A 72,089-nucleotide genomic window follows, 5' to 3' on the forward strand; every position below is an offset into this window, starting at 1 on the left:
GTGCTGACTGGACCCCTGGGCATGGTGTGCTGCTCTCTTCAGGTTGTCATCAGTCCATGCCGCGCTACTTCTTGCAGTTTAAATGGTCACAAGGTGGTAGAACTGAAGCTTTGGCACAAAACCCAAGTTAAATGTCACTTTGCTCAGATGAAAATGAAGAAAGAGAAACTGTGGTCTTGTTCTCTTTAATCTTTTTTTTTTTCTTTTTTTTTTTTTCTTTTTTCCCCTGAGAAGAAAGACATTATTTTGTCATCAATTGGGGTGGGAAAGTGAGACCTACGTTCTTGGGAGATCATTAGGAACTCAAATATTTGCAATGTTGGCTCGCACAGAGGCTGTAGAGCTATTTGCCCCCGAGTTATGAAGCGTACAGCCTCACACTGGGCAGCTCATTCAGAGAAACCCATGTCTGAGCAATGAGATTTTCCTAGGCCTTAGTTTTATGGCTATAGAAATATTATCTTCTGATAGAACTATTATCTTTTGCTTATCATTGTCTCCACCAGAGGGAGAAATTCACTGAACAGTAATGGTGCTTATTTATAGGATTATGAGATAGAGGCACTGTTCCTAACAGTATTTTCTGCAGAAAGAAACTAATAGATTTTGGAGGCAAAGTGTTTGAAAAGATTTAATTCCTAAAAGATCTCACATTTCCTTATCTCTGTATATGCTGCATGATTTTGTCTACCCTCCCCCCGAGAAGTGAGGAGATCCTTTCTTTACACAAAGCTGAAGAACCACTAAATTAGCTGATGAGGATTGAGGAAACGTCGGCATTTGGCTAACATTTACCAGCATTTGTTTTGCCTCTCTAGAATTTTGTCACAGCAATTGCATCGCCTTTCCTGGGAAACTGTCCCAGGGCTTACCGTTCTCCCTGCTCACATACGGGTTTTTGGTGTTAAGCAGTGGCAGGAAAGGAAAGAAATGGATGCTGTTTCTAACTGGAATTTAAAGGCATTAATTACCTCTGTTTCTCTACCATGGCATCAGGTTATTACTACCTTGTAAAAAGTGCTGAATTTCTAATAGGTCGTTTCTCTTCACTGCCTACTTTCTGCTTATCTTTAAATAATAACATCAGTGCCCTTTTTAGAATTCAACCATTTTGCCATTAAGTGGTAAACAAACTACTTCTGCTGCGGGCACGCTGATCTGCATTTCCAAAACACATCAATAATAAACTCTACATGTATTCTTCTGTCAAAGATAGTAAATCATGGAAGAAATCTGCACAAAAATGAGGCAAGTGAAAGATGAATGCTCAGAAGGTGAGGAAAAGGTCAGCTCTGGGGGAGAAAGGGTTGGAATATTAGGTTTTTAGCATCTTTAGTCCTTAAGCTTTATTTTATTGGTGTCATAAGGTATCATAATACATAAATTGTTAGTTCTAATCCACTTGGGTTTATAGCAAGTTTGCACACACACACACACACACACACGTCAGGCAAGGCTAATGGGACATAGATATCAATGCTAGTATAGCAAATGGACTTAATACACTCTGTATGGCAGGTGTTATTTGATTCCTAGTAACACCCAAGACAAAGAAGCTGAGCAAATGTCAAACATACATCTAGAAAAAAAAGTTACATAGGAATGGATAACTTCAGGGTGAGACACTTTACTGTGGATTTCAGTAACTGGGATGCTGGCAAAGCACTGCAGTGGTGCAGCCAAACCCCAGCCACCCTCGTGTCCCTGCAGTTCAGGAAGAGCTTTCCATACATTTCTTCCCTATCTTGCCATGATACTGGATATCCTGCACTGAGACATGGAAATATGGAGGCAAGATGTGTTGGTAGGATCTTAGAAAGATATCTGGTTTGGTCTATGGAATGAAAGAATTGCTGCGAAGGGAAATCAAGACATGAACAAGGAAAAGAGAGGCAGCAGGTTCATTTAGGGAGCCAAATGATGCTCGAGGTGCATAGCAGATGCACAGAGGAGCGGAAGGAAGATGTAATGACATTCTTTTTGCAGATCTGCGACTCCGTTAGGAGAGCAGTTTCCTGTAATATTTCTGGTTACCTGTGGCTAATGAAAAACCCAATTACAGTCCTTTTCAACACACACAAAACCAGGAGAGCCTTTTGCCTTAACCTCTATACCACAACTCATTTTCATAGCAGGTGAATAGTGCTTGCTTCAAACAATGTAAAGCTGAGATTTTAATCTTTGTTCCTCACTGATTGCATCCTCCTATCAGAAGTTTCTGACTACTGATGCTTTAGTTTACGTAGTTTAGCCAGGACTCTTTTTCAAATTATTATCTCTGTCTTCTTCCACCATTCATTTTCCTGTCCTTACACGCTTATTGGTTCTAATTGCATCTCTGTAATAAGACTTATTAATATTCCATGCAGAGGGTCTTCCCCTCTCTTTTGTATGCACAGTCCTGTGGCTAACATTTTAATAACTCAGTTTAAAATAATTTGTGATTTTTAATAAATGCTCTCCTGTTTGGTTTTGGTTTGTGGTTTTGTCATTTTTGCTGTAATAGATTAATTAAAACAAGGTAGTTGTCACTGACTTCAGAGGAAAAGCAGGAGTAATTTTCTCATGAGTATAATTAGAGGTAAAAACAAGTCAAAGTCAGACCTGCAGAGGTTTGGTTATTTATCACTTTCATTTTGCTGGGCTTCTCTTGCTAGACTTCTCTTTCTCCTTCTAGAAATCTACGTCTTGAACTATAGATAGAAAAAGTCTTATCCAAAAAGGGTCTTAAATATGAGCCTGACTTTCATGTAAGCATCTTGAAACGTGCAAGTATATTTTAATGAGTTGGGCTTTTATTTTCCTGTTGAATTTAAGCTGTGATACTTTCTTAAAAATGAGAGCAGCTGTGCTGAAAAGTGTATAGATACCAGGTATTAGTATCATATCTCATTGTTTGAACTCGATTTCCAAGTAAAATTACTAGAATGTTTTTCTAAATATGAAAAAAAAAAAAAAAAATAATGCATGTAGCATCTTGGCGATTTTATGTGTAAATAAAGTATAAATTAGATTGCCTTTTTCTTTGCTTTAAACTGCCTAACTTTAGCTTTGCAAAAACATTTAAATTTGCCTTTTCAAGCTGCAGTGGTTTGACTGCTGAAGGTATGTTTCTGAACTATCATACTCTACCAACAAAATTAGGAGATAATTTTTATCTATAGCTCAGTTAGTAATTTCAAAATTATTCCAAACAATCCCATTTTTGTCATTATGTAATCACATGTGGTTCTTAAAACTTCCTCTTTATACTTTAGGGCATTTTCAGCATACAAGGTAAACAAATAACACAATCTAGGGAGGCAAAGAGGCAGCTGGGAACCATAAACATTTCATTCTTATAGAAGTTGAATTACTGACCCGTTTTCCAGCCCTAGGCAAGTCACAGAAGTTTTTACATTTCATTTGTCATTATTAATGGCTTTTGTTTGTCATATAAGGGAAAAGAACGGAAGAAAAGATATTTTTACTTGTTTTTTGGAAAAATTTCAAAGCTATGTGTTTTCTGTATTTGCTTGTGCTTGGTGGGTACATATCTTGATCAGAATTTCACCGAATCTTAGCTAACTTCTGAAATAAATCTCAGATCTTGAGAAGAAATGCTGCCTCTACCATATTAATACAGGTGTATGAATCTCTTCACCACAGAAAGAGTTTAAGTGCCAGACTTTTGGCTACTTTAGAATTAATTTTTTTAAATGGTTAGGAACAGATAGTTGAACCTTATGTCGCACATGCTGGGCTAATACCCAGACCACTTTTCTTGGGAAGGAACAAATTCCTTCAGTGTGCTTCTGAGAAACCCACCCTGGAACAGAGAAAACTTTACATACTAAGTGTTTAAAATGAGAACATTCTCATGAAAGCTTTTGAGTTCAACAACTTGACATTTTCTGATAACAGTTCTCTTTCTACTGAAAAAAAAAAAAACAGCAGTTGAATAAAGTATGTAATTAAGTTTAATGCATTCTGCATACCTTCCTTTCCCCTCTACCTTAGGATGCTGTGTCATACTGTCCTCAGTTATTACCTATACATAACTGCAAAATTATTCCAAAATCTTCAGCCAGGATCCCACAGAGCTGGAAAATTCCATTAAGGGGGAAGTGTTTGTATTTACCTGCCTTCAAGCAGTGTATTGCGCTTTTTTTTTTTTCCTGCACTCAATAGGTTAAAGACTGAAATCTTAAGCAGTAGATATTGTGAGCTCTGCAAAAAACTCTTCTTAAAATGCTATTCCCAAAATCCTTAGAATTAATCAGTTGTATTCAACAAAAGGTGGCCAGACAAATCCCCTGGAAGCATCACGTCTTCTGACACACTTAAAAATACAATAGAAATGCAGACTTTAAATGAGAGGCATTGATTTGCTTTCAAACACCACCAATACTTTGATCTTCTTGGAGTAATACCAGAGCTTTAAAAATGACTGTCAGAAGCATGAATTATATTTTTGTCTTTCTAAATACAGGTTCATATTTTTGCAATAGTTATCTATATTTTTTAAGATTTATTCAGATACTTTATGTTTAGAACTAGGATAAACCACATGAAAAGAAAAACTCTCCATATATATAGTTTCATAGCTCCCCTTTGTATAGATGCTCTATATACATACATGTAAGTGCACACATATAGAAGTCCAGAATGTCCTTAATTTATCTTGTTTGGAGTTTAACAGGTTATCTCTGATTCCAGCCCTGCCTTTCCTGCCCTCTATTCTGTGTATAATTGAGGTCTTGCCTCACAGCTTGTCTGTTTTGCATGAAAATGAAGTGTCTTATGATACACCCCTTAAGAGCTTGTCTGCTCTGTATGTAAATGCGATCTTGCCTACCTAAAATCTCCAGATCCTATTTGCAAAGATGACTGAGGAACTTTTCAGACGTCAGATATGCACATAACCAATCTGAGATGAAGGAAACAGATGGTTATTAGAGTTCGTCAGAATTTTGGGTTCATTGGAAACACGAGTACTTGAAGACTTGTTTTCTTTCTGAATTAGGAGGAATAGCTGAAATCCTGAAATATTTTGCTGAGTGAAAAAACATCTACAATTTCAATATTTTTATAAAATAATATAATTTTGTGTATATTAAAAAAATATTCCAAATTAACACTGGGCTATTGAAAACAGCTATGCCCTGGAAATACTTTCTGTGCTGCTCTGTCTTCTTGATTAAATGAGAAACACTCTGAAAGACTTAGTGTTCCCTTTCCAGTTCAATCTCTACTCAGTAGCAACTGTACTTAATATTTATTTTAAAAGGTTAGAAAATATGTAAATGACATATTCTGTCTGGCTGCATTTCACAGGGTAACTTGACATGTTCTTAACAAAGCCTATCAAGTAATATTTATGATGGACCTCAAAATAATATAGAAATATTCAAACTAATATAAATGAAAAGGCATAACAATATTTTGATATAAAAACCTTATTTTGACATTTTCAACATAGATCATATTTTACTTTCTGAAGTTTTCTGGAGGGAAGTAATTTCATCAAAATCAGTAGCATCTCGTGGGGCACAAACCCTCCCCCTGTTTTTCATCGAAACATTATTTCCCAAAAGAAAGCTGTTTTAACCACAGGCTTATAACTAGAGTTGATTCCTACCAAGAACGCCATTATTTTAACTTCTAGACATCCATTTGTGAGCTTAAGATGGAGTCACAGGGGCAGGACCAACTAGTTGAACACAAATTGTCCAAGGAGAGGCTCAGGAATAAAGAGGGTTTGGAAGCAAGTCAGGAAGGTCTGGCAAGACATCAGCAGATAAATACAAAGCATGCAGAAGCAGATGTCTTCATCACATTGAAAAAGGATGAAACATTACCAGTATTTTATCGTGTTCTGCTTAGGATTCGGACAGACGTGCAGCAACCCATAGCAGCATGTTCACCAGCAATTTGGACTTGTTTGTATTCACTGAGGCTGATGCTGTCCACCAAAAAGAGACAGTGCCCAGTCAGTTTTCATTCTAGTCCTGCTGAAGTTGGAAATGGAAACAGCTTTGATGGGCTGCAGCATATACCCTATACCTGGGGACCTCTTGTTATCAAAAGTGGAAAAGGGAAATTTACTATTCTTTTGTGAAACTGGGAGTTCATTTAATTGAGCTGCTTGAGGTGGCTTTGTTGCTTGATCGTAAGTGCTCCGGCACAGATTAAAGCACATCTGAATCCAGTAGCAAATCTTCTAAATTAAAGAGGAAAAGCAGAAATATTTTTTTTGCCCAGCTAACTGTGTAAACATCTATTCACGAGAATTAATCTGTGTAATGGCAGAAAATAACGCAGTTTCAGAAGTACTTTCAGCTGGTCAGTTGTTTGGATTTGAGTGTTGGGAGGGTTTGTTGTTTTGTTGTTGTTGTATTTGCAGGTTTTTCTGTGTGATTTCTTCGTGGTTTACGTTTGAGGTTTTTTGTTTGGTTTTTGTGTGTGTGTGGTGGTGTTTGTTTTTTCTGCTCTTCAGGAGGTGCTTTCACGTGCTTCTATGGTATTTAGCTTTTTGTGCTACAAATTTGTTTGAGCATTTTCTATTTGAATGATGCGGTGCATGTACTTTAACACGCTCAAGGTAATGCCTCTTCACAATTAAATACAACACTATTCAAATGAGCTTTTTTGATTAAAGAGCATATTTAATTTTCAGCTTTGTCTTTTGGGCCCACTTTTCATCTTATAGACTAGATTAAGTCTCAGAAGTCTGGTTGCAACAGAACAATACATCAGCTTCTTCTCTCCAACAGCATGGCTATAAGCATGGATGCTTCATATTTGCCTATTTTCACCCTTTTCTTTAATGTGAAGAGAGAAAAAGAGAACACCTTCCATAGTCCATATTTTTAAAATGTCAAGAGTAGTTAGAAAAAGTACCCAGTTCAGTATAAATATGTATAAGGTCTGGAAAAAAAAGCCTTCAAGTTAATGTGTACAAAATCTGGTAGCAGTGTAAGATTTTTCAAACCATCTTAGAGCAGACTCAAATGGGATTTAAAGTACTCCAGGCCTCTTGACATTATTGCACTTGTTGTCAGAGGAAGACATGACGTCTCTCAAAGCAGAATCTACATAATGCTTCCAAAAGGGTGGAAGGGCTGACAGCATTTCTTCTGGAAAGAGACAAAACTGCCTCATGATCTTCCTCCAATGGGTTGCTGGTATGACACAGGGCCAAATGCCAAAAAGTTTAAATCACTGTGATTTCTGTAGAACTTTATACTTCCTCTGTATGGCTCTGTGAGAGACAATCCTGCTTTGAAGGGCTGGGCTATTCGTGTCTATAAAGCACTTGACAATCTCACGGGAAATTTTATAGCGATGCAAGGATAAATGTGCTCAGAAAGACGAGCTTTTTCCCCACTGAGCACAGTCTTTTTAACACCAGCAAGCACCTTCTACATTGCACTGTAGAATGTGTTAGAAAAAAATCACTGGCAAAAAGCATAGGCCTTGATTCTCACATCCTGAAGACAAAATCAGGGCCTGTGCACTTCATCTGAAAAGTACTTACTTAACGTGGGGCCAGAGTGTGAGCTGCTCACTCACCATGGGAAGTCTCATTTAGGTTGGTGAATAACTGTTTCTAAAAGGGAACGAAGATGTGCAGACTATTGCTCTGTATTCTGGTTTGGACCTTTTCCACCAAGTCAGTATGAATGGATCTTGTTCTCTTGTATCTGACTATTAGGTATCATTTAAACCTTGTACCTTCATTCACAAATATGAGCAAATTCTCTGTCTTTTCATTAGGTTGGAGGCACATACAGTGCTGTCAACCCCACCGATTCTCTTCATTGTTCTAGGAACCCAAAACTATCAGCAAATACGAGAGACACACAAGGTACTACCTGCATGTCTTCCCTTTCAGTTCTGTCTTGTCTTAAATCACTTTCATGTCAGCTCTGAGACTTCAATTCACATGAGTGTTGTGTAAGACCGTGCATTTCAAAATATGGTGGTTGTCAACTGAAAGAAAGCATATCATTTTCTGATGAAATGAGGAGCCACTACAATGGTGCTGGAGGGTTTGGCAGTTGCGGGACACCCCAGAGTTTTAGGAGACTCACTGATCAACGGTGTGGCAATGAAAGGGCAATCAATGGAGCTTGGAGTGAGGAGCCTGGAAACCTTCAGTTATAACACTGGAAGTCTCTTATGCCTTGAGGAAAAGTCCTGAATGTTTTCTATGGGCCATTCATCAGTGCTAGCAGACTATCCAGTACCAACTCATCATGCAATATATGCTTCAGGGAAATGGCAAGGTAGATATTTAAGCAGGACATTCTTAGCACTGGGGAAAAGTGTGTTATCATGTTTTTCTTCTGTTACTGACACCATAAGGCTAGAAACCAAGGCTCTGAAACAGCCTTTAAGATTCGAAGTCTCATGAGTACCAAAGAGACTTAGGCTCCCAGACACCTCATAAATCTGGACCGTGGATATTGTTTCCTTTCTCTTCTGGGATGACTTAATCATTTCGAACAGCAGAAGAGAGAATAATGAATAACAATGTGGGACTAATCAGGTTTATGCACAGTGTTATCTTGGAAATAGCAGTGCTAAAGAGCCATTCCTCAAATTTTGGTTAACAGCTTCCACGCAGGGGAATACTGGGAATGGCAGACAAGCGCATACTAAAGTAAAGCTGGATGAGGAGCAGCTCTGTTGCAAAATACCTGGGCGTGTTGGTAGAGAGCAATCTGAACATGAGCCAGCTGTGTGCCTGGCAGAAGCAGCACCCCAGGCTGTATGAACAGGAACATAGCCAGTAGACTGAGGGAGGTGTTCATCCTCCCCAGATCAGACTCATTAGCCCATTATCTAGAGTATTGCATCCAATTCTGGTTCCTCCAGTGCAGGAATGACAGTGATAAACTAGAGCAACTTCAGGAGAGGTCACCAAGATATTTGGAGCTGAAGCACTTCCCCAGGGAAGACAGGCAGAGAGCTTCTCTGGTTTCACTTGGAAAAGAGAAGGCTTCAGGATCCTTGTAGCAGCCTCTGCAGCACGTAGGAGGAAGTTACCCCATGGTCCACCCTGTGCTCTGACTCCACAGCAGACCCTGCTCTACAAAGAACTTTGGACTAAAGACCTCCAGAAGTCCCTTTCCAGACTGCATTTCAAGCCTATGGTCCTATTTCTTTACAGGTTACTTGTTGCTTCAGTTCTTTGTCTTCTTTCCTCATCTTTGTCTTTAACCTCATGTATGTTTTTTATTTGGTGTTTTCTGTTCATTTACATATACAAAGTTAATTTTGTCCCTTTTCACTTCCAATCCCTAGCACTTCTTTGTTTGTCTTCCTAATAGGTTATTGTTTCAAGTTTGTTAGGTCTTCTCCTCCTCCATTTTATTTCCCTTCTTTGTCCTGCCAGCCGTCACCGAGCTTTTCTTGTTTCAAACAACATTACTCATTGGCCATTGATCTTTAAATAGAATTGAAAAAAAAAAAATCAAGCTTTCTAGTTCTGTTTTCCCTACCTAATAAATTTCTGATGTAATGTCAGAGTCAATATTACTGCACATTTAAACACAGCTTGCTGTGTTGAGAGAAAAACAACTTGACTCAGATTTAAGTCATTTCCCTCTGATGCAGAAATTTGTTTTATTAAAGGTATTGTAGAATATGTTTGTCGATAAGAGATATGTTCAGCATTTAGTGCAATCAGAGCAAATCAATAGAGTTCTGGGTCAGCTCAGATCTAACTGTGGATCAAAGTTTGCAAATGAGCAGATAATGAAGGTGTCTTGGTTACACAAAACATCAGTAAGTTTGGATGCTAAACTGGTCTCCCAATAGAAAGAGGTGGACTAAGTCAAATTTGTACAGCTGCTGTAAAACTAGTATTGGGGAAGAATGAAGAGAGGTGCACTGCAGCAGCTCTGGCCTCACTGGGCCATGGTATGAGGAAATGTCCAAACAGCATTTTTTTACATCTGAAGTGGTCACAGCCTTTGTTCCTGTGTCTGTTTGCAGGGTCTGTGCGGGAAGAAGCTCCTGTGCCCCACATTCATCTTCAGTTTCAGCAAGCAGAATAAGGCTCCCAAATCAGCAAACTGATCTGAATCCTGGTGGATACAAACTGATCTACTAAAGCCTCTGAATCCAAAATTGCCAGGTCATAGGGGTGCTCAGGCCACCTACCTCCACACCCCAGCCCTGTGCAGGAGAGCTTTTGTCATTGCATCGGGACTGTTCCTTGTTCTGCTCCTAAACTGTAGAGGGCATGGATGGGTTATTTTACCTTAGTTTGCAGTTCTGCCTGCGGTCATTTCACTACTTAGTGGGCTGCAAAGCACAAAAATGTCCTTGAGGTGTACGCCACAATTTGCTACAAGCTTTTCAATAAGTTGATCCAGTTTGCTTTTCATATCTAAGACGTATTGGGTTATTTGGAAACTATGGTAAATTATCCCTCTGGCATGTATCTTTTTCATCACTGTTGTGTCTAGAGTTTTCTTTCTCTCTCTAACCTGGTAGCAGGAGACATTCAAAAGAACAGTACCATCCCTTGCTGCGTTTAACTAAACCAAGATATGACTCTTGGGAACAGCCTAATGGGGAAAAGAGCAGGAAGAAATCATTATCTGCCAGCATATTAATGTTCCAAATTATGCACATCCTTCTTCATAAAGATTGTTTCATTAATTCCAAGTCAAATAATATTGATTCTCAATGTGACATAAAGACAGGGGATCACTGTAATCCCACTTACAAAGCAATCTGAATAGCAGCTGAGGCAGGAGGGAATTGAAACTCTTGACAAGTGTTTTTGCCAAAGATTCACCCTTATGAGCAGTAGAATAATACTTTTACTGGAACCAAGAAAGTTTAAACATGCATATATAATTTAAACAAGCTTTTTCTGAAACTAGAAGAACAAGAAAAAATGCTGTCTAACTTTCAGTTTCTTAAATTGCACTATTATTATTATTATTATTATTATTATGTAAGCAGCTCTTAAAAAAACTGTTTCACAGAGTATAAACTAACACATCACTGCATTTCTGGGTGAGATAGAGAGTGTATGTGGTTTTCCAAGAGGAGTAAAATTTTTCAAATAAACTTTTATTATTCTTACAGCAAGGTTACCTCCACACCAACCCTTGAAGAATGAAATGTTCAGAAAAGGGATTCTCTTAGTTTTAAAAAGCTCGTTAGCTTTGTATTGGATATGTACTATACAAACAGGACGAGTCCCATGTATTGTTTTTATTGATGGATACAGTTCTCCTATAACAAATTGCTCAGTTCTACCACCTCCAGTAATACAAAGTATCACTGCCTTTATTTGAATAAATTAAGACTTGTCACTGTGATTCCTTCAGTCTCATAAGGCATATGTCTAATACCTTTCCAGGCACTAGGCAGACTCTGTGATAATGGATGTTTGTTTTTTGTTTTCCAGGGGACAGAAATACTTGCACAAATCTCAAGGTGCAGAACAGAAGCCAAATATATGTGAGCTGAAAAATAATACTGATGAGTCATGTCAGGGAAACTAGTTAAGTCTCTTTTGGGTCAGACAATCAAGTGAGCTGAGCTCTCCTGAGAAACATATCCACCACAAGGAGAGGAAGAAACTGCAGTGGAGTATCAACACTGTGGTAAGATGCAGAAAGCCATAGAGAGATGCTGAATAATCTGATTCTTCCTGCGTAAATCTGAGTCCTGTAGTACCAGATCCCTCCTGACTCAGACACTCTGACTCATTCTGCACCATGCTTGCCATTTCAGTACATTCCCTACCATGACAATCCTTTCATCTTTCCCCAGGTAAATCCAAGTCACTTTGTCATGATGGACACATTCAGTATGAGAAGAATTTCTGCATCAGAGTTGTTTTTCAGCTCTTCTCACTGCTACCCTACATGTCAAGCCTGAATCATGTCCCCACCTGCCACTCACTGCCTCTTCAAAGCATGAGCATACACATAAACAACACAAAAACACTTACTAAAAAAGGAAGGACATCATTCCCACTAATTTCCAGAATCAACACCATCAAGGAAATCCCTGCTGAAAGCCATGTCAAGAGGTACATCCACCCTGCTATGTAAAAGAGGGCAAGGGAGTGATTTTTAGCATGGGACTGTCCTCACTGTTCAGCTGCTGCCTGGCTCTCTGGCCCTGTTTTAATCTGTCCCAACAGCTCCTCGAAGATGAAGCCTGTTCAAGACTCCCTCTAAAGACTGGTTGTTATCAGAGGATGGATAAGACTGCACAAAGTCTAAATTAATGTCAACTGTTTAACAAACTTGCTGTTAAACTTTATTACCTGCTTTCCCTCTGCAGACAATAGCAAAAGTAAGCTCCTCCATTTCATCTCTTACCTTGTGCTATGGTTTAGGACAAGTCACTTTCTGGAGGTTCCGCTTTCCATTATTGACTCAAGTGGGAGCCTGAAAATTGCACGTGGACTCATTAGGCAAAATGGGTTCCGCTCTTGAAGTAGCTTGTTACTGCACTAACTGCGTAGGTTGCCAGCTGCTCCAGGCAGAGAGGTGCCCCCTTGGCATTTTGTACTGTAGTCATGAAATCCACTTCGCAGGTGTGTTGACTGATATCCTGGGGACTTCAAGTATCGTGCACAGCCACAGAAAAGCTATCTGTGAAGAGCCTAGATAATTGCAAAATGACTTACAATAAAGCATGGAAAAGCTACTGTAGATCCTGTTATAGTGAAGCTTGGTCCTCCAGCCTGGAGGGAGAGAAAATACACAAAATATATCTATGCATTTGATGGAATGTTGAATGTTATGCTGAATATACTTAGAAAAACAAGGATTCACATTCCAGCTACTGCAGTGAACCAAACAAGTCTTTCAAAGGAGAAAAGAAAAAGTCAAATCAAAGTCAAATCTATGTTCTATAATTACAAATCAGTAATGGAAGTGTGGCTATATTTTTCCAGCAGTTGTGTTAACATATTTAGTCTAGTATGGCATAACATTTCTGCCTACCAGCTCTGTCTTTTATTTGCATCCTCTTCTTTTCATCCCCGTGGGACAGACATACTTGGTACTGCCGTGTTCTCAAATAATTAAAACAGTGAGTTTGAACCTGCAGTTCTCAGAGCAGTGTGGCTCTGTGGGCAGCGCTGAAGGACCCATGAAAGAAGTAGGGAAAGCAAGCTCAGGCTGGACAGTAGTCCCCTCACAGAATTTCTAAAGGAATTTGCACCTGCCTTCGATATCTACAAATTGGAGAAAGGGTGAAACCATTGAAACAACAGAATCTGGTGGCTGCAAATACAAATTAGAAACAAAAGGCAGGGTTGTAATTGCTGAAGATAAAAATTAATGGACCTGCTTGTCAAGTGTTATGGCAAACCCAAAGCCTCTTCAAGCCCTTCTAATGAAGTAGGGTGTCTTTCTAAGGGTGTGTGTACAGAAAGCATTGCAGCACCTCCTTGCAGACTCTGAGTAACATCTTGTGGAGGGCTGCTCAGTCACGGGTGCCATGTGGACATGTCAATGCAGTATTGTGCCTGAGCTAATCAACAAAATTAGTTAGCGTGGCACACCATGGCATCAACCCAGCTATTAATATATTACTTCCAGTTCCACAACCAGAGGAGGCTGAATAAGGAATCTCCTTGTTGCAACACATAGATAGAAATATCAAAAAGATCTTGTTTTGCATTAATAAAATTTTGTATTCTGAGATGAGCAGATATTCAAATTAGACCATCATAATGGCCCATAGCTCTTCAAAGTATATCCCTCTGTAAGCACGACCAGTGGAGGATTTATTCATTTGTTATACTCTGGATTACCTCCACCATTCTCTGGTTCTTTTGATGTGTCCAATTTTCTCAAAAATACAAAATTATTCACCATTTACTGACCTAATATGTAGTCACTAATGGGTGCTCTTTCAAGGGGTTTGGGAAACATGAAGGCACTTGAACTTAAGTCTTCTTCAATGTGCACTTTGCTGCCCTTAATGGAACACAGGAATATGCTGTAGCAGGTTGCATTAGCAAAGAGAAAGACTCACAATGCAAATGTGGTACAAGAGATACCACCAGCATGAGGGCATAGTCAGTGCCTAAGGAGATAATGTCCACTAGCAGTGGAATTTAACATGCCCCAAAACCTTGTCTCAGTTAATGTTTCCGAATATCACATTGCATTATGTAGTGTGCGTTACATTAATGTAAGTTATTACATCACAGTGATTACATTACTATCACATAAAACTGCACAATTCTAAGGTCAGCATGCAGCACACCACCTTCCTTTGAGTTTATTACAGCAAGCACCAATGAAGAGTGCTTTATAATGAAAAATACCAAATGCTTTAATACTACTTTCTAAAGGAAAATCTGTTTTTATTTTCTGTCTATGTTGTAAAAATAAAATATTTCCAGTCACACAGAGCCAGAGCTAGTCTTTGGTCAGATGTACTTTTCTATCCTTATTGAGACAGATATGATAAAGAATAACAAATAAAGCTTCAAGAAATGAGCTGAAATGTATTTTCCACCCTTTTTGCTCTCCCCATCTACCACTTAATTGTGGCCATAGTGTCATGGTTCCAGGGGTGACCTGCTAGACAAATAGACCTGTTTTTCTTCTGTGCTTCTATTCCCACAGCTTGTCAGCACCTGAGCCCAGCAGGATCAGAAAGCATGGAGGAAGGAGAAGAAGTGGAAATAGACACGGGTGGGCCTGGCACATCCATGTTCTCAAGCCACCTGATGTGTTTCTACAGTCCATAGCTTTCCTGTCATAGACATCATGATGGATATGGCTGCCCTGTTGGCTTTTTAGTAAGTAACTCAGTTCATTTTGGTTTCCTTAAGATTGAGTTCAAGGTGAACAGACCTCAAGTTTCATTTTCAGTTTCTTTAAAAAGGGTAGTGTGTAAGAAGAAAAATGAAGATCGCTTTGGCAGCTAGTTTAGAAGTGTTTACTCACCTGAGTGATGATGCTGTATAGAGAGTGATGGAACTTACTGAAGTTTGGGGGCAGGGGAAGGAAAAATTGAAAGAAATGAAATACTGTTGAGAGTTTAAAGGGAAAAAACAACCTGAAAGTTAAGTAGACATACAAAAAGTGCTTAGTCCTGCACAAATTCTCAAATACTTAGAATCATAGAATCATTTTGGTTGGAAGAGACCCTTAAGATCATCGAGTCCAACCATAAGCTAACTTGGGCACTAAACCACATCCCTAAGAACCTTGTCTATGCGTCTTTTAAACACCTCCAGAGCTGGTGATTCCACCACTTGTCTCTTACTGTTCTCTGAAACAGTCAGTAGTGGTCTCAACCAGACATCCTACTGATGATTCCTATTTCTACCTCTTATGGCAAGACTAGCTCAAAATCAAATTTACATTTTTTCAACATGGTTAAAATGCAAAGAATCTCTTTAAATGTATCCTTAATGAAGATAAAAATAGGTCAAAAGAGCACAAATTTCTCACCAATCCAATAAAAGCTTTCAGTCTGCTGAATGGAATACCTCTGGTCAGTGCTAAAATATATAAGAATACATGAGTCTCCATTTTTCTGATGGAGAGAGTTCATGTCCAAGATAATTTCAGCAGATCCAAAAGTCATCACAAGAGATACGCTTCTGTCTTTTAGTATCGTTGTTACAATACCTTCCATGCCTCTGACATCTTAAATGAACGCACAGTAAGTCCTCAGGCTCCACACATGCCTCTGTGGGACCAAACTTGTGTTCTTTACCTCCTGCTGCTATTTTAGGAGGCACTCTGTGCTTATTACAATATTTTTTCTTGCAAAGTGATGGGACCACTACTAAACCAGAAGAAGTTAAAGAAAAAGAAGACATGATCTACGACGTCCTTGATTCCTTGGAGTCAGAAGCAGGTTTTGCATGGGATCAGTTTGCTCTCTAGCCATTTATAGTGGAGTAGTTTGCATCTTCCTTGGAAAACTTGATTTTTTCAAGATTTTGGAGGACATGCCACCCAAAAGGGCTGTTCTTCTGCTCCTGGATGTTTAAAAATATGCAGTCTTAAGTTAGCAGCCACAGAGACTCAGTTAAAGGGCCAAACAGAGAAAATAAGGTGGTTCTTCACACATAGATAGTAGACCCAAGGAACTCGTTACCAAAGGATGTGAGGGATGTAAAACATCTACATAGCTTCAAGGAGGGGGACCGGGCAGGTACTCAAAAGTGAGAGCTGGTGAGGGGTACTGGGCACACAAATTGCATGTTGGGCTGACAGTGTCCCCAAAACCAGCCCTCAGCTTTTGCACCTCTTCTTTTCCAAATGGCTAAACTTTTTCTAATCTCAGAAGATGACACCCATGCACTTCGAAGCCTTTTTGTTTTCGAGAAATTCTGTATGAAATCAAGTATTCATAAGGAGCTAAATGATCTATTTTGACACAGCCATCATCCACACAGGATACATTTTTTTGGCTCAGAAAGTGTTTCCAGAATGGTTGTCATTCAGGAAGAAATAGGGGTTTATAAAAATTCATGTAAATTTAGTCCCAGAGGCAATAAATGTGTCTTTGGAATTAATATGGTCTTCAGAAAGATTCCCAAACCAAGACTAGCTGAGAATATGGAATCAGATTCCAGCATAACAGGAAAGTGAGAAAAATATTTTTATACCAATAAGAAGAGCAATTAAAATCCTTTGTCAAATTTCAGGAGGGAAAAAAAAAGTGTTTAAAAAAAGGCTGAAATATTATTGTAGCCTAATTCTACATGAATGACTACAAAAATGGGTTGTCTTTCTACCACTCGAACTGTTTCCAAGTATCTGCTGTCATAGACAACAGAACATAACAATCTGAAAAATAAAATCATGCCAGATTTTTTTTTTCGCTTGTGTCTCATAACTGGATGTAGCATCAATATAATTTAGTAGAAGATTTTTGGACTGAGTTTTGGGTTTGTTTTGTTTTGCGGGTTTTTTTTTTGCTTTCCCACCCTCTGACAAATACAAACATCTTGCAGTTTGTCTCACATCCTATATTTCAGATTCCCAGCTCTCTAACTCCCACATTTCTGATTCTGTAAATGCATCTGCTACAGGAGCTGATAGAAGTAGCTGTAACCTCTTCTCTTACTCTATAATCTAATGCACTTAGCGAGCCAATGAATATGTGTGAAAGGAGGGGCTTTCTGGCTAAGGGACTCCTTGCAGGGGAACAGCTGTTAGAACAGCAAAACCTCAACCGAAGCCAGGCACACACATCTCTCAGTGGCTTTGTGCATCTAGGTCTGGCAAGACAATTCCCTCCTCTCTTTCTCTCGCTGCAAAAAGTGAGAAAACTAGCACAGAGAAACTTGAAGAAGACGTGATCTCAATTGTGAAACGTTTCAGAAGATCCAGTAATGGCCTGGATCAGCAATATCTCCTGGTTTAATCACTTTGCTCTCCATGAAGAACGTTTCAGGAGGTACTTGAACAGCACTGAGGATTACTTAGCCTTCCTATGTGGGCCCAGACGGAGCCATCTGTTCTTGCCTATGGCTTTGGTGTACACCCTCATCTTTGTTGTTGGGGTGGTAGGTAACTTCTTAGTTTGCCTAGTAATCCTCAAGCATCGGAACATGAAGACCCCAACCAATTACTATCTCTTCAGCCTTGCCATCTCAGACCTGCTTGTGCTGCTTTTTGGGATGCCACTGGAAGTCTATGAGATGTGGAGCAACTACCCCTTCTTGTTTGGGCCTGTTGGCTGCTATTTCAAGACAGCGCTCTTTGAGACGGTGTGTTTTGCCTCCATCCTCAGCGTGACCACAGTCAGTGTGGAGAGATACATCGCTGTCCTCCATCCTTTCCGTGCCAAGCTGAAGAGCACTCGCAAGCGTGCCCTGAGGACCATCGTGGTGCTCTGGGTCCTCTCTGTCCTCTTTGCGCTCCCCAACACGGGCACCCATGGCATCATGCTGCAGTATTTCCCCAATGGCACCCTGGTCCCCGGCTCTGCTACCTGCACTGTAGTCATGCCCATGTGGATCTACAACTGCATTGTCCAGATTACTTCATTTCTTTTCTATGTGCTGCCTATGGGGGTAATAAGTGTGCTGTACTATCTGATGGGGCTAAGAGTAAGTCCTACTCCAAATATGCTCAGTGTTTCCTTAGCTCATTCTTGTGTTTGTGTCTGTATGTGTCTTTTAAGTGATTTCACCTTTTTCTTGCCAATCTGTTCTCCCTTCTCACCCCCCCCACCCCCCAAACTCTGAAAACAGTGGATCCAACTCTTTCTTTGGTGTAATCCCATTCTCAAATGAATATAACTATGTTGGAGAATAATTTACCCCAATCTTTTTTAAAAACTTACCATCACTGCTGCTCACATTTGAATGTTACTTAAACATCAAAGTCTGTAGATTGATTTCAGCCTCTCAGAGGTTTGCACCTTTGCAGTGGGGACCAGAAGAAAATAAAAGGAAAATGGGAAAAGAACAAAAAGGAATAGACTAGTGATTGAATCATGTGTATTTGTTATCCCACTTCTTGTGACTGTGGAAATTCCATTACATTACTTTATTTTTTTCCTTCCCTAGAGACCGTGATAATATTTGGTTGTTAAAAGTCATGAAGTTGTCATAAACTGAAGAGCTGCAGCTAGTAAATTCAGCAACCGTTTCTTTATATAATTATGTCACAGTTTCACCATCGATTAAGGCTACCTTAGAGCTCATATTCTATGTTCAGAAAGTGAGACTAATTTTATAAAGTATTCATCATCTAAAAACACAGATAAAACAATCAGTGTCACAGTATCACAAAGCTATGTGGCACAACAATGAAATGCACTGTTAATCATAGCAAGTCAATGACTTTTTTCTTCTCATATGTTACATGTATTTAGAAAATATAAATCCTATCTCATTGCACTGAATATAATTTAAAGTTTTAAAAGCTGTGTCTGATCATATAGCAAGAAAGGGGTGAAATATGCTACTGGAGACAAATTAACTTACCAGATAACGTGGAAGAAATTCAACCATATGTGTGCTGGTGTCTATATCATTTTGCTGTGCTAGCTGAATTTTACTGTTATCTGAAACTCTTTTCCTTACCCAGGAAAAACTGCAAGGATTAACTGCCAACAATCCGTAGTACACAGCAGATCTTTGAAGCAATGAATGAGTTAAATTATTCCCACTGCCCAGTGGCTGTTGTGAGGTCTTCACGTAGTTTCATTGAAAATCTTACAAAGTAAGACCTGAAGTGAGGGAAAAGTGCTGAAAATATAGCTGTTAGAAAAAGAGAAATCCCCAAACTAATAAAAAGGTCTTGAGGACTGCAATAACTTCTGTTTGTGGCAGCAGATATTCCTAATCCCCATCCCAAAAGAGAAGCTAGGTACCAGATGAGGGCTGCTCCCCCAGGACTTCTGTGTATTCACAGATTTGTTCAAGCTGTCTTTCCTAAGGGCTGTAATGTTCATTGTTTATGCCTCTGCTTTTCTATATATTCAAATTTTGAACATCACCTGTCTTAGGTATATCTGCGTTGCACTCCAAACAGCACTAGGCAAGATAATTTCAAATTTTCAACAGAAATTATAGAAGAATGGTGTGTATATATGTAATTTTTCAAGATAAATCCGTTTTTATCTACTCACAGAAGGTGAAATCTATGAAGCTCTAGCAACACTCCAGAGTCTCCTGGGTATCATGTATTGCTCATAGACTCAGAGTTGATCCACAGGTAGTACATAAGCTCAGACACAGCAGAGAGTTTTCTAAGTCCAGGCTTTGTGGAAGGGGCATTTTCTCACCAAAGTTTCTACCTCAAGCTTTGCCAGTGCTCTCAAGAGCCTCAGGATGCAATACAGAAGGGAAAATGCGCAACATGTTAAGCAGCTGTGAGAAGGTAGCAAACATGGCTCACATGGTACTTGAGTTTATTTTATTATTATTAAATTTTATTCCTTGCAAAAAATGTATTGACGACAGAGCTGTCAGGTTAATTACGTCGTGACCAACTACCTCATTATCTACTTCGATATAATTTTATGGCTTCATGGTTTAATACTGCAATGTTACAGTCAATAGATAGTCCCAGCATTAGTGTAAAGAAGAGGAAACTAATTACACTGTAATCTCATTAGATTTGATTGTGGAAACATCCTGCTGCCTCTTCCATTAGGTTCTTATCACAGGTGCCTTTAGGACCAATCCCTAAATAAGCCAGGCTCTTCTTTAAATGCAGTTCAGCTGTTGAGCTGCTGGTTGCAACCAACAGCCAAAAAGGTGAGGAGGAATAGGAGAGGGAGGAAATGAGAACATGGGGAAATGGCTGCTTGTAGAAGCTAAACCCCGCAGCGGTGATGAAGATGGGGTGGCATTGCTTGGGAAGAAATCTGCATTGCAGCAGGATTTGGTGCAGGGGCCCTGTGTGTTTCCTTCACACTGATCTCTAAAAGGACGCAAGGACAGGTGATTAGTTGTTTAAAAGTCAGATTCTGTTTAACTAGGATTTTTGACAGTGAATGAAGAGAATGGAGAGTCCAGAGACCCATTTATCCTACCTACTTCAGACATTTATGAGGGGACATAGCTGATCAAATGTGACTAGATTGACCTCGTCTAGAATTATTCTTCTGTTAAGAGTCCAGCACATCTTCTAGTGTTACTTCCCCTCAGTAACACATTGGACACACTGGTAATTTTTATTTCAGCTATCTTTGAGTCAAGACAACATATTCTCGCCAATTTACAGCTTGCCCAGATTTTCTTGTAAAAATCTATTTCACGCCCTAGAATGCCCCATTGTTAAAACCAGAATTGCATGGGGACGGTTGCTTGCCTTTGGCTGATTTCTGCGGAGCCCAGCACCCTCCTGGAAGGGTCTGTCCTCTTTTTATGGAGGTTGTCCTGCAAACCTTGCACCCTCTAACAAGCAGAGAGTGCGCCCAGGCTACAGTTCAGCAGACAGGTGACAACTGCTTCAGCCAGATCACTCAAGTAGACAAAATTGCGTGCTTTAGCGCAAGTCACGTGGTTTTTAAAGACCATTTTTTCCTTTAGCTGGAGAAGAAGTTTGGTCACCATTCGCGTCAGGCCAAGGAGCTTACAGAAGCAGTTCTGCTTTTACTGAGTGGCCTCACTAGGTTTGCTTGGGAATAGGTGAGGCCCTGATTTTGCTCTGCCTTTTGATTTCTAGTGTGAAATGCTGTAGTTAATAAAGGTGCGGGGGGGAAATCCAATTTTCAGCTTCTTGCTCCAGACACTTTTAATTCTTCTGCAGTAAACGGGTAACATTCATCTCTGGGCAACCCTACATAGCCTCATACATTCACAGTAATATAAAGGTAACCGCTGCCTTGGCTGGAGTTCACCCTCTGTCAAACCATTGGTATGAACTCAAGTTACCACCTTTGACATGGACCTGTTGTTTTTTTTTCCCTTCTTCTTTGTCATAACTCATTTTTTTATTAAATTACAACCGCTGAGTTATTCTTACTAGTTACACCCCCATCTATTACCACTTGAGGCTAAAGAGGAGCCTTATAACATCATCAAAATGACAGGAGGAAGGTGAAAAATAAAGATACATGTATGTCTGGTTTATTACAGCATCAGAGCACTGTATTCTCTGAGGTTATGGAATATGCCTGGAATAGATTATTGTTGAGACTGAAAACCACTGAAGGGAAACTAGAGATTTTAATCAATCTGAGCAGACATGTATCGCTAGATGTGTTTCAAATCAGTGGAGTCTCTTCCTTCAGTGACTGTGGGAATGACTAAAGGTTACAGAGGGAATAATGTAAAACGTGAGAGGCTGAATTGCACTATAATTGAATATAATTCGATTTACATGTGTTTCCCTTTTATGGCTTTTATGAATAAACAGAACAATGAAAGAAGGTCTCATTTGATCATCCTTACAGAAAAGTATTGTTAATCAAAAATCAGAATGCAAAGTCACAGTGTGAAAGGCAAAAGAAAATGGCACAACTGTCATGTTTTCACAAGATTTTTACAAATCCAGGTTGATTTCTATCTTTTCCCTCATTCTTAATATTCTTTCCCAATTAATTAAAAGGTTTTTTTCCAGTTTCAGTTGAAAAAAGCATCACTCCAAATCTGTTTGCTAATCAGAAGTTCCCACTTGAGGACACTGGATCCAATTATGAACTCTCCATAGATTATTTATTTCATAATCTAAACAATTGTCCTGATTATCTAGCTCTGGACTTTTCACCACCAAAGCACCAGTGCTCTCATCATAAGCATATTGGGGAAGCATTTCACAGAAGGATCAGATTATTATTCTTTATGTCAATTTTTTAGAAGCACAGGAAAAACTATGGGAGAAGAATACCCACCTTGTTGTAACTGAGCCGTAGGTAGCTGAATCTCTGCATATCATGCACACTGGCTGTCTGAAAGTGAGCATGTATGGGTTTTGTTCATTAGAAGGGCTGAATATCAGTTAGTCCAAACACTCAGGGCATGAAACAAACCCCCTTGAATTCTACAGGAATTTTTCTTGTGATTACAACTGTGTTTCACTGAGGCCTCTCTAAGTATTTTTTGGATCATTGGTCTCTGCTTAATTGTGGGGAACCCTTTTAGGAAAGTAAAAACAAACAATATTTTGCCAGAAGATAAAATAAAGCCTAGCAAAATAGCGTTGAACACAAACTGTGAACCAAATACTGACTCATTGAGAAAGGACAAGTGGGGAAATACAAACTTGCTGTAAACGTGCAGTCTCAGATATATAAAATCTGAAGATTGTTACAACCTGAAGCTTCAATGTTTCCCTAGACTGAAATTGAAATTCAAATGTAGATTTTTTGTGAGTCCTGATTTGCCCAAATTTTTGCCTTCTCAAACTACAGCTATCGAAATATCAAACAGGCTGTGTCCGGTGGGGATGTCATCTTCTGTCTAAGCTGTCCCTTGGTTTCTCTTGTTTTGCCAGCTGAAAGGAGATAAATCTTTGGAAGTGGAGGAAGTGGCTATGAACGTTCAGAGACCATCCAGGAAATCGGTCACCAAGATGCTGTGTAAGTAGTGAATCCTTCTGTGTTTTATTCACTGTGGACAAGAGGGTGACCAGGTCCTGAAGGATATCAAGAAAATTAACTAGATACAAGAGTTATGAGCAGATGTGACCAAAAAAAAAAAAAGAAAAAAAAAAAAAAAAAAGCTTGCTGCTGTTTTATGTAGACTTAGAAAGCATGGGAGTGAAACACCATGGCTACCAAAAGACTCAGAAGGCAAATTTTCTTCCCCAGCACAAGAGGAACTTGAGCAAAACTACATGGCAGATGCTTTCATGGCAACTCTCTAATATCCCTCACTCCAAACCTGGCTCTTGCAGCCCTCTGGAGAGGATCCCTCTTTTTCAGAGTGTGAATAGTCTTATCTTGTACATTTTTAAAGGAGCATGTACTTCTGTTTTGCATCACACCATGAGCCCTGCTTATGACCAGGAAGGTCCTGCCAAGCCACGTACATCACCTACTGCTGACTTAACCACTAGGCAGATTTGCACATTGTACAGCATTCAGGAGAATTTGTGCTCCAATCACTCTGAAAGCACTCACATCACTTCTTAATTTGGGGCTGTCTTTAAAGGAAAGATCACCTTGCTACTGAGATGGTGTTTATACAGGAAATATAAATCACCTTCAATATTTCCCGCAACATTATTCTTTTACACAGCTTAAGTCACCATCTGAACTAGGAAATTGTACTTTGAAGTCAGCCTGATTTTCGGTGCCCCGTGACTGTAACCACAGGGATTCACAGGACCCAAGTCTGGAATGGCTTTGCAACAGTCCTTACTAGAGCCAGCACAGGCCAAGTTGTGTGTGGAGGCAAAATCTTTTCCTTTCCTTCTGAGTGGTGCACCCAGAGAGACTTAATCATCAGTGCATGATTGCTATGGCCTTATCCTGCTATGTGATATAAAAATAGTGTGCGGAGGAAATGAGTTGCAAGGCACAATGGAGTCAGTGTGTGCCAGGTACCACAGATGACTCCAGATGTCTCACTGGCGGTTTCTTCATTAGGCTCTGTACATGCCACAACATTACCTGGCTGTTGCCTGCTCTGTTTGCATGTCATTTTCTTTGTGCATGCTTTGGGTTATCCAACACAGAAATTAGTGGAAAGTTTGTTCTATTAACTGGTAATTGTAAGATAGAAAGGATGCCAAAGTTCTGAAACAATAAAGTTCATATATTTAGTCTTTCATGCAGCTTTCTGAACTATCTCTGCTCTGTACAAGCTTCCATAACTGACTTGTTTTTCTTCTCCCCTTTCTCCATGCTAGTTGTCCTCGTGATGGTTTTTGCTATCTGCTGGGCTCCATTCCATATAGATCGACTTTTCTTCAGCTTTGTTGTGGAATGGACTGAGCCTCTGGCTAATATATTCAACGTAATTCATGTGGTGTCAGGTAAAGTTTTCTTCTTCCATTTGCATAGGGGCTGGCAAAAAAAGCATTTGTGAGTGGTTTACTTGAAATATGTAGTCATTTATTTTGTAGGTGATGTGAGACATGTATAAAAAAGCTTCTTGGTGTTTGGTGGACAGTGATGAGAATTGTGCCTGAAGTAAAAACTGCATGTAAGTTTCTGCAGTTTTCAACATCTGGGCATGTTGTCCAATACGGTTGTTTGAATATTCATAAAGAAGGAAAAAAAATAGGGTATCATGCATCATTACCAGCTGCTTTTCCTTCTTGGGAATGTTCAGAAATGAAGTCTGCTGTCATTTGTCTGCTTTTAACCCAGCAGCAGGCATCACCCTCCAGATGGTCTCTCAGGCAAAAGGGAAACCATACCAAATGGCAAGAAAAGAGGTTTACGTACTGCTCAGAACTGGGTGATACAACCAAATGTTTATGGCTCTGCTGACCATAAAATGAAGGCTTTTTCAAAAAGGATTCGTATTTTCAGTCTGCCATGGGAAAACACTGAATGTGGCCATTAGGCAGCTCAGACAAAACCAATTTCGTGCAATTGTCCTGGTGTGTTGTAAGCCATTAGCTCCCCTCAGCTGCAAGTTATCCTCCAACAGCTCTGATGGGGGCACCAGCTGTGCAAATCCTGCTGTGGGGATGAGGGCTGTGCTGGAGGCAGGTCAGTACAGCTCAAGAGAGAGCTGGTTCCTAAACAGCTGGAGATAGTGAGCTCCAGTTAATAATCTCTCCCATCTTCCTTTTCCTGTGAGCTGCAATGCCTGACTAGCCTTAGCAAGACATCCTCTGCCTGGATGGCAGCAGGCAGAGATGTGCTGTCGCTGCCTCCACCCTTGCACCCACTTTAGGCAACGAAGAGATTTTCATTTTCTGAGATCGTTTCACACACAAATGAGGTGTGTCTCTCCTCCATCCCCGCCTTGTTCCCCTAGGTATTTTCTTCTATCTGAGCTCTGCTGTGAACCCCATCATTTACAATCTGTTGTCCCAGCGCTTCAGGATGGCTTTCGTCAGTGTGATTTCTCCTTGCTGCAAGCATTGGGCCCCTACACATCCCTCTAGCAAGACTCCTGCCCAGCAGAGCATCTTCGTGATTGAGGACCACAATCTCATGGACTCTGCTGAAGACACAAGTCTCCCTGGCACCCACAGGACATCTGTCAGCAGTTCTCAGCTCTCCACTGGTCTGTGACTTTCCATGTTGTGATCCAGGTGAGACAGAAGTTAAAGAAAATTACTTTAAGAAACAAAAAGAGAAGACACCCTCCTAAAAGACTTATTTCAGCAAGAAGAGCTCACAGAGAGTGTCTTTGATGAACGAATGAGGAGTCTGTAATTAGCTGTTGATTGAGAAGCATTGTATTACTCTTATGCTAATAGGAGGGCTGGAAATCTCAGTTTACTGTGTGCAAGAGAAGAGCTGCTTTATATAAACAGGTCACACTCCCAATGTTACCAGCACAGGAAGGAGACACAGCTTATCCAGGTCTTACTCAATGTATTTTGTGCACCAGCCTAAACGTCAGTTTTTACTTAGTCTGAAATAGGCCAACTTGCTGCACAAGTCTACCCACTTCTAGCTTTAGTTGAACCAGCCTCGTTTCTCTCTCCTACAACCTTCTCGAGGTGTGGCTGTTGCAAGCCTCTTTTGGCAACATAAGCGAATAGGCATGAAGAAGAGCATCTCTGAGCTGGACCAGTAAACATCAGACACCAGCAATAACTATTTCTGAACTAGAAAAAAGAGGGAGCCAACAATTGTAAAATAAAAATAAAGCGAATTTTTGCTTTGAGCTAGGTGAACATTCGGGTGGGGGGTGGTGATTAATGCCTTGAATCACATAGTCAAAAAAATCTACTGTTTAGAGGGTTATTTTTAACAAGTCTCATAGTCACTGCCGCATCTCCTCATACTATGTCTGACAATATCTACACAGTGTTGAAATGGCACATGCATGCCACAAAACCATCTACATTACCTGGGAAATAGCCATTGGGGGGAACAGGGGGGGATGCTCAGGATATTCCTGGTGTGACTCTTTTGCTCAAAATACAGCTAGTGAGGGATAACTGCTTAGGCAATGTGAAAAGTCTACAGCCTTTGGAGGCTTGTCCTGTGCATCAGGCAGTTTTATTTTTGCCCATCTACCTGAACTCAGTCTGACCATGTGCAAAGGGGCTGTAGTAGGTCCCTGATATGTCCCATGTTCTGCAGTTTGCAAGAACTTCTTACAATTGCTTGAATTTGAGATATTTCTGCGAGTGAAGCCCTATGGTCACGCTTCAGCAGACTTCACACCTGCCCATACCAGATGGATTACCGAAATCAGAGATCTCTGTGGGGTTAGCAACCACCAGGAAACAGCCTGGACAACATTCACAACACATGGAATTGGGACAAAACTGCAGCATCAGAGAAACTTATACAAAGGCAACAGAAAAAGGAGTTTTGCAGTGATATTGCATCCAGGTTTTGCCATGGACCACAATATAAGGTCTGAGAATCTTTCCTGCATCGCAGGAATGCGAACAGATCATGAAGGCAGTACATGTACATCCAAGCTGATGAGTTCCTGAGTTCTTTCCACTGCAAGGTCAGGACTCTATTTTGTAAAGGGAGACCAGGGTGAATCCATTACATGACAGAGAATTTTACAAACCTCTGTGCCCCAAGTTTCAAAGCCTGTTTGTTGTGTTTCAGAGAAATGCCTTCCTTGTACATTGTGACACAGGTCTAGGTTTAGCTGTCGTGCTGGGCTCGGGCTTGGCACCCACTGCCACAGAAAATCACCCAGTGTGTGTCATCAAGTGGCTGGGACTTAGAGATTCAGAGTACACAGATTTATCATAATGAATATGAACATTAGATCTTCAACGATGATACACCATATGCATAAAGGCTTATTCCAGTCTGCTCATTGGGGATCCAGATGACATTTCCCACCAAAAGAGGAAGGGGTTGTTCTGCTGCAATGGGCTCTTACCTTGTTTGCAGTCTTCTGTTTTGCCTCTCCCTGTGGGACTCTTGGGTGAGGTGAGAGCTGGGCTCTCATGGCAGCTGGTGAGTCACCTTTTCATGCAGAACAAGGGGAATTTTAGCCCATGTTTTTTGTCAGACCCATTTTACCAGCTGCGATCTTCAGAAGCAAGCCATGGGGAGAGTAAACACACACAAGGCCCTGGAGAGAAAAGGCAATTCCTGCTCCCTGAGGAGACAGCTGAAATGCTTTGCCACCCCCAAGTGGACACTTGAGTTTTATCAGTGACATTTACATTTCTAGTCATTATTATGTATTAACACTTTTCCCTCCACCAGCCATTACAGGGTGTTTTCTCTCTGGATTTGCTGTGCTGGTCGTGCATCACTGCCTGTGAGCTGCGCAGGTCCCTGTTGTCTTGCTGGGCACTGAGCTCTGTGCTCCCACTAACATCTGAGGACCTCCTGGGCAGCAGCCTGGCAGGATTTCCTCCATCACCCTGTGCCTCACTTGTGCAGCTCCCTAACTGAGCCCAGGGTTTATCCTCCTTAATCCCAGCATGTCTTCTCCACTGTCCTAGACACCCAGCCAAAGGAGTGAGGAGACAGTATAGTTTGATGTACTCACACATCCACCGTATGTTGAAGACATTCCTCTGCAAGATTTTGTGGCTCTTTGAATGCATCTTATACATTTGGGACCAGACATCATCTTGTGTTAGTGCACAGAAAGCCATCCATGAGTGATGCTGCTCTCTTCTCCTCCCTTTATGGGAGAATTGTAACCTTGGTTGCAAAGCTCGGGGCTGTTAAACGCATTTCTGACTTGCAGATGAGCACACAGACCTGCAGTCAGGACTGGGGTGTGAAGCTGTAAGGTGAAGGTTTTGTGTGATCTCAAATAAAATGGCCAAATATTTGTTCCTTGGGCTTTGTGAGAAAGTGGTGAGGGAGAAAAAGCATGTCTGGATGGGGAAATTTTAGAAGAGAAATAGTGAGAAGCAAATAACCAGGAGCTCACCTCCTGTTCTAAACAACTTCTTCCTCTTCTTCTTTTTTCTTCTTTTTTTCTCCTAAAAGCAGTTTTTAGCACATTTAATTTGGTATCAGTCAAAAGAAGTGACACTCATAACAAAAAAATACTGAGATTTTTGGCAAAACACCCAAAGGAAAAATGAAAACATGTGGTCTTGCACAAAGCCAAACCTTCTTTGAAAGTGTTATTGGGAGAGACATCAAAATTCTTCTAAATTCTGCTAAAAAAATAAAAGAAATGCAGTGAAAAAAAAAAGTTGCCTGGCTTGAGTTTGAGCGCTCCGAGTTAAATTCCCTGTGACAGCACAGCTCAGTTCCCCCTTGTTCCTGAGGGCACATCTCAAGAATGTAGTCGATGTCCACTGGAGCCTTTTCTTCCCAAAAGGTCAATGGTTGGGTTATTTATCACTCTGCTCTGATATTTACCTGGCTGAATTTTCTAGTTCTGGAAGCTGGATCCAAACATGAAAATACTGAGAAGATGGATAGAGATGTCATGAAAGCCAATGGTTTTACTTTATTTATACATCTAGCAGCTTTCATGGCCAAATACTGAAAAATGTTGGCAACTGGCTGAGAGAAATTTCTCTTGCAAGGAAACAAAGAACAACTCACTTTTCCCCAAAGTGGTCTAGTGTGATAAAAATATATTTATTTGAAATCAAGTGTGACTTCCTAGACAGAACTGTCTATTGATTTATTTCTCTGCTGCTTCTTCCCTCTGGGAAATGTGCAAGTGTATGAGCAGAAAGTGGTTAGTGCAGGGGCAACACTCCAGCACTATGAACAAAACATGGACAGTTTGAAATGTATTGCAAAGAAGCACTTAAAAGAGAGAATTGCTTGCATTGCCAATGAGTGATACTCAGATCTAATGCCAGGTTCAGTACTGGAAAAAACATCATGACAGCAAGTGGACAATTCTGTTAGGTTTATATGAAGAGTTTTTGGATACTACTGTGTTTTGAAATCTTTAAATCATGGCTTACCAGTGAAACTAAATGTATACTTCAGCTGCAGATCTGGTTATATGTATCTGTGCGTAACATGAAAATAAATATACTAGGGACTCTCTTACTATGTCTGGTCTATCCATCAGCAATACTTTTGCTTCTTGTTTCTCCCTCTGATTTCATGTGAGTACCAGAAGATGGAGTTTCCTGGGATTTTTTTGCCAGCACCAAGTACAGGACACTAAAAATTTAACGACAAATCACAGTACTTCACAAAAAAAAAACAAACCAACAATCCAGATTATTTCAGCTGGTATATATGCACCAATCCCAGTTTGGTTTGTTGCATCCAAGTTCTCTGCACAGCTGCTTCTTCAGGGGAGGAGGTTAAAAACTGGGCAGTGCTTTCTGTTACTGTCTAGACTTTGTGAAACCCTGGAAAGTTACAGCTGTTGTTTTTAAGGCAAGTTAACTTACATCCACTCAGTTTTAAAAGGATTGATTTTAGGAGTATGGGAGCTGTTGGAATAATTTGCTTCCCACTAGAATAGCTAATTCATGAATGAAATACTGCAGTCTTTATTGTAAAAGCCCAAATAACATTTTTTTCATGCATCCTCATATGTTAGGAAAAGCAGCAAATTTCCTTCCCAGAGGAACAGGCTTTTGCTTGCATTTTAGACTAGAAGTGGGTTTTCCAAAAGACCCTTAGACTGAGATGCCTACAACATGAAGAGTTCCACCAGAGGAAATCTGGATTCCTTTTGCAGTCAAAGGAGGAAAAAAATGTTGTGCTAAAATCAATTTATCTGACCTATTTCAGTCATGCACCTTAGGTGTTTTACAGGTGGGTTTTATGTATATCTTCTAAAGTTGCAAAACAAAGCTAGGCAGCTAGGTACAGGTCACCTCGAAATGCTCTATGTTCTTTGTTGCAGAGCAGGTGTGTTTGTCAGCCCCTACTATTTGTTTCACTTCTTCATAACCCAAGAGACCCCCTTAGAAATTACTCACTAGGAAAATTATGCTCCAAATGAGGAAAACAAATGGCTAACAACTAACCACAAAACACTGGGAGAACAACATCCGCAGGGTCTCACCTACCATTTTGTTCATTGACCTGAGGCTGGTGCCTCTCGACACCTGGACTGTGCTCTCATAAGCTGGGGAAATTCAAAGCAAGCTCTACCCCTGTAGGGTTTGCAGCATTTGTTTGCAAGCTTACAGTTTTCCTTCCCTTTTATAGGAGCTGGTGAGGGCAGGAAAGATATCTGTCCTGCCACAGAACACACTAAATAGCTGCCTAAACTCAATGGAAAGGCTCCAAAGGGAAATATTTTCATGCTGCTGCTGACTGCAGTGCAGGTGTGTTGGGCAGCACCGAGCAACTGCAGCAAGAACTATGAGAATCACAGTTTTAGGAAATAGAATTCCCCAGCCTTTCTGCAAGGAAGGAAATAAAACACCAACGCAGGAACTTATAGGTGTAATTATTGTTTATTTAACCACATACAGACTGGAGTTTTTGTTAGTTGGCTCAGTGCTAGGGAAATACTACATGCAGAGGGGTTTTTTGAGTGCAAACGAACTTGGCTAATACCACAAACCTGAGCTGCCACCAAACCTTGCACCTCTGTTTCCTCCCAGCTCAAGTCACCTGTTCCTGCAGAAAAACAGACCACAGGTATAGCAACACATATAAATTTACATTACAGTAGCAATGACAGAACCCTCCATTGGGACTTCAACACACGCAGCACACAGTAGGCTAACAAGGAACCATTCCTCAGCTGCCTCGAAGTAACCATCTATCTCTGTGCTCTTAGCCTGAAGTGATGCAAATCAGTTTGTGTTCCTGCACACGACAAAGATGAAGAGGCTGTTGACATCAGTCCAGTGGGGCTGAGTCACGTGGAGCTCTCTCTGTCTGCATATAACAAGAAACAATCCCTAAGTTGGGGCTGACATGGCAACCTACCAGTTCCCAGTAAACCTACTGCATCACTCCAAGGGGCAGCAGTGACTGCCATACACAATTCAGCCTTAGCACACTCCACTTTTTCACAGTGTCTCTTGCATTGACAGCACACAGCACCCATCTAAGTGTTAGCCTCAATCTAGTGCTTCAGGTCTCACTTCATCCCATCTCCCCTTCCATGAAGAACAGGTATATTGGAGAATCATGTCTCCCCCTTGTCCACCCCATCTTTTCTCCGCTAAGAAATTCCAGTGAGGATTGAGTCTTTTCCTTGCAACTTTGTTTGCCAGCTGTAGGGTTTTTACACTGTATTTGTATTCCAGTCCCGATTTCAATTACCTGGCTAACCTTTTCAATTTTCACAGAGTGAGAATCAGAAAACAGCAGGTCCTTTATTACAGGTCGCAGTGGTGGGGAATGTTTCACCCCCCCTCCTCTCCCCTGTGTTTGCAGGAAAGCTCTGTCAAATTCAAACAAACTCATTGATCATAACTTGTCTATTTACTTGTGCTTTGCTGACTGTTAAGTATTCTGGTCCTTGCTGCAGACCTCTTTTCCATCCTCCTTTTGGCTTGAACATGCTATTTTTTATATAATTTCTAAAAGACATGGAGTAACAGTCTTAAGTCTTCACCCTGATGCTTGACTCCAGGGAGAGCTCTCACCAGGGTCAAACACCATAGAAGGTAGAAGCCTTGTCTTTGGGAGGGGTTATTTGTATTTGGTATTTGGTAAGCAAGACCAGAGCACTTTGGTAGCCAGTCCCAGAGCACTTCCCAGTGGAGGCTCAGAGCACTGGAGCTGTTCCCTCAGACCAAAATGCAAGTCAGGCACAGGACACCACCCTGCTCATCCCAAAGCCACTTCTCTGACACCCAGCTGTGCTGGCCACAGCTGTCACCTCCATAAGAAATACTTTTCCTCTGCCTTTTTGACTTTCTCAGTTCTCCAAGTCATAACCCTCCTATCTCCCTCATTCTTTCGAGCTCTTGATGTAGCAGTCATTTGCATGCCTGTGTTCTGTCTGCACCATCACTCAACCATCCTAAAAATGCTTTATTTGATTGCGGAGGGAGGATTTAGTACAATAGATCTGTTTCTTAGCAACTCCTCCCCTCTTCCTTACTCTTTTGTTATTTCCAGCTCATTATCTTTGCCCATGTTCAACTTCAAATTAACTTAATTACAGGCAGATTTCATATCTCTCAAAACCAGAAGGGGCACTTGTAAAACATCCCTCCAGTCAATAGAAAATGAGGGCCTTGGCCTATGCAAAGTAGGTATTGGGAAAGGCAGCTCAGCTTTGTCTGCCCTGCACCCTCCAGAGACCTCTCCTGATTTCTCATAGATTCTGCAGTTCCTTGGAGCTGCTTTTAAGTGAGGCATTTCATCCATCCATTTTGCAGCCTACCCAAGTTCATCACAACCATTGAGCTCCGCAATAGACATCTGTATAAACTGCCAGGTGAATGCTGCTTTTATGCAGATGCCAAGGAAGCTGCGATCTTTCCACTAGATTCAGATAGGTGGAAAGTGCTTAGGTTCAAAGTCCGTGTCAATTGCAATCTGTTCTCTGTGCAAATCTGAGCTAAATCTGAGTCATACTGAGTCTGAACATTGGGTATACTCAGTGCAGGATGACCTCCTATTACTGGCCTATTTGATAGGCTAAAGATCTCTCTTGATTAATGCAGCTCTGGTTGCCCAAAAGCCATATTCTGACGATAGCTCTCTCCTTGAAAATGTCCTCTGACATAAAAATGAACTAACTGGACTAGATTCAGTCCAGCCCCTCCTACCCCATCCTGTCCTTAACTGGTGATAAAACATTTCCTTGGGAAATAAGGAACAGGATTTACCTCTAGCAATTGATGGGTTTCTCACCTTCTGGTAGGTAAGGTTGCACTGCTGTGGCAGTTCTCCATTGGCGAGGAAATACCTTCTTCCTTCTAATGGCGGTCAAGTTACTTTTACTCAGCAAGGACACCACTTCCTAAGTCCATCAAGTTTTATCATGGTGTCAGTGATTCCTCACTGGTAGAAGCAGGATGCTGCTCTGAGAAGAACAAGGAGAGATCTGTATTCACATAGTGAGGAGAGAGTTATGAGACAGTAGCAGCCAACAGACTTGTGCTCAGGGCATGTAAAATACTATGAAGCCATCTAAAGACACAGGGGTCTCCCACCAGCAATTTAGAAGGCAGGTAGGGTTTAGTGGCAGGTCTGGGAGAAATCGGAGAGCTCTGTTTCTGCTGATAGAAGATGTTATGTGAGGTCTCTGGGAAGGAAGGAAAGTCCTGGTGATTCTTTACGCAGAAGGTTCCTCCTCATTTAGATGAACACTTCTGCCCAGCTCTTCATTACCCTGGGAAGTGGAACCACAGGTTAGGTTGGGATGTGTACCCCCTCATCCTACAAAGGTAGAGTTGCAAATCATGCATGTACACTTGAGTCAACTAACTTGAACACTGGCAGCAACGCAGGTGGTGGGACAAGCTTTCCTGAAGCTCTGGTGACTGACCCGTGCAGTTAAAGAAAATGATACAAATTACTGCGAGGAGACTATACCACAGGAACTGCAGCCAGGTCCTTGCCCTTAGTCCTCAACTTTCTGTGGGATAAAGCCTGATTCAGAATGAAACTCCTTCTGGTCCTAAAGCTTCAAGCTCTTTCCCGTCTCTGCTGCCCCTTACTTGCTCATCAGTTTGCGCTGTCCCTCTCTGCTCTGTAGGGAGAGGTAGAATAATTGCTCCCTGCTTCACTAAGACATTTTCAGCATTATCTGTCTCAGTGTAACCATGTTGCGTTTATCAGGTCAGCAGGAGACTGTTCCTAAGATCTGGTTTTAGGCCAGAAAGACCTGAAGAAGCCAAGGAGCAAATAGCTGCCCTGAAATCTAAATGTGTGGCCTCTAAAGATCCTTTGTACACATCTTCCCCAGGTTTACACGGCAACGATACTAGTCAGTGTCCACTGGAGGTCAGTCTTGTGCCATGAAAACAGGGAGTACCCTGTGATTTCCAGCAGCCGCGGACTCTAATCTGCCTGTGCAGTGCGCAAGAAACCCCAAGAGAGAACCTGTTCCAGCTCCCTCAGTGTTGATTTATGATTTAGAGATGTTTAATGTTTTCATTTCTTTATTTTCCTTGCTCGAACGTATCCAGCGGTCTGTTGCTGGGTAAGCTCAGCAAAGGAGATGCATGTGCTGTTCAATCAGCGCAGTGGAGGATCATGGAAAACCAGGATCCTCCTCAGGTCCAAGGAAACATGTGCAGTAGCACCACATAGCTGGTGAGTCAGGCTTGGCCTGCTCATCCAAGCTGACCTGAAAAACACTTTTGTTTCATGGCAATTCTTAGTCTTTTGGTTTTGTTTCATGGGGGAGTGGCATAATAATGATACACAGGTTGCACCTTGTGGATGGGAAATCAGGATATTGATGAACTACCAACACAAGTACAAGTCCAGATATACCTAATTCAGACCCATACTCCTTTACCAGTGCCAATAATTCAATAATCCCCCCCCAAAAAAAAACAACCACGAACATACCTCCCAATCCCGCAAAACCACAAACACCACCTCCGCCCCCCTAAAACTATTATTTGATGTAGGATCCCACAGGTGCCAGTGCGAACAGCTCTGACTCTACCAACTGAAACCAGCTCTTGGTAACTTGTACACGTATATATATAAAAAAACCCCATCAGTATGGCCTGTACAGAAAATGTAGATTGAAGTGCTCAGTTGTAATCTCCTCAAGTTACTATCTCTTCAGGTCACTGCTCCACACATTAGTCTGTGGCCCAAATATTCCTTATTTCACTTTCGTAGTGATTTAATTTTTCTCTCTAGATCAAGGGTGGCAGAGCTGTCCTCTGTCCTGGCTCCAGTCAGGCCACAGTGCAGGATACACAATATCCACACCCATTCACTGAAGCTCAAGACTGAAATGACCGGCAGCATTGAAAAAATCCTCTGTTGCCCCTTCTACAAGAAGTCTTTAGCATATATTTCTTCTATTTTGCTGTGATAAATAAAAAGCAATTCATTTTCTGCTAGTTTTTCTACAACAGCAATAGAAATATTGATCCCCACCACCGGCTTCTTTCCTGTGAATGATCAGTTATCCTTTGGTGCTAAACAACCTGCAATTATGCATTCTAAACAACCAGAGAATCCCAAAGGTCAAGGTACCTTCTGATCTCTTACCTCTTACTCCCATCAGTATTCCTGTCCGCATAATTCGGAAACAAGCCCACAGTATGGCCATGGCACTGGAGTCATTCCTTGGAAGAGGTGACCCTAACCAGCCCAGGACCTGGGCAGCCCAGTGATGACACAGAAAGTCAGAAAACAAACAAGCAATGGGCAGGAACAGAGACAAAAAGACTGTTGCCTTTGGCAAAGCCCATTTTTTTTTATCAGAGGTCCTATCGGCAGCCCTGGGGTGCTGCCATGTTGCTGCAGAGTGGAAACTATGTTAGGAGCGTAGGATGCACTGGTCTCGGTATGATCCATATTGGCAAATTACATACCAGTGGGCTTAGGCCAAGGGGATATTCACATCTTTTGCTTTGCATATCAGTCAGCTTTGCATGTAGAGGAGTAACAAGGTTATTGAGGAAAGCAACACAAACCTCTGATGTTTTCCCTCAGGATCCACCACTGGTCCTTCCGCTCGGAAGTCAGACATTTTCATTCCTTTTCTTGTTGTTTTTTCCCCCTCTTCCTTTACTGCAAATACTGCAATACTTACTACAGCAGAAAATGTAACATATTCATGTGGCTGTTTGGGAGCTTTGCAACTGATGGGCCATTACCACTTTCTTAAGGGATATTTATTTTCTTATGAACATTTAACACCTTCACAGATGTGACTGAATCACTTACCTCTATCAATAAAGCACAGCAGTTACAGCTCTGGTTTACTGCCAGTCTGGACCAACTATGGAACTTAGTAATTGTGCTGAAGACAAAAAGTTTGAACCAGGGATCTATTAAGCTGTCCATATTTAAAGAATGATTGGAAGGAAGACTTTAGAAAGTATCTAGGTAAAAAGTAGCTGTATGGAAGCAAGACAGCTGCAGCTCTCTGTTAGCAGCACCCAACTTCATACGTCTTTGCTCGTTTACTCTATTGATCTGTCCAGAACATGTCAAAGTCAAGATTTGTTCAGCCTTCCCAGGACTGTCTCTCTCCCTCTACCATACCCCAGCTGCCCTGGTTCTCCTGTGCTGTAGGATGAGTCTTGTCCATGACCCAGTGACGAACGTCTGCCCAGGGCATCACTGGATGAAAAATTCCCTTTGCTGAAACACTGTGGGATACTGGTGCATCACTCTTCAATGATGCTCTGAGGGAAACAGTGCTTGTTTTAGAAATGTTAAAACAAAAGGGTTTATGGATACTGAGGGTTTTCATTTTTTAGTTTTGTTCTGGCAGAAGCAGCTTTTCAAACCATTTATCAAGCTGCCTGCAGCTCCCATTTCAAGGCTGATAAAGCCATAATAAACAGTGAGCCAAAAAACAAACCAACCAACAAACAAAACAACAACGAAATCCCCCACAAACAAAACAAAACAACCCCCCCACACACACACCAGAAAAAAAAAACAAACGAAACAACAGTCCTTTGAAAGGTGTATCGAGAGCAGCTTAATAAATAAAAGAAGGTTGGGAAAAAGAAGAGAAATCATCAGTGCAAGTTGTGGCTTTCCTCTGCTGTTCATTTTATAACATAAATTTAAATAAATGAGCAAAGCAAGCTGGTGGAATCACACTCTCTCAAATTCATTCTCTAAAAAGTCCTGCCTGTCAATTCATCTTTCTACAATGGCTCATGTCTTGCTAGCTACCCTCCAAATTGCCATTTTGAAATTTATAAGCATATCCATCAGGCTCTGCAGATCCCCCGAGTTTCTTTGAAAAAGTACCTGCATTCCAGATTGATGAAAACTCTTTATGGCAACTCCAGTGCAATAAACCTCAACACAGCTAAGCACCTGGATGCCAGCTAGCCCAGGTGATCCCAAACATTACACTGTCCCCTTCCCACTGCCCATACAGAGAAGACCTTGGAGTTTGTCCCAAGCTTCTGTCTTGGAGACATTGCTCCTGGACAGCCACACAGAGGTCTCAGTTCCATATGAGCTATTAGTTGTTTCTCTGGGTATGAAGGCAGCATTTGCTCACGTTGGGATTAAGTGTCATTTGCCATTTGGACTCATGGATATCTGGCCAGGAGGAGGGACTTCTCCAGTCCCTTGCTGTGTATTTTGTGCCATTGAAGGCTGGGGTATGGCAATGCAGTTACTGTATTTCTTTCCAGTGCATTTTGGTTATCAAGACCTGATAGACATTCAGAACGGATACCCAGGTCTGAGTTTCAACACTCCTCTTCCAGAAGCTCTCATCACATTTCATTAAATAGCAGGAACTTTTCTTTGGGTCTGATTCTTTCTTCAGGTGATTTACATTAAGATTCATGGACTTCAGCAGATAGCAATAAGATCCTGTTAGCAACAGAGAAAATGAAAAGGAAACTGTAGACAGAAGAAAACATTGGAAAATGAGAAGTGGTGAAAGAATGTGAGAGAAGTGAGGAGAAAAAGACAAGAGCAGAGGAACAGAGAGAGGAACTGAAAAGGAAAGAGAGAGAGAAAGAAAAAAAAGTAATTGGAGTGAGAATACGGATGAAAGAAGAGAGGAGAAGGGGAAGAGAGTAAAAAGGCCCAGAAATAAGCATTAAAAATAATCCATGCTGGTTTTTACTAATGTTTCACCAGATGGAAATGGTATCAACAATAATAGAACCTCCGAGCTCCAGAACAATAGGTGAAATAATTTAAGCACCACTTTCAGATTAAAAAACAGTGAAGGGAGTTTGATTTCTTTCCCAGTTTCTCATTTCCTTTTGTATATATAGAAAATAACCTCATCCACGCACGTTCTCTGGCTCATCACCACAAAAAATATAAATAAAAGGAAGAAAAAAACCCTTCAGTGCAGACAAAAAATAAATCCGAAGCCTCAGTGCTTTCACATTGTTGCAGCTGGGTCCTGTCTTCACATTTATTTGTTTTTAAATTTTCCCTCCCTCCTTGCACTCTAGAGACTACATCCCGTAAAATGTCTGGTTATCAAGTTAACTGTGAATAATTCATGAGATAATTATAAAACATTTATACCAGAACATTATTATCTCGCAATTAAAAAAAAAAAACAACAAATACTTAATGTCTTCCAACATTGATGGCAAACCTCTTGCGACTCCGATGGTTTTCATATCTAAAATTAAATGGAATTAATCTTCAATACTGCTTTTATGCCTACTAGCACAGAATCACAGAAAAAAAACACCTCAGATAATACGGAAATACATACATACATACATACATATATATATATATATGAATGCGTGTGTTTATGCACACACATATATATGGAGTTCTGACACATGCCCACAGAGGAGATTTAGTTTCAGTCTTTCTCCCGCAAATAGACTCTGAGGCATAAGGAAAACAAGCTTTTCTGCTCAAGAGATACATTCAGTGCATGCTGATGGGTTGTTATGATCCACAGGCACAGTTCTGCACAGCTATAGGTGCAACTATCCACCTCGACTGCAGAGAGAGAGCTGTGCATGTGGTGAGGAGCTGCTGTGACCCATGGAGACAGATTGTCTCTCACAAGTGCAAACATGAGCACACCTGGAGAAGAGACACATGGACCTGCAGCACCCTGGGCCACACACTGAGGAACTGTTGTAGGACACAAGGTTTTCCATCTCATAATCTTCCCCTGCAGGAAACTGAGAGCCAGCAAACCTTGGGCTGGTGCAGCTAACATCTGGCTACAATCCCTGGGGTAACCAAGGGTAGAAGAAGAAACACCCCCCAGGCCAAATGCAGGGAATAAAAACTCCTGTCTTGTTCCTCTTTCCTCTCTCTTTGAATGCAGTTGGTCTACACAAAAAATTATCTGTGGCTTCTCACAAACACATTTGCACCCAGACCAATATACCTAATGGTTTTCTGCACAGCTCCTCTTCCTCCTAGCAACTATTAAGAGGCCACATCAGGCAATGCAACAGCTACATTTGCCTTACAGCCAAAAGTGAGGGCTGGAAGCACTCTGCACATCCTGAACCAGTGAAGACATCCCAGGAGATCTGGCACTAAGCTGATGGTAAACAAAACTACTCAGAGTCTGAGGCTTTATGGTTTGATTAACCAAACGCACCTTTGTAAAAGGATTAGGAGGACTCTATCATTGTTAGGTTTGAATCCTAATTGAAAATCAGTCCCTCCCACAGACACTGTGCTGGTCTGGGAGGAGAGGTGTGTGGGTCTGTGAGCATCTGCTTTGGGTCAACAAGGGGGTTCACAGCACCAAAGAACCATGTTTACCTGCCACAGGACATCAGCCCAGGAAACATCATGGGATTGTACAGGACCAATGGACACAGCGGGGACTGGAGTTTGAATTTCAATCATCTGTGCAAAGACCATTTAGAAATCTGTCAGCAGTATGCAAGTGTCAACAAAACACTCACAAAATTTCATCTCTGCATCAATTTGCAAAATAGAAAAAACGCTTTGTGAACACCAATGTAGTCCTGTGTATACAACTGCCAACAATTGCCCTCTGGGGTGATTCTTGTAATTTGCTATGCTTCTCTCAGCAAGATGACATTTATCACAAAGACCACATGAGGTGAAGGTGAACTCCTAAGAAGGTCTGTTATCCATAACCCTGAAGCACAGAGGAGTCCTGTTACAGGTGTTCTTCTCTGAGTATCAGACTCAGCTAGACTACAAGGAGATCTATGATCGAGAGAGTGGTAAGCGGTTTAGATTCCCAGACTCTCATGCCACATACTGTCCACGGAGAGCAGCAGTCCCAACCTAACTTTGAGCCCATCAGCGGCTCTCTAAATGCTCAAGAGTCCCATTCTGAGCATTCAGCCTCAGTGTTGATGTTACAGTGCAATGTTGTCATTAGGAAAGCAACAAGCCTGTCTATGAATGTTTATTACTACTATCTATGCGATCCTGCAGCTGAAAGACCACAAATCACGGAGCTAGACATTGTTCATGCCGCTCTCAAAGACATAGCTATAGCGTAGCCTCTTCCTCAAAGGAATTACTGTCTCAGAGAAAAGTTAATGTCAGCAGGTAAAGACAGATGGGGACCCATGAGACGATGAGAAAATCTTGACTGGTGTTATAGAGTCTGAATGTACCAACAGCTTAACTAGTGTTAACTGGCTAATTGCAGATGCTAAAGAGGTAACACCCCTTCATCTGATTCTTCATAACCACCTGGGCACATCACCTACACATGACTGCAAAACAGCTCTAGCTTAGTGCTTGAGGACAATGGCAGTACAAGCTTATGTTCTTCCTGAATGCCTCTTCCTAACATTTGAGATCATTTGAGTATGAAAGTTTCTCAGTGAAAAGAGCTGAAGACTGCAGCATTTATTTCTGTCTGTAAGAACAAAGGGAGGATCAAGTCCAAGCTGTTTCTCCTCAAATCATGGATCAATTGAGCAACTCTGATGATGTCACTATCCCTGGCACTGGGACCTACCTCAAAATTACCTCAAATATGAAAGATTGATTTTCACCATCAGCATTTAATGTCTGATGTGTCTTTCTTTTCCCAGCAGACAAAAAAAAAAAAAAAAAAAAAAAAAAAAAAAAAAAAAAAAGAGATGGTTCAGATTCAGCTGCAATTTAGCATTCATTTGCATTTTTAAATTAGTTAAGCTATGGATCATTGCAAAGCAATGCCAGAGAATTTTTGTAATAATTAGTCTGCTGGGAGTGTAGAAATGGCTGTACAGGCAGGCTGCACTGAAAGGGGAAGCAATTCCCAAATGCTCAAACTGGGATTTGCACTGGCAAATCTACTCTCACTCATATGGGGCCAGATCCAGCCACCAGACACAGCTACAATTCAGACAGCTTCATCTGCACCAGCCACTGACTGTAGTCAGTGGTGAGAAATGGATGTTTCCAGACTAGGATTCATCTTATCCTAAAGTAAAAAGTCTAAATCAGGACAGATTATTAGATACCTGAAGTGAGGTTAGATTAATCTCACCATTGTTGTTTTCAGTATAGTCTTAAATTCTGCAATCTTTTCATATACGTCAATATCTCCTCACTTAGCTCCACTCATTTTACCCCCCCTCCCTTCCTTCTACAGTTCCTACCGTGACTCTCTTAGTTCCTGTAGTGAGATGCATCCCTTTCCTAACTCCAGTGGAAAGTCCTCATCAGTTCGGATCTGACAGTAAGTTCTCAGGGAAGGAAGAAGTCGGGGCTTGGTCTGGGAATGAGTTAAAGTGCCATCAATTTTGCCTCAGGGACCTACCTTCCCTTAGGTCACACAGGGGGATAGAGGAGCACCTCTCTGTACAGTGTAAGTTGCTGCATATTCAGCAGTCTGACTTGAACTCACTGATTTTGCAATGCATCTCATGTTTGAGATGGGTGAATATTATAATGTCTTCTTCCTTGGATGGCAGAACATGGCAGCACTAATGCTCACTTTGCTCAGTAATGGGAAGAGACCACTCGTAACTAAGCACTACTTTAGAAATACTTCACACTCAACCATCTTGAAAGCAACTGTCTATTACCCATTGGATAGTCCCTGTCTCACACCATTTTGTACTTGTTGTCCTTTGCTTGCCCTGCTCCAAAATCTGTTTCTCAGTGTGATTGTTACTTTTTGCTTAAGTTTTCCCTCTGGGTGAACTGAAGCACAAGGAGCATTCAGTGAATTTCCTGAAGTCCACATCCTTCACCTGATCTGAAACATCAACACTCAGTACACTTGTGCTTAGTGAGCTTCATCACTACTTTGTCCAAAAATGTGAATACATTCTCTTCCAAAGCAGCAACAGTCAGTCCCAGCAACTCATCATCAGGAATCAGTCAAAACAACGTATCTGGCATGGTGACATTATATTCCAATTATGGTCAAAAAGTGAAATGATGAGGAGAGTGGAAGCTTTCTCTGACCCTTACGCCAGCTAAAATATTTGTGATTTTTTCACTACAAATAGCATCTGTCCATATTCATCAGATATAATGAAAACTGAGGCCCAAATACATAAAACCCAAACACTTTAAGTTAAATGTCTTACCTACCTATTAACCCCAATGTGATGAAAAATTCAAAGAACATATGCACTCAACTGCTGTCTGAACCTATGTTACAGTAAATTGCATGCATATCCAGGGTAATTATAAAGGAAAAACAGGCTTAGGGCTGTGCCATGGAATGGTTTGCTACCTCTCAAGCATAGTATGGGATTACAGAGCATCGACATTTTATGGACACTTAATCCATAGTCGTGTGTCATGTGGGTATATAAGAACCAGCTACTTCTTAAGAGTTTTGCTTCTTGTCTCCTTCCAAAGAGGTCCCTATGACTTGAAAATCATTCTACCTGCATCAAATGCATTAGCTCTATGACCGCAAAACAGAGACCTCATTATTCTGACAACAGAGCAAGCGCAACTGGATTTCCCTGTAGGAACCCGAACCTTTACGGTTTTATTACCATGTCACTCTGAGTTTTCATAGGTATTAATCACAAAGGTGCATTTTGTTTTAGCATGGACTTAAATGGCTTGAACTAAGCTATCTCTTTTGAGGACAGAAGGACAAGAAGAACATGAAAGCTGAAATAAATAAATGGCTCTACTTAAATTATGGATGCCAAGACCAAAATATGTCCTGTTCCATACTTGCTAGTCACTTATTCAACTTTAGAGACTGACATTTCTGGAGTGTATTTATCCCTTCAAATCTTCTGATATGTTCTAACCAGTTTGCTTCGTCACATCAGTGGGTCTTGGCTATGACAACTAGCACTGTCTTAGAAAGTTCAAGTTTCTTGCTTGCTCATTTGCCATTTTGCCACTAGCCACATGTCCAAATTGAGGTGCAAGTGAGCACTTCCTAGGATTCTCTGCATTTTCCCTCAGGACATCCTTGCTTTCTTTCTCTGGCAGACAATAGTTGTGGAATTTGTGCTTTATAGCTGTGGTGTAGGCTCTGGAAAGGTTTTTTTTAGGTTGTACTATGCATGGGCACATGGAGCAAAACTTCTATCAATGCTACTGAACACTGGATGGAATTCTTCTCAAGGGAGATTAGGCAGCTGACCTGCAAGATGTCTTGGTTTCTATTGTAGTCACTGAAGAGAGAAACACCTCCCAAGGACCATTCGTCTCATCCTAAGATGGCTGTCCAAGGGAAATGGGATCAATTTCTGAAAGTGTCATTCTCTACCTGCAGAGCAAATCTACACACTTGTTTAGACTAGAGACCAACATTTAGACTAGGTGGAATACACAAACCTAAAATAACTTTTCTCTATTTGGCTACATTGTAGTGGATCCATTGCAGTTATTTATTCCCGAGTCTTTTCACAAAAGCATCACCTTGGAAAGGACACTATTTTCAGACAGAACGAAGCTGATCCAGATTTAGACTCAGGAACTATCAGAAAATATCCACAGCCCTAAGAACGTACACTCCCAGCTAGTCCTGTGATTATGGTAGGGTCTTCCCTGCGAGAGAGCAGGTTGTGTAGAGACAGCAGTGAAAAGAGACAGAAAGGAGATAGAAAAGGAGCTTCACTGCATATCAGTTCCTTGTTGAGGACAGACCTGTATTATAGCTTCCCTCTCTGAAAGACTGAATTTTGAAAAAGATTTTTTGAAACATCTCTAACCATCCAAAGGCTGCCAAATTAGTTTCATGCAATATTTCTTTGTCAAGTGTCTCCTTTTGTTCCCAGCACAGTGCTGCAGCCTGGCAGACAGGCTGAACAGTGCAATGCAAAAGGTGCAGAAGGGGCTGAAAGCCCGGGCCTCTGACTTGTCTTTGGACCTTCACTTGCTGAGGCATAGCCATCTATAATTATGCTTGCTGGGTATTTCCATATGTGTAACCAGCAGTTCAGACACCCTGCTGTCCCATGAAATACTTTTCCATAAAAATAAGACCCTGTAAAACCTACACTTTAGACAACTCCCCACACTGAGATTGCCCTTGTCTCTTTATTTTACAAAATAAAGGCTTGAGTATTCATTCTCCCCAGCCTCCTGAGTTTCCCCTGTGTTATCTGTATTATCTGTGATTGTCTTAGAAACCCAGCTCACCCCGAGGCCAGCTATTAACATCTTTCAACATAACAACAGCTTTTATTGTCCCACTACTTCACATGCATCCTGTCAAGACCTGCAGATGAATGAATTACCAGGGGGTAAGTTTGGGTATAAATTGACAAGGCCTCTACTCCATCATAATTGTCTGTATTCATATTCTCATTCTTCACGCTCAACCAGATGTACTTGGAAGAGATTTGTCCTCAGGAAAAAACAAAAAAAAAAAAAGGGTTTGGTTGCTTTGCATTTGCTCCATTGGAACAAAGAAAAGGATGTCCTGGGGCTTCTTGTGGAGAAGCCAACATCCTGGGAGGTCACCCACTATCCTTCCCTGGGTAACTTGTTCTTTCTGCTGCGGCCCATATCGTGCCTATTCCACATCGTTAAAAATGTTTAGTGGAAACATGAACACAACTCTTTAATTCCAAAGACAATTATCATCCAAGTAGCTGAAGTATTCCACTTGGAAGTAAATGTATTATCAATGAAAAAATACTGAATGAGGTTGTCTACAGTGAAATTCTTGACACACTGCATATTTGAGCAACCATCCATAGAGGACCAGCACTTTACATCAGCAGAAGACTCCTCTCCAACCCCAGCTGTAATATTTCAGAGACACAACCTAAGAACATTTGACTATCTGCATTTTTGCATGTGCCTCAGCTTTTGTTAGCATGACTATGATGGCTAGTGGGTATGATTTGCTCACATTCCCAGCTGACAGCCAGGCCAGCAAGACCTCATAGCTTATACATGCTCTCTGATTCTTTTTATTATTTAGTGGATTGACCAAGAATCCCTTAATGACTCTAATGACTGTTGTGTTTTCAATGAAGCAGCAAATAATTGAAAACACTAAATCCTCATTCAGCAATACAATAATACGCAGACAAATATTAGAGAACTTCTCACCCAACTAAGGGAAGCCAAATATAACAAAGATCATCTTCAGAGAAATACACCATGAAGGATATCAATCTCTGTAAAGGAGTTCGATGCACCCTTCTAACCTGTGGTGCTATTTTATCCAGAATGAGAATAAAGTTAAAAGCATTCCCTAAGTCCAGTTTGTACACACACTTAACTTGGTGTTTATCTGTTATGTGAATACACTGACTTTAGTGATCTTCAGCTCACACTAGTAGCACTGCTTATTTTATGATTTCTGACTACTTAACCATTCCACCAATGCTGAAACTTCTCTATAATAATTTGTGAATGTCATGTGATGTCCTAATTATTGCAGTGGTGGTTGTATTCATATGTTAGATAACTGAAATGTGGGGAGAGAAGCAATATGGGGAGTCAGTCCTTGCTCAATGTACACCACTTAATGCAAACAAGAAATGAAAAATACTGGGCATCAGAACACCAAGACCATCAGCCTGGGATTTTACATCCTTATTGAAGAAATGTGATTAGGATTGGATTTTTTTTCTCTGTATCTTATAGGAGTAGAAAAATACCACATTATTCAAGACTGTGACATTGTTATTCTATTTTGCAAAAAAGGGGGAGGAGGAGTAGATTCAAGAATGAAACAAAACCCCTGGGCTGGATTCCCTTTCTCTCTTATATTACCGTAAATAACATGCAGGTGTGGAAAAGTCCACATTATCAAGAGAATTAAAATGCACTAATCAATTTGCTTTGCTAAAGTGGTGCAAGACTTTAGGGGTACAATCATAAAACAGTTTTCTCCAGAATTTCCTCTTCATCATTAACTATCTCAGTTAAATTATCTTCCTTGTTCAGATTTCATCAACAAAAAATGACTTGGCTGAAGGCTTCAGAGTAACTATGCGTTTTCACCAGTGTAGAGCATAACAGGTTTCAGTCTAATGTGTCTGTTTCAGAATGATGTTAAAATTGTTGATGTTCAAGGACAGATTGGACAAGCAGGTGCAAGAAAAGCCCAGTGTGGCTTACTTATAATCACATCCATCTTGGGAAATCCTGAGCTGAATATAATGAGAAAGCAAAAAATGTTATGGAGGAAGATTAAACATCCTGGTCCTATTCTTATTCTTCACCAGGTGTCTTGTTATAGCCCCTACTGGGGACCCATTACTGATGCTGTCACGCTACTCTGAAGGCTCAAAGATATCCATTCCTCAATGGCTAATAATTTACAGCAGCACCATGAACATCATCTACACATCAATAGTCTAATGAGAGGATAGAAAATGATGAAGACTCTTTACCAGAAAGGAACCCTCTGTATTCCCGCTAAAGCCTTCAGCAGTAAACAAAGACAAAATATTTAAAAATTACAGACTGGGCCCTTGGCAGAATGATTTTCAAAGTTTTTATACAAACTGGAAGTATTTTGCAAGATAGACAGAATAAATCCCAGTGTGCCAAATTCATTTTATGGCAGAATGGGGCTGTGATCCTACAGGAGCAAAACATCTAATTGACCCCTAATCTACCAGAGCAACAATAGAGAATAAAATCTCCAGTATAATTGGTTTATAAATCATTCTTGTGATCCCAGGACCTGCTAATTTATTCTGAGTATTTGAGTGTTTGTTCTGAAACACAGTGGTTTAGCTATGTTTATGCTCTCTGGCTAGTGCTAGGAGGTGAAAGATGACAATTCTGCGCAGTGATTTATTTCTTCACTTTACTTGGATTAAAGGTATGAAGACACAGCCTTGAAAAAGCAATCATTCCAGTGGCCAACAGGCACTGTGCAAGTGCTGTTCCTCCTGGCCTCAGCTTTCTGCTGTGCTAGATTTCCACTCAGAACAGCTGGTGATGAGCAGTCACCTTCACCCTCTCCATGAAGCTTGTCATAATGTGCTAGATTTTAATTGCTCTTTGAAGATAATTTTACCAACAGAAGTTTACCAGGGAGATAGTGCCCCACACAGAGAGTCGGTACAATAACAAATACATTCACACATGTATATACTGCTTCTCAGCCATCCTTGTCACTTACATTCATCACTCCTCTACATTATATGAATGCTAGCACATGCGTTTAGCTGCACAGTGAACATGGAGCATCATCCGGATGAGTTGGGGTGGTTACTCCTTACTCTCCTGCTTTGTAAAGCACAACCTTCACTCAAAAAGTAGCAAAAGCAGCAGAAATGGTTTCTGGGTGCAGCCTCTGGAGAAAGTCCTCAAAATTATCAGCTTTCACAGGATCATGGAAGGGGATAAAGGTTAAACCTGAACTCGGCATCAGGTCAATAATCATATGTGAAAGTATTTTATGGCAATTTCATCTGAGTAGAGGCTTAACAGATAGAAGGAGAAAGATAGTCCCATCCTCTATGGAAGAAAGGGGGCTACCTGCCAACCCTTTCCCACAAGCCAGGACAGAAAGCATGGCTGGCAATCTCCTTTTCCTGATACTTATTTCCACTTTTATCCCTCCAGGAAGCTACAGCAGGGCCATCAGTGGATTTCTGTTTGTGTTTCACTGTGTGCCAGAACAGTCACCTCAGTGACAGCAGATGTGAAGCAATACAATAATATCCTCCCTTTGCCATAGATTTACAAGAACAATTTATCTTCTTCTGTGACCAGTTTTCGTTAGCAGAATTTCACAAAGAGAATCACTGAGGTTCAGGAAGTGCCATGCGCACATCCAAAGAAGACAGAGGGATCAAGTTACTTTAATGCTAATAGAGGTGCTCCTAACATACAATGAGGCACTCAAGTCTGTTAAAAGGCAAAGAGAGGGAAAGGTAAAATTTTGCACCACACTATCCTGCTAAGTTGTCAAAGGAAATCTGGAAATGCTGGGCTCTTATTTCAAATTTGGTCATGGAAACATGGCTCTTGGGAGAAAAAAAAAAAAAAAGAAACAAGAATTAAAGCTATTTCTCCCCTTGCTTTTCAAAAGTACGAAGTAGCCAAGCAAAGAGATTCAAAACAGCAACTGCCTTAGCTGCATTTATTTGACTGAGCGGACAGACAAATAAACATGTTTCACTGCATCTGTGCCTTCTCCAGACAAAAGTCCTGCTGAAGGAGAGTTTCCTCACATACTAACTGCAAGATCAGAAGACAAAAATCAGAAGACATGTAGCATGCATGGCCCACACTTCAGCATGCATCATTTATCTCTTCTAGAGCAGAACCGATAAACAGAGTAATACCTGCAGTTGCTGCACTACTGTGGGATGCATCTCCCATGAAAAGCACTGAGGAGCACCTCTGATTTAAAAAAATATTTTATTTTCTTCTAAGTCATCTGTTCTCTTGACTTACATCTTATCTCAACAACCATGAAAGTACCTGAGTAAACCCTCATGGAAATTAACATTCACTGTTTACTTATGTGTAACATGCAGTTCCTCCTATACCTTCACTCAACAAGATGGCTTGCAATGGATCCACTTGTTGAATGATGTAGCACATCGTCCCTGAACCTCTACTTGCAGCCCACCAAAGAATTTCAGCTAGTCTCTTGCTCAGTGAAAAGAGATGGGGGTAACTCAGCACAGTAGTCTATACATCACCCTTGTCCTCTCCTCTGGCTGTAGCACATGGAGCTGATTTTATTGTCAAAATCCCCTGGACACTTAGGAGACCACCAGCTGGTCCCTGTAGTGCAAAGACTACTTAAATGAGAATGAGGTATTGTTCTTATGTATCCTGTTAGCTACACATGGGTGAGCAAAGGCAGGAAGGGCCTGGGGAAGGTACTTAAGGAAAGAATTTGAGCTGAAATCCTCAAGTATATCCTGGTGCTTTCAGTAAGTAAGGCACCTCATGAACATCAATTTTATATGATAGGGAGAAAGGCCTCTGATTTTCAAACACTGGTGCAAAATTAATCTCTCCAGCCTAAGCTTTGATTTGAGCTAAGATAATGGAGAACTGGTGAGTAGCAAGGATCTATATGATCGGATTATTCAGAACTGATTAATTATTGTTGCCCAGTTTGGACAGTGCTCTCTAGAACTGTGTTTTGAAAGCACATGATCTTGATGGTACATCTCTTCTGACTGGCCCTTCAAAAGAATAGTCATGTAAGTTGAAGCTGCAGCAACTCTGCTGAAGTGTTCTGATGACATAATGGGCCATTATAAATACATGATTTGCCCAAGTGAAAGAAGTCCAGCTATTTAGGGTAGGTCAAAGTGTCAAGTTACTGTGTCCTCTCTGACATAATTCTTACTCTCTCTTAGATCAGAGAGATCCTGTTTAGATGCAAAAGCACTTGGATTTGCAATTTGCAAAGCAATGAAAGGAATATGCACAACATGGTTTGCTGATAAAGCAGAATTTTGTCAGAGTAGGACATTGTTTAAGGCTTTACCTTGGGGGCACCAGCTGTTTTCTAAAATACTGCTACATGACAAAAGATGATGCACTTACAATACAAGGAAGGCAAATAATAAACCCTGGAAATATTTTGCTTGTAAATAACAGCACAAATACAAGAAAGCTGTGAGCCCACAGATAGGGCACTGATGATAGACAGACATTCAGCATCATATATTTAATTTTATCAAGAACGGAAATCCTCAAGAGGAAGGTATGAGACAGCAGTTATTTTATCCTTTATCAGTATACAACAACCAAAGATGCTGATGTTCAGTAGTTACCTTTTTTATCCATTATTTCCTATGACTTTTTCCTCCTAATATTGCAAACAACAAGTTCTTTTTTGCAGCATTGTGAATGATGTTTAACACTTAGATTAAATTAAAGCTGGAGGCAGAGAAGTATTAAATGTACAGATTATACTGTTTTAACAGACTGCTGGCCTTTGTCGTAAGTAAGCTATCACACTTAGACCCAACGAAATCCATCAGGAGAACAGCAGCTTTGCCAGCAGCTGTTACAAAAGGAATAGGGAAAAATTTTAAGTCAAAGCCAATAACTCCTATTGGGATTGGACAAATTCACAGGTGGCTGTGAAAAACAATAGTCCACATGCAACTATTCACAATATCTCTGACCTGAGAGAAAGGGGGGTAAGCAGAAAGCAAACCACTTAAGAGTTGTTTCTTTGTTTGGCCTCCAACTACAAGTGTTGTGGAAAGGAGGCAGCAGAAAAAGAAAGCAAGGCATGACAGCATATTAGCTGCAAGGAATATGTTGGCCCCTCTTCTCTCATATGCCTCAGATCTGTGGTGCTGCTGTGGTGAAAGGTACAGTACCGTCCTAGATCTGAGGGCAAGGAGAAAGTAATTCAAAAGATAGAGGAAAAAAAGATGCACGTAGCAAGGGAGGCAAAAAACATGACAAGGAAAAGAGAACAACAATTACCTGAGTCAAAATAGACAAGGAACCACTTGCCTGAGCAGATGTTTTGTCTGATACCATTTGTGAGTTCTGAATGCATCAGGCCATTTTCAAGGAGAGACAATTCTTTGTGCAACATCAGCAAATTAGTCCAGTCTCCAGTTGTGACTAATCCCTGGCAGAAAACTGTAAGGGAAAGAAAACATGAATGCAACCTGGCCAATTATGCACTGAAGAGAACAGGGAAAATAAACAAACAAAAAGTCTCTGGACCTGCAGGTGTCAACACAAACTCAAAAGACTGATCAGCCTGTTTGCTTAATGTGTGGATGCAGTGTGGTGAGCACAGAGAACGGGAGTGATCTGTACAGTGGCTGCCTGCAGGAGCTCAATACATGGCACAGAGGTCACCTCAAATGTATCTGTGAAGACAGTCACGGGTTTTGAGCATTTGGAACAAATTCCCTTTTTTTTTAATCTGCAGTGAAACTTGTGATGGCAGCAACACAGGAAGAACCAATTACATTTCTACCCATGGTTACAGCATACTCTATAATATACTGTATCCCTTTGGTACCTCATCTCAGGGACTCCAAAAGCCAGCTCAGATAGTCTGAGGCTGAACAGACCGAGGAAAGTCTGTGTGCACTGAGTCCATCCTATGGACCTGTCCCACGGGTTGGAAAAACCCTGACCTATTTTATTCCCTCAGTTTGTTCACTTGAGCACAATTCAGCCCACTGCATTGTGCAGGAGAAGCACAAACATATCAGAAAGACTGCTGCAGTGGAGCAATAACAGGGACTGATTCAAAACGCCAGTTTTGAGATGTGCTGTTACAAGGCACAGCTCTGAGGGTAAAAGAGACACTTTAGGGAAGCATCTTCTTGCTGTTCCTGATGAAATTAAGTGTTACCGCACACTGAGATGCTCAATGTTGTGCTGTTCAAGTACAATTATTACTCCACCTTTGGCAGTGCTTTTGTGCCTGTCTCTGATAAGACCAGGGGCTGCTTTGCCTGTTGTATCTGATCTTGCATGGCCACACAACCCACAGGAATCAATCCTGCCAGATCTCAAAGGGCCACATTGCACAGACCACAACTATAAAAAGCCAGCGTGTTCCCCACCTCAGAGGAAAGGGAAAGCCTGGTGGGAAGAGATGCTGCCAGTTGTTTTCTACATTGATTCTTTTCACACTTCCCCCTCGCTCACTCCAAGCTCCATAAATACCTGCAGGGTTAAAACATTGTCCTCAGGAGTTGAAGTAGTGACCTTGACAAGTGACACAGCCAATACAAAGTCCTTTCCTTGGAAGGAATTGCCCCCAGTACAATCTTTTGCTCATTCAGTCTTCTTTCTCCTCCAAGCAAAATCTGCCAGAACTGACTATTTCCAATTCATTTTTTCCTTCTTCTTTATTTTATTTTATTTTGTGTGTTGTCCCAGCCTCTCCTCTCAGAGGTGTCTCCCTGGGGGAATTCATGTCCCTTGTACTTTTTACTCTGTGTGCATAATAGAACATTATCTGCATAATTTATCTTTCTCTACATGTTGTCTTCCTTCTGGCTAAGTGTTTTTCTAAAATAAATATATATCCTCATCGTGTACACTGAGAAAAAGAGCCAACAAACATGTCCTATGTGAGAACTCTGTAATACCCAAAATCTGAACTACCAAGAATATGTTAACTCAGTCCTTTAGGTCAAATGCAGCTCTAAAGCTGATCTTCCTCTTGCCTCTCTCTGTATTATTCAGTGTTCTACTCTTTCTGTAGATCTAACTAAATCCTCACAAGGCTGAATCCAGATAAAATTTGAAATTGAAATGCAACCCACAAGGCAGGGGAATTCAATGAGATAAGACCAAAAAACCTCTGCCTTTAACACCTTTTATCACACCTCTGACTGGCAAAGTATGAAACAACAGCAGATCTCTGGGACTGGGAAGGATGGGAGCATCGGTCATTAGCATGACCATAATGTCCAGAGCACATGTGGCAGAGATGTTGGTTCCATCTAGCACAACTGCCAGCCAGTGCATATTACAGCTCACAGCAGGCAGGGGAGCTGACAAAGCATTTGGACATGTCTTGAAGTTAAATGTACCGGGGCTGTTGTGGTCCAGTCAACACAATCTTCAGTCAGCTTCTCTTACATTCTCTTGAGCGTGAGGACAGCGCAGTGCTTTGCTGATGCTGCTGGGATTTCCAGGTGTTTATAGCTATGAGCAAGAACATTTGAGAGAAAAACATAAGCAAACAGATTCTTTTCTATTGCAGCCTGAGGTTTTGTAGCAAATCTGAATCACAACATATTAAGGTGAAAACATGTCCAGAATACTGTTGGAGTTAAAAATCTTGCCTCTTCATTTATGTTACCATGTGACTATAGCTACACAATTAAAAGTGAATTAGATGTTTCCATGTTTCTTCGCATTCTCCTTTACGATTATTTTGAAAGTGCACTATTTTTTCTCCTTTGCACAACAGTTATGGTCCCAATTTTGCACCATCCTTCCCATTTGCACCAGTTCACCAGCAAGTTCATGGCTCAAGGTTCCTCTAATTGGTTTTGCACCATGTAGGGATGGAGTTGGAAACTTGCAATAATAGGCATACCCAAGAACAAGGTTTGGAGTTTCCTCTCAAACCCCTCACACTTCTACTTTCTACAGGTACCTTTAGATGAGCTGAATTGCCCAAGGGCCATTTATGGGATCAATTCAAGTTCCTAAACGCAGGTGTTTGGTACCACTTCAGATAACTGAGGGCTTCCCACCTGACATCTGAAAGTGCTGAGTCTCTGCAATGAGAAGAGGAAGAAGCAAGGAAGGTTTAACCCAAAACACACCAAAACTTTTCAAAGCTTCCCGTCTCCTCTCAACATCAGCTGTTCCTTATAAAACTTCCTTTGAACTCAAAGGCCACAGTCAGAGACTTCCTTGGAGGAATGGAGTTTCATCAGTCTCCTTGTTTTACCATATCCACCATTATCCCTTAATAACAAAATTGTCTACCTCATATGTTCATCAGAACCAAGAAGACAACATGAAACATGATCCTCTGCCATCAGGGTACTATCAGGACTCAGGCTTGGATTGTTCTTTCTCATAATTTCTGTGGGTGTCTCAGTATTACATTTGTGGCAGCCTTAGAGTGGAATCCAACACAGGTGTCCTTCAAACAGGTGGAGTCACACTGTTCTTTCTTCTTTCATTTTTTCTGTGTTTGGGTGATAGTCTGTCATCAGTAATGGGAAGAAGTTGTCCCTATGCTGTAACAGAGCAGAAAAGTCTGCTAACCTGGCTTTCCTTCAAAGCAAATGCAAGGATCTCCAAAAGGAACTTACAATAGGAAAAGGTGAGAAAAGTGGTCAGCTGGCTCCCATTTGCTTGACTGGAAGCACATGTCCAATATCAGCCATCTTGTAGGCTCTTAGGGGACAAAAATAGCTCAAAACCAACTCCAAACACTAATTTCAAAGTCAGGTCCTGTGAGACTAGGTAATCATAGTGCAATGCTGATTCCCTGGGAACAGCTATCAGCACCCACTCAAATGTCAACACTCAAAGCAAAACCACATATAAATACAGTCACCTTATCAGTACTAACTGTCCCAGAAATTTAGCAATTTGAAGAAAAAACCTGAGTTGTAAAGAAAAAAACAGAACAAAACAAAAACCCCACTTAATAACATCATCTGAAAGGCATCAGATAAGTCTCAATTACCATAGAAAGAAAATAATTTTCCACCAATTTCTGTCTTAGTTACAATCATTTTCATGCAAGCATATGGTGGGGATGGGAATATGTCATGAGTTGTAATTGAAAGTAACTGTTTTCTCTCCCTCAGCCTGTATCAGTTAAACCTCAGTATCATCCAGTTTTGGGCACTAGACCTCAAAAAAGAAGTGGGAACCATTGTAGAAAATACAAAGGAGAGAAATGTGCACTGTCAAAGATCAAAGACCATGGTTTATGAGGGAGCAATGAAGGATCTGGTGTTGTTTTAGACAGAGAAAAGAGGAGGAGAGGGAGAGAGAGAACAATGGAGAGAGCATAAAGGCTGTTGGAAAGAGAAAGGAAAATCTGTTTGCCATGACCAAGATGGCTAGCACAAGAAATAGTGGGCTTAAGTGGCAGCAAGAGATATGAGGGCTGGACATCAGGAAAAACTTCCTGACAGTGAGGTGAGCAGATCGCCTGGGGCACGGTAAAGTCTCACTGTTAGAGGCTTTTGAAAGACAAATATACATCAGAAATTATATACAGAGAGGTGATCCTAGCTAAAGGCAAAGGAAAATGGATTAAGAGACCTCTTAAAGCCCTTTCTCCCCTATTTTTTGATCTGATCCTATAAAGAGACCCCAGCCTGCTCAAAATCCCAAGGACATGGTGAAAGACAGCTTAACAAAGCCTCCTGTTGTGAAATTGCGGATTCCTTATAAACTTCTCAACAAGCCAGAGAGCTGCCTAGGATAACCTGCAGTGTGTTACACCAAGATGGTGAGTGAACCTCCACCACTTTATTGTGCATGATGTTTAAACAAAGGATTAGCTTCCAGTAGTACAATTTGTTTCACTGATACCACCAAAACGGCCTGCATGGTGCAGGTGTGTTCCTGCTGAACCAGAATCTAACTACAGCCCCTATCCTGGCCTGCGGGAATAGGCTCCTCTGCCAACACAAAGCTTTGCAGTGTGGCAGTTTCTATAACCTGGAGTAGCTTCACAATCTAACACAACAGGGAAAAGTCCTGCCATTATCAGATAAGGGCCCTAAATGAGAAAGGAAACATTCCCAAGGTCTAGTGCCTGTACCCCTTTGAATACAGCAGTATAAATACATTATTGTTTGTCAGACTGATCTTTCTCAGTCTGTTTCTTCATATCAGTGGTAGAGATAGGAGCTCTCTGGGGTCGTCTGAATGTAATTACTTTCCTTTCTGCGTGGGGGAAGATATTTCCTTTCATCCGAGGCTGCTGTTGTCTGCAGCCTTAATTTAGTCACTTCTATTTATATTATGGAGAATGTGGACTCTATTATGAGTTATGCCAAGCACATCTTGAGAGTGAACTTCTTGCAACTTTGTGCTGCCACATATGAAGAAACGAGTTTTGCTTTAGCTGCTTGCCAGAAGCCAGGAGGTCCCTATGGAGCACCCCCTTGAGGTTTTTTTGACCAGCGACTGCCTGTCACCCTTGGTTTGCCTACTTACCCTGGCACAGGTGTTCTTCTACTTTGCAACAGTGCTTAGGACCTGAAGGCCAATCTGTAGTCGTGTCAGGGTTCCAGAAACATCTGATTATATTTCTTTGCAAGAAAGACGTTTGCTCCATGCCTGCTAGGGGAATTCTCATCTGTCTTGAAGTGCAAAGTGCCTTTTTTTTTTCCTCCTAGAAATGTTTCCTTGGCACTTGTCCTACAAGAAGCCAGGACCTGCCACAGAAGCAGGACAACTGGTGATCCATATTTCACCATCCAGTACATTAAAGGGCATTTTGCATGAGGAAGTACCAGGAAGCCAGTGGCTCTAAATATTTACAGTTGTGTGTTTACCTCCCCGCCCCATCCCCCAGATAAATTCGACAGGACTCTATTTAAGGTCACAGAATTGTCACACTAATATCAGAATGAAATCTTCTCCTTTTTGCTCCATTAAAAGCCTCAGGCAAGAGAGATCAGTTTTAACTTTAGCATCATTCTGTTTCAAACAGTGTACAGTATTGCTGAATGAGCTGGGAGGAGAGGTATCTACTTAATGTGTTTATTTCTGTTGTATTATCAAATTTGAGGTCCAAAGACTAAAATCCTACTCTTCACAGTACTGTGTACATATTGGTTAATATAGATTTTGCTCTGGGAGAAAAAACATATTGAGATATGCTAGATGGTGAAAGTAAATATTATTGTGTGTGAAGAAGCAAGGGAGAGAATGAGGCAGAATGAGAGAGGAAAAAAAAAAAGAAGGGAAAAACGAAATTATATACCCAAGTACACTCAGGAAACCCATGTCACAGCAAGGAACTGAATTCACATCTGTTCTGCCCCAGCTCAGCACCTTTTCTACAGGCAGCCTCCCTCAACTCGCTTCATTTTTCATCAAAATCCCGAAGAGGGGAAAAAAGAGACAAGAAAAGGAAATACTGCAGGAACAGTAACCCCACTATTGAGTACCTTTCATGGTGTCCAGGTAGTTAAGCTTAGTCTTCAATAATGTATGACAGAAAGTAATGCAATTTAAATCAGGAGAGGCAGACAGCAGGGTATGGGAGGTAGAGGTGAATCCTGAAGTGCACAAGTCGAAGGAGACAATATTGTAGGAAAAAAAGCTGTGAGCCATAATAACAGCTTTTCTTAACAGAACTTAACTAGGTTAGAATGACCTCTGAGAGATGCCAGGATTTTAACAGCCAAATTCTAATGTGAAAGATTATGGATATTTCAGTATACATTGCCCTTGTTTTACATAGGCTGTTATGCTGAGCACAATGTTAATTTTGCAGCTCCGCTGGAGCAGCAGTTTATAAGAAGATAAACAGAAAATGATGCCTTTAGCAGCTGATGGATACCTTGACTAAGAGGGATGATAAAACTATTTGCATGAAAATATTAAAGGCATGAAGGGTGCAGCAGCTTTTTGGCAGCACTGCTCTGAATCAGGTGGAGGTAGGACGTATTTTCTTCACTCTGATTTTTACCCAACCCACAGCTATAACTAGTTAGTTGGACTAGATGATTGTTGTAGGTCCCTTCCAACTGAAACAGTCTATTCTATTCTGAGAGAAGTCTCTTTTCTTTTTAGCTACCTGTTCTCTGAATTTCCTTTCCTGTGTAATTCTGCGGTAAGATCCATTGAGTGAATTCCCATCCCAGGTGAAATTTGGGGTATGACCTGTGGTGCCAACAGAGCAGGAAGGAGGAAACTGAAGAGGGCTAAGGTTTAACCCATTCTGGGAACATAAACCCAACTGCGCTGGAGTGGCCGTAACAGAGAAATCTTATATCTTCTCAGGTTTCCAAGCCCTGAATCTGGGGGCTTCGCTACCTTTGTGTTTCCTCCAGTCTCAGCAAAGACAATAAGAAAAAATGAGAGAAAAGGGAGAAAGAAAAGCAGATCAGGGTCCTGAAGTGCAAGCCAAGGTTAAGAACACCCCCAAGCCTGATCCCAAGCCTGTGTCAGGATATGCACTATCTTTAGCTGTCCACTTTTTAAGGGACAGCAGAAGGGATAGGAAAGGAAAATTGGAGTCTGAAAGCAATAAATGACTTCCCAAAGCATAAACCTCAACCACTCTGCAGCAGACTTAGGATTCAGGCTGCACTAGCTGTGGCACAGGAGTGAAGGAGCAAGCAGGGCGGCCACATGAGACCAAGCATTGGGATATGAAGATGCAGGATGGAAGAGGTGATCATTTGTGCCTGGTGGGCTCCATGTCTCCCTATCTCTCTGGCCCAAGAAGTTACAACCTCCAAGGTCACTCAGCCACAAACTTTCTTCTTAGCTGATCAGTTCCACTTGGCCTAATGCTAAGTATTAATGACTGAAAAATGTACATATTTAAGAATTAAAAATAAGCCAAATATTTTCAATTTTCAACCACCTGTCTTCCTCTCTTTGTAACTGTGCCTCTTTATCTCTTTCTAAATGTGAGACAAGTGACTACCATTCATTCCAACTAAAAGTAAACTTTTTTTTTTTCCCAAAGAAAAGGAACAGCACTGTAGTAGCCACACTTGAATAGCACTAATAAATTTACCTGCCCAAAATGATAGAGCTGAATTCAGTGGCTGGCAGCTAGGTAATATCAGCTCAGGTACAATCCCTCAGAAGTCCACCTGGCCGCAGTCATAAATTGCTGCCTCCATTACAGCTTTGCCAATACCATTTCCATGCTGGCTGCACACCAGCTTTATTGTAGTATAACGCACATTTCACAGGAGTGCAGCAGGAATGACAGAATGGGGTTAGGACGCTATAAAAGCCACATTATTTTTTCATCCTAGGAGCTGCAAAAGGAGGTAGGAAAGAGAAGGGCAAAGACACCAAAGGCTCAGCTTTAGGCTGCTGCTGCAGCTGAGTGAAGGGGAAGAAAGACAGAAAAGGGCTGTGCTCACTCATCCAATCTAAATGAAGGAAAGTTTTCTAGAGATATTTCACACTAGTCGTTCACTTATGCATCAAGGGCAGAGCTGTCTCTATGTTATTGCACTCTGTCATTCAGATCTGGGCTAATCATTGCTGCTGAGGACAGAGACAGCCAGTTGGGAATCCATCTTTTCAAGTGTCCCCCATGTTGCTTATACACATGTCACTGCCTTGACTCAAATTGTGACTGGTGACTTTGGAAAAACTGTCTTTGCATACAAAGATCTAAAAGATACAGTAAAAAAAACACAGGTATATATGACAAAGGAACCACAGACAATTCCACTATGTCCTGAGCTTGAGTTAAAGGACGTAGAAGCAGGCTTGGCTCTGATCTCCTCAGTATAGCTTCAGCAACAATGTGTGATGAGCTCTGGACAGTGATTGCCAGACCAAGGGGACCATCCAGTGTCACACAGCCCATTGAGGACACAGTGGGTTGGGTTGGAAGCAGAACAGCCACCTTCACTTCCCCCAAGTTCAATTCAACGAGGTCTGCTCCTTACTACCACAGCTGTTGAGACGGATTTAGGTGTTAACTTTAAATGTGGATTTTTTCAGACTGCTGTGAAGTTAAGATGGGTTAGAGGTGATGTCTTGGAAAATGTTGGGTCTGGAGCAGCCATCTCATATATGTTATCTACCCAAGCAGAAATGTTAGAGGAGAGTCTGGGGCCATCATCCTCTCATCCTGACTTTTCCAGATAAGGAATAGAAATTTTAAAAATCTTCGGTCTAGTGTTTCCAAAAAAATAAGAGGAAAAATACAGATAAGCTTATTCAAGAGGAACAGCACACCTTAGGGTTTAATTCACAGGAGGATGTTTTAATTGCACAGAGGTTGATATTTGTGCCAGTCACTTGAGGGAGACAAAGAGCCACACTGAATTTGCATGGATTTTGTGTGGTCAGTCAAGGTAGAAGAGAACCATAAAAATCTTATGGACAGTGCAAGGTCTGGAGATATCTGTTAGCTTCTGGAAGCAAAAGAATGAATAATAAGATAGTAAAATCCACAGGAAAATTGAGAATTAAAGAGGACTTGAAAGATCTCACAGAAGAGTTGGTCAGTGCAGCTGAAGACAATGTTTGTTGTAGACAATGGCAAAGCTTGGGATAATTTGCCTGAAAGGATCTGAACTCACTGTAACATTTGGTGAGGGAAAGAAGGCCTGAGAACACAAAGGTCATTTCAATCAGCTCAGCATGATCAAACACTCTGATGCATCTGCTCAAAACATCTGTGGTGTTTAAATGTCTGGTCCAGAGTCAAAATATTGGGACATAGAAAATGCCAGTGTGCTGTGCACTAGACAAACCACAAGTAATTTCTTCGGTGAGTGCTGTGATCAGATCTGTGTCAAAAACCCAAGAGGAAATGGTAAAAAAATGAACATGATATCAAAAAGTACTCTAAGGATAATAGAGATTTTTCTCCATGAAGAAAAGCTAAAAGGATAACGGCTATTGGATAGAAATCAGAAAGATGAATGAGATGATACAGTACAGGTGTGGTCATGAACATAAAATACCATATTGAGCACTTCTGCTTTTTCACTGACATCTGAGAAAGAAGTTTGGGACAATCTGAAAAATTAGAAATTGCTTAGAAGACTTATAAAGAAAACACTTTTAAGCATTTAAGCAAAAATAACCACTGGAGCTCTCTGTTGTGTGATAGAACTGAAGTAACCAGCTATAGCCTCTGTAACTTAAAAAGGATATTTGATGTAAGTGGCACACAATGTCATTTCTAGCATGACGGATGCCTGAACATTTTGATTTTATTGGCTCATATTGCTTTTTTTGGCAAGCTTCCTTTCTCTGCTAATGAAGATGAAGTTTGGGGTTGTAACTCACAGCCACACAATAGATCCTTGTGGAAAGTTTAATCTGAAAGAGCTGAGCCAGCTCTCAGTTTCCTCTGGAAACACACTCTCACACTCAGGACTACAGAGGGAGCCTCTCTCTTGCCATTGATCAGCTTCACTATCTAAATTGGCTGGTTAACACCCCATGCTGGGAATACTCCCAAAAAGAAACAGACACATTAGAGGAACTTCATTCAGCCATTAAATTGGGATGTATCTACCTCTTTATTTGGGGTCACAAATGAGATCAGTTTACCATAAACCTCAAGGGATTCTGAAAGTTCAAGGCAGAGGTAGGTAAATGTTTCAGCTCTCTGTAGAAATTTCTGGTCTGTTTATCATTGCAGTTTCAAAGCACTTACATGAACCAAAAATAGTTTAGCAGTTCAACAGAGCAAGACAGTCACTGTATCCATGCTGGAGTGGACATGTGTGTGTTAGCTGCATCACTGATCATAATAATGTCCTTAGGTATAAGTGCAGTATTAATGTGTCCTTACAGCTGACATTTTAGTGTGATTCTGCACTAATAAAAAAATACAACTGAAATACCAGTGCAGAACTCAGTTCAGTCTAATCTACTGAACTGAAGAAACACTGTGAAAGTGCTTCTGATGCTGTGGCTTGGAGCTACATAAAGCAGGCTTGTAGATGGAATGGTTAGCACCCAATTGCACTGGCCTCTCTATTACTATAGGCAGTCAGTCCTTGAAATGATAACAAATTGGCTTGAAAATGCTCTGATGCACCTGGATGATTTTAGAAAAGGAAAGGCCTGGGGGATTCCTTTTTCCAACCAAAATGGGAAATACATTTTTATAAAAACCAGTCATGCTGCTTTTCTTTTGTTTTCATCACTGAGTTGTCTTTGGTGGCAATAAAAGCAAAACATGCAGAGTCCTGGGGAGAGCCAGTATCCCACAGGCAGGCAATAATCAAACTTGTCTCCTGACAGCTTAGTCAGAGGCTTCAGTGCAGAACTGCAGCCAGTTTTCATCCTTTCCTTACCTAAGCCAATCCCCTCATTACATGTGGATGAACTTGACCTTGGTTTAGACCATTTTCCAATCTTTTGGACAATGAAATAAGCAGGGATATGCCACAGCCTTAAGAGTTTTCCCCATAGCAGGTTGATACTAGCAACTAGAGAGAAAAGAGCAAGTAAATACTGAACCAGATGATAAATTCCATGTCTCACTCCTAGATGCTTTAAGGAAACATCTGTTTCTTAGCTCTCACAGATCACCTCTCTCTCAAGCAAATATACCATTTTCTTTCCTAACAGAGGCACGAGTTACTTTAGGCCAATATTGGGATCAATACCAGCAGCCCTGGGACTTCTAATACAACATCGACTTTATTAGCAGGTTATTAGACTAGTACTCTGTCTAAATCAAAGAACAACTCCTAAAGTTAAAAGTTAAATATCCTTCTACCCAGGTGATTCACAACCACAGACCCAGCACTGGAAGTTTCAGAGTTACTTCAAACTTTATGGAGAGTAAATGACATCCGTTAACATTTGAATTCAGTGGCTCTTATTTAGCCATATAAGACAAAAACACACTCCATCACAGAGCTGGTTTCCTCTCAGAAGCTGTTTATCTGCCTCTTTCAACAGCTTTTAAAGTACTGGACTGAAAAAAGTGACCACAAAGTAGTATCAAATCCTGGGCTTGCCACAACCAATATTATCGACTCATTTCCACCTCTACTACAGAAATGCAAAAGCTTCTCCTTTAGGAGAGTCACACTGGAGGAGAAAAGACTTCTCCTCTTCTTCAGGAGAGATTCCTGAACATTTAATAGGAATTATAATGATCCACTAACACACTTACCAGGAGGTGGCTCAAGGAAGGCAAGAGAAACTCAAACCCCAATGAAGTCTCAAGGCAGAACTCTGTTTTTAGCCACAAATTCTTCACATTGATGTTTTCTGCCTTACTCACACTGGAGACAACTTCAGAGACCATCACTGAGTCATTGTACCCCATTGTTTAGTGGGAATTCGTTGAGGTGCTTTGACCAATGTTTAAAATTTGCAGAATGGGAGCAGCACAAGGTCGGCTGTAACAGGTGGTCCTTGGGCAGAGTGAGTCAGGAACTGCCTGCAGAGACCCTTTCAGGTTTGCTGTAGGGCTCTCTGCAATCTGCTGAGCCTGGGAGGAGGGAAGGCATGTTCCTTGGCTGCCTTTATGGACTCTTTTTTCTCCAGTGGTGATGGGGACTATGTCTGGAATGCTACAGGGAGGTACTGTTTTCCCTCACTGTTTCACTTCCAGCCTCTGCCCCAGAGTGTGACCAAACATGAAATACAATTTATAAAGAATAAGCTCCTTGGGTTGATCATCTTTCTAGATCTCACCTTTCTTCTCTTGCTTGGACAAAATGTTTCCATATAGATGCCTTCACATAATTGATGGAGCTGAACCTGTTCTCTGTTCCTGTAGCATCAACTTAATAATGAACTGCACTCCCTCACCGGGCAAAATAATTATCTCATAAACTCTAATCAGACACACAAAAGCTCAAGAGGATAAAATCAGATGTATACAACATATATGCAAAATACGTAGTTCTGGCCACTTCTGAAGCAGGGACTCCTCATACAGACCCCTCCCCACCTGCCTGCAGGTTTTCTGTCTTCCCTGTTTGCCAGAGACAACAAGAGGAACCTGTGTTCAGCTGCTCCCTCTGTGCAGAGATTAATTCATTGACAAGGCTCCTAGGAATGTGCCAGCTCATTAATTACCGTAAGAACTGTGTCAGCAAGAAGTAGGCAAGGTGACTGCTGGAAATGGTCAGAGAGAGCCATCTATTAGTGCTTGCTACACTGGTCGTTACATGCCAAAAACCAAACCAATAACACCTGGCAGATGCTGCTTAACTGCAAAATATCACAAGTTGCACGCTTTAATAATATAAGACACTAATGTAAATCAGTGTTAGGGGCACAGATCACAAGGAAATGAGCCCCACAAGCCACTCAGCCCTGCTCCAATGATGAAATTATTAGGCTACCTCCTATAGACACAATGGAAACCTGGGAGTACAATGGACCACTTGGCAGCACGAGGTGGCATGGAAAAATCCCAACGGCTTTGACATGCCACCTCCTCTGCATTTCTGTCTGGCTGGTGGGAAAGAAGGCAGGTTGTCCCATAACAAAACCACTGGGAAATAAGGCAGAAAGAGACCAGGCTCAACAGATCTCAAATGCGATGTCTGCTTACACAGGCAAGTGCTTGACCCACAAGCCTGTGCTGTCTACAAAGGTTTAGAGATGGCCACAGTCCATTTTAGATCTCACAGCTGGTAGCTCTGCCTGGTGCCTCCCTCAGAGGGGGAACATGACCACCAAGAAGTCTCCGATTTGCTATTAAAATTTGTTTTTCTTGCAACGCCAACACTGGGATAACGCGCCTGGGATTAGACCTAGGAAATCCGTCAAGACTAATACTCAGTCACACTCAAGTGCTTTTATGCCACAGTTGCTATGAGGAATAACTTCAAAAACAGCCCCTTAATAAGATCAGGAGGACAGGGGGGCTCCCAACTGCTGTGCAGTCGAGGGCAGGGCTCTTCCCCAGACAGAGCCCATACATTTTCAGCCAAGGGCCATTTCAACGTCAGGCAGTACGAAGCAAAGTCTTGTGATTGCATCAAAGGTTTTGCTTCCCTTGGCTCAAGGGGAATTAAAGGAATAGAGAGAATAAGCTGGAGAAACTTAAGGTTGTTTCAACTAGCGCTGAGCTCAGAAGAGCTCCGGAGTATCTGTAAGAACAAAAAGGAAGATCCAGGTTACAACTTCTCTCTTCTCTTGCCTGTCACAGGGCTGGTGAATTTGTATCCTGAGAGGAAAGTGATAAATTAAGAGCTATGGCAATACCTTGCTACTTTCCTGATCATCTACCCATAACCATTTCCAATCACCACACTAAATCATGGGGGAATGACCTTCCCTTGTGCCCCACAACAAGCTCAATTCCTTCCAGCCTTTTATTTGATAGGTTTTCATTTTATTTTTCTCCCTTTTCTTTGGTCAGTCATGCTGCAGGCCATAGGGCTAGGAAACATTTTTATCATTTGATATAAAAGGGATATGACAGGTCTATGCTGTAAAACGTCAAGTGTCAAACCACAAGGAATTCCACAATTCAGATGTCCCAAGGCGGGAGGCAGGATATGGATGTCTCCCAAATGCATGTCTAGGTTCACCAGCACTGCAGAGGGAAAAATATGGCTCTGTCCAAGCTTGCAGGGTCCCCATCAGAGGTCCTTGCATGTGTTGAGAGTGAGCCCTGCCAGAGGGCAGACAGGCAATGTCACCACCTCAAAGCTTTGTCAGAGGTCTTGCAGAAAACCAGTGCCTCTGGTTGACAGCATTAACTGTGTCACACACCTGGAGTGATTGCCTAGAAGAAATTGGCATTTGTTGATGGAAAGCACAAAACAAGTGACCTGGTTTCCCCCGAGGGATGTCTAGTAAAGTCTGGGAATAAATTAGTAAAGGAAATCTGTGAGCGAATCCCCTGGTAGTGATGAGGCAGGAACAGGCTGATGCTGAGCAGCTGGGAGAGGTTTGGTGCACACCAGGGAGAAAAGAGAGAAGCCTGATGTGCTGGAGGAAAAAGGAGGAGGAGCTGCTCCCCAGGGAGAAAGGGAGACAGTGGGGTGGGAGATTAAAGAGACATGTGGTAGGGAGGGAGGAAGGTGGAGGGGGAACCAGAAATGGAGGCTAGCAATTCAGATGGGATGGATTAGATGGGGATAAAGGCAGCTGGGAGGGACTAAAAGAACATGAGATTAAGAAGTGCATGGGAGAGCTGGTCAGTGTTCAAGGGAAATGAGAAAGCAGGGCTGTCTGGATTCTGCTGATGGCTTTTAGAAGAGCACAGTCTGAACTCTTTGGGACGGCCATAAAGCAGAACAGATGTGCATAAAACCCCAAGGAACCCAGAGAATAGCTGGAAGACTGCTACATCTCCTGAGTACCTGCTGGGATCATCAGACAGCAAGCTTAGAAATAGCACTGTTTGAAAAGCACAGGAACTCAGTGATACTGCGAGACCCAGCTGCACCCAGGGCTGCCAGCCACTGGACCCATTCGTGGGTGATATTAAACGGGGTATAAACACAGCGCAGGAGTTTCTTACATTTCAGTCTCTGTTTAGCAATATGGTCCTGGGTCAGCTGGACTTAGATCCAAGGCAGCACAGCAGACAGAAAGAGCTAAATGAGCGAGATAGCTCTATATCTGGGGACACGCCACCACCAGAGGGTGGGCTGTGGGTGGCCCCGATACAAGACTCATTCCCCAGAGGCAGCCAAGGGCTGGGACTCCTTGCATGGGCCAGACAGTGTCATGACCCTGGTGTGCTAAATATCACGTGGCCATGTCATACACTGGGAAAAAAGGTAATTGAGAGGTCTGAATTGTGCAGTGAGCAGATGACAGAGAAACAGAAAAAGCGTTGGCTCAATTCCTTGATCTCTTTTCTGGGCTAGGAATCAACTCGTATGCCAGTTTGGTCAGGCAAGAGCAATCACGTTACTGAGCCCCAGCTCCCTCCAGCCTACATCTCTGCTTGCTTTCCCCTGCCTTCTTTTAGCATTTGCTAACAGACTCTTGCACTGCGGGTCCTGTGAAATGGGCCAGAGCAGAACCTCAATTTGAAAGACCAGCTCCAGAAACACAGCCTTCACACAGCAGTGAGTGGGGCTGCCGAATTCACCCCTTCATCAGAGATCCAGACTGTTTGTGGATGGCCACGTTACCACAGAGAGGAGAGGGGAAAACAACTCTAAATTGGGCCATAGATAGTTGGACTGTAGGTCTGCTTACGAATGCATGCACTAGCTCAGAAACCAGTGCAACGGCAGAAACAATCAGCCAAAAGCAGCACAGATGGTGCTTAAGTCCTCCTAAGATGCTAAAGAAATACACATTTAACTACAGTCTGAATTAGATTAACTTCAGATCTTCGGTGCTATGAAGACTATGGGTCATCCTGTTTGCGCTACTTTCTCTGCTAACTGCCCAGCCAGATGTCTAAATAGTTATATTGCTTTATAAAAGAGTTCATGATGCTTGTGCTGCTGAGGAAATCTAAGGAAGAGAGTAACAAAGACAAGCAGAAGAAAAATATGTAGACTAATTAATAACTCTCCTTATTATATCATAGCTAACTGATTTTCTAAACGCCTTGCAGAAACAGCCACGTTGGAAGGGGAAACTCCCCAGCCCAGTGGGCCGAGTCTCTGCTGCTGCTTCACACGCTGGTCACATCCCCAGAGAAGCAGCATCCTTCCTCCCAGCCCCCTGATCCCACCATGTCCCACTGCTCAAACATAAGCACAGAGGCTTAATTTTTCCCTTACTCCTGACAAAACAAAAGGGAAAAGCTAGGAGCAAAAAGAGAAGAATAAGGGAAGGAAAGATGAACAAGAAGAACCTACTTTGAGCAATAGGGGTTAATCTGACTCAAAGCCTAAATCCATGTTAGCAGTTAATCCAGTTAGTAAGGCTTTCATTGGGAGCTTTGAGAAATCCTTTAACCTCTTGCTGTAAACTAGGAGCAGCTTAACATCTCAATGTTTATGAGAAAAGCCTGTCAATAATGCTGCTAAGCAGGTATTTAGCAGGATTTAAGAAACAAGCATGTGACAACTCTTCTCTAATGAAGCAATTGGGCTTCTCTCCAGGAACCAATTGGTCACTATTTCCTTTAGTCTTGCCTGTGATCTGCTTTTCAAGACTCAAAAGAAGATGCAGCTATGTTCTCTATCAACTCAGAAAGCATTCATTCCTGCAAAAAGTGCAGTAAAAAGCAGATTTTTCTAGTGTTTTTTATAAATCTCATAAATTCTTTGCCCTAAGAGATCTTTTATGAAGCAGACTGCAGCACTCAAAAAATCAAATTAATTCCCCTGTGATTTTTTTTTCCTTTCAGAGGTGTCTATACTCTTTCAAGGAAAGCACACTTTAACATTTAAGGCTTTCACCTCAGCCTGAGTCCAGCAGGATCAACAGTAAATGAAGTGTTTGGGGTTTTTTTACCATCTCTCTACAAAGTTATTACATATTCACTCCAGCTGCAGAGACTGGCTAAATGTGAGCTAGCTCTAATCCAGAAATCATGCCATCACATGCAGCCTGGTGCTGTGTCCCAGTTCTTGGCAAAGGCAAAGTGCAAGTACATTGGGGGACAGTGATACACTCTAAGGTGAACTTCATCCCTGCCCTGGACAGACAAGACCTGGGGGGTCAGGGGCAGGTGGTTGTCCAGACTCACCCACCCCTGGCTTCTCTGGGTGCCCAGCTGGTAGAGGGCTCATGAGGATGTACAGCTGTCCTCTGACTGTGCTTCCTTATCCCTCTGACACTGGTCACAGAAATTCCATCACAGAAGCTTTCAGACACAATCACCTAAATTATCTGTGTGGGTTGCTATGAATTCTCTCCAATATATGTGATCCAAGGTAGCAATACTCCTTTTGTTTTTTTTTAATGTGGGAAGATCTTTTCAAGCTGCAAAGCTCTCTGGGAACCAGACCCACTGGGCAACAGGGCAGACATCCCTATGCCAGCATGGTGGACACCACCATACGTAGAAACCAAGATTTTCTGCTGGGATACCCCATCCACCCCATCAATTCTGGAGAACAGGGTAGTTTGGAGCTATAGGGAAGCAAAGAGAGAAGGACAGAGGGGAAATGTACAGGTCAAAGTTGTGTGACCTGCACAGTGACTGAGGCACAACAATTGTGTGTTTTCTCAGCCTTCCCTTCTGTTTTACAGCAGGAGATTCAGGTGGGGGTAGCATTTCAGCCAGACGCCTCTGCCTCTGGGATTCCAGACACAGACACTCCCATTTCCCTTCACTTTCACAGATAAAAGGTCATTCTACCTTTTTTCCTCTCTCTGTACTAAGGAAGAACATTGTATTACCTTTGATATTTGCTGTGTTCAGCCAGTGTGGGCTGAGAGGCCCATGCAACATTAATTCGGTTTTACCACCGCACACGTAGTGATGTTCAAAGGGAGGCAGATCATTGCTATTCTGGCTGTCACCTCGAATGCACAAGAGCTAGGAGTGTGAGCAGGGTCTTTCAGAGGGAAACACTTCACAGCTCTCAGTGCCTGAATTCAGTCCTAAAGCAGGCTGAGAAAGCCAATGTGTAGGAAAATGCAAGAGAAAATAATTCCTCTTTAAGCACCCAATCAAAATCTCGATAGCGTGCAGGTTTTGGGTCACTTGAAAGTATTTCCAATTCTGGTCCCTTTAGTATCTGACGTTTTCTGCTGATAAGAGCAAAAAAATTTCCATTCACGCACACAGATATTAAACCACTTACAGAAGGATTGTCTTTATGGGAGTCCTACCTAATGAGACTGTGATCCCTTGTGAATAACGCTGGTAGGCACAAGGACAGCACACATACTAATTAACCTATAACACTGCCATTAAAAAGTCATGACATGAGTTAATGCACTGACTGGGATAGTTATTTTGCCTTTCATAAACTATATTTTCATAGAGGTCAATTAGGTATTTTCAGCCACTATTCTTTCCCCACTCCTTACACTGTGTCTTTTCCAAAAAGACAGACACAAGCCCTTTTAAGAAACAAAACAAAAACCAACAAAAAAACCCCACAAACTTTAAAATAGGCGAATGAGTGGTAAAAGCAAGTGAGCTCCCACTCAGTTCAAATTGCAGCTCAGCCCTTATTGGCCAGGTATACTAGTGGAAATGAGACTGTGTATCATACAGAGCCATCTTTTCACTGAAAAATGTACTTCAAACAGATGCAATGTTAGCATTGGGATACTGAGCAACTAGCTATCCTGTTTACTGCAAAATAGCCTGTGATATATTGGTACCGTATTGTTGCACTCTGATTTCTTACGAAACCAATAAAAAAAGTCAAAGCATATAAGGGTAACATGTTAGACTATAGTCACAGCTATATTACAGCATGTGGATGAAGAAGATAAGATTCAGCCTGAGGAATTTATCCTCATAAAAGCAGCTGTATTAATCACAAATCAGCTAAAGAAAAACAAACAAACAAACAAAAACCACACACACACAAAAAACCCACAAAACCAAACAAACACGCCCCACCCCCCCAAAACGAAACACACCTAACCCTCAGTTGCAGATAATTTTCACTATGATGCAGCCACCTCCAGCCCTCAACTTTTACAGAGAACCACCACCCAATTTTCATCCTTGTTATGGTTCACTCCCTTCCCAGCATAGAGACATTGGTGGCTTTTCCAGGCCAGCTCCCGTGCTGAGCCAGCCATGGCATGCAGTGCAGCACCTCGTGGTCTACCAGCAGCCCCAGCCACCGCTCCCAGACCTCCTTCTGCCAAGGAGGGCAGCAGCACTGGCCAGATGGTGCCTGCATCCCCCATTGTCACTATGGACCACACCGCCAGCCAGGCAGGAGTCTGCTGGGGTACACACCACGCACGAGATGGGTGCTGCTCTCTGCTTTCCCATGCAAACCTCCGCTTGGCCACATCCCAGTGCAGTTTGTGCTCTTTAGTCAGCATTGCTCTGGGGATTACCTCCAGCCATCTGCCCAATGCACCATCTGAGCAGACCTTCTGCTAACTGTGCCTCCCGAGGAGGAAGCTGAATACCGCCAGGCCCCACACCACTTGCCTCAAAATAAATAACATGGGAGTGAGAAGAGCAACTTCTCTTTTGTTCTGATGCAGCCTGGCAAAGCCGGCAGTGATGTGCTGCTAGGAAAGAGCCAGAAAAATGACAGGGTCCACACCTAGCCCGAGAAAGCCATTGCTGTTGGGGCTTTGCAGTGAGTGCTGTGTGGAATGAGCAAGGACTCTGCAAGTTGTTATCCCCATGGTAGCACCAGGCTGCAGAAAAGATAAACCATGGCTGCTTGGAAAGCTGCACAGGACTTGGGAGATTGGCACTTAGGGTGGGTTGTGGTAAACCCTGGGATTGTCTTTCCTCATGCAGGGACTCACTGCAATTTGGGGACTTCTATTATAATTCCTATCAGCCAGGCACAAAGAGCAGCTCTGCAGAGCAGGGAGGGCTGGGACACAACTTCCAGCTCCTCTCCTCTTCCTCCCCATCCCCAAGCCAGGAGACGCTGACCATAGCCCTGCTCTGGAGAGAGGGACAGGAATGCTGCGAAAGAGGGAGGCAAGAGAAGAGCAGATGCACAAAAGCAGCATGCTTAGTCAAGGCTAAAGAGACCAGACTGTGAGGGCAATCACAGAGCAGATTCTAAAGCTAATTTAACAATTATAAATGTGGCTATCATAACACATAACATGGTCATGTTGCTGGGGTGTCAGCACAATCACACTCCATCGCACCAGGCTTCTCTAAACCCAGGCTCATGACCTCCCTAATACAGTTCATAGATTAGTTTGGGTTGGAAGGGACCTTCAAAGCTCATCCAGTCCAACCCCTGCCATGAGCAGGGACATGTTCACCCAGGTCAGGTTGCTCAGAGCCCCATCTAGCCTGGCCTGGGATGTCTCCAGGGATGGGGCATCCACCACCTCTCTGGGCAACCTGGGACAGTGTTTCGCCACCCTCACTGTAAAAAAATCTTTCCTCATGACCAGCCTGAATAGGGCTGTTCTAGGCTCTCCAGTTGCCTTCAGGCACTGGAATAACTTGCCTGGAGCTATTTATTAAAAAAAAATGTGTGGACACTCCTTTGAAATGGGGTTCAGGAACCAACCCTCTGCTCACCTCTCACAAACAGACAGCACCCCCTCCTCTCAATCCCTTCCCATGTTCTTCCATTGCACCTAAAGAAAAACAGCCTGCAGATTCACAGACTGTGACTAACTGCAAAAATGACACTCACAGAGGGCAGGATCATTTTGCAGATTAGGCCTGGAAGATCTGCAGGAGACAGGCTCCAGGATGGAAAAGTTTTGCAGCAAAGCTATGCAAAGGAACAGCCTGAGTCAGAGCCTCTCTACAATAGCACGGTCATGCTACTCAGATCAGGCTCCTTGGCCACTGTTAGCAACAACTGACCTTCTGTCTTGCCGTCATCTGATGGCTGACAAGCTCATCAGCCAAACTGTATGCCCAGGAAATGGTGGTGGAGGAATTAATGGGACCCTTCTCATTTTTCTGCGCAACCTCCCTGCCTACCACAATGGCTCCAGCAGCCAGTCCTTCCCCCAGCAGCTGAGAACCAGAGCTCTGCTGGACCTTGAGGGGCAAGGGACAGCGCTGGACACACTCTGCTTAAAGCAATCAGGGCAAACGCAGATTGAATGCA

The 72,089-nt window shown here is 41.7% G+C and overlaps 1 protein-coding gene across 1 annotated transcript; it reads left to right on the top strand.

The window, feature by feature from the left end:
* Positions 1-17,341: 17,341 nt before the first annotated feature.
* On the top strand, positions 17,342-25,605 carry NMUR2 (neuromedin U receptor 2; the record flags this gene model as incomplete). The annotated part of the gene is made up of 4 exons (XM_082063555.1): positions 17,342-18,061; positions 22,905-22,989; positions 24,264-24,389; positions 25,346-25,605. 4 exons carry the CDS (start codon positions 17,342-17,344, stop codon positions 25,603-25,605), a joined length of 1,191 nt encoding a protein of 396 aa, XP_081919681.1.
* Positions 25,606-72,089: the final 46,484 nt, after the last annotated feature.

This window comes from Streptopelia decaocto (genome assembly GCF_964273445.1).
Source record: "Streptopelia decaocto genome assembly, chromosome: 12".
NCBI classification, from domain to species: domain Eukaryota; kingdom Metazoa; phylum Chordata; class Aves; order Columbiformes; family Columbidae; genus Streptopelia; species Streptopelia decaocto.